Source organism: Stegostoma tigrinum, chromosome 38, assembly GCF_030684315.1.
Source record: "Stegostoma tigrinum isolate sSteTig4 chromosome 38, sSteTig4.hap1, whole genome shotgun sequence".
Classification (NCBI taxonomy): Eukaryota; Metazoa; Chordata; class Chondrichthyes; order Orectolobiformes; family Stegostomatidae; genus Stegostoma; species Stegostoma tigrinum.
Window position 1 is genome coordinate 23,258,183 of NC_081391.1, and position 72,089 is coordinate 23,330,271.

Consider the following 72,089-nt stretch of genomic DNA (forward strand, 5'->3'; position numbering starts at 1 on the left):
ATCTAGAAGGACAAGGACAGCAGATACATGGGAACAACACCCCCTCCAAGTTCCGGATCAAGTCATTCACCATCCTACCATTGCAATATATTGCTATTCCTTCACTGTCGCTGGGTCAAAATCCTGGAATTCCCTCCCTAATATCATTATGGGTTAGCCCATAGCAGGAAGACTAGAACGGTTCAAGTAGGCAGCTCACCACCACCTTCTCAAAGGGCAACTAGGGATGGGAAAGAAATGCTGACCAGCCAGCAGCGGCCACATCCCACAAATGATTAAAAAAAAATTAAGTGCATTAATGCACTCATTAATGAGCACACTGGTTAATAGACACACTGGTCAACAAGCACACTAGTTACTAGGCACACTTGTTAATAAGCTCACTGCTTTATAAGAACACTGAGAGTCATGGAGTCACAGATGTATGCAACACTTTGGCCCAACTCATCTGTGCTGACCGGGTTTCCTACGCTGGTCACGCTGTTTAATAAGCACAATTTTTAATAAGCACACTGGTTAGTGTGCACACTGGTTAGTGTGCACACTGGTTAATGGGCACAATTGCTAATGGACACATTGGTTAATAAGTGCACTTGATAGTAATTTCATAGCAGAGGACGTGGCTCTGATTTTAAGGGTCCCATCACCAGCATCCACGGCTCCCTTTGCTAAGGCCCCAGTCTCTGGAATCTCCTTTCTGAAGCTCCCTGGCCTCGCCCAGAGAGAGACCGAGAGCTGACCTCACGCCTTAATGCTGAGGGGTGGTAAACATTGTTTGATAATCATTGCTACAAAGCATCTTGTACAGTTTTACAGTGTTGGAGGTGCTACATAAATGCAGCTGCAGATGTGAAGAAGAACCTGAATTTCCATAGCACAATCCTGGAACATTCCAGAGGGACTTACAGCTGACAAAGTGAGTGGAGGAAACATAGCGTCTGATTTCTGTGCAGCAAGATCCCACAAATGGTAATATGCGCAGATCATCTGGGGAGTGTTTTTAAGAAATTGTGAGGGTTAAGTATTGGCTCTAAAATACCAGGGGGTTCTTCCCTGCTTTTCTCTTGATGAAGCAACCAGGGATATTTTAGGCAAACCACCTCAGAGGGAAGATGGAGCCTCGTTATCCATGTCTCAGTCGAGAAGCTGTGCTGTATGTCCCCTGTCCAGGTTCTGGTTTCACAGAGTCAGAGTCCTACAACACAGAAACAGACCCTTCGGCCCAACCAGTCCATGCCAGCCATAATCCCCAACTAAACTAGTCCCACCTGCCTGCTCCTGGCCCATATCCCTCCAAACCTTTCCCTATTCATGTACCTATCCAAATGTCTTTTAAACATTGTAGCTGTTCACATCCACAGCTGCATTTATATGACACCTTCAACATTGTAAAACTGTACAAGATGCTTTATCCCACACATGAACTACTCCCTGGGTAAAAAAATTTGCTCCTCATGTCTTTTCTAAATATCTCCCTCCCCTTAAAAATATGCCCCCTTGTCTTGAATTCTCTGTGCTTTGGAAAAGGCAACTACCTTTACCCCTATCTATACCTCTCATTATTTTATAAACCTCTAAAGGTCGCCTTTCAGCCTCCTATGCTCCATGAGAAAAGTCCCAGCTATCCAGACTTTCTTTATATCTCAAACCTTCCCTATCCGGCAACACCCTGGTAAATCTCCTCTGAAACTTCTTTAGCTTAATAATATCCTTCCGATAACAGGGAAACCAGAACTACACACTGTTTTCCAGAAGAAGCCTCACCAATGTCTTGTACAACCTCAACATTATGTCCCAACTCCTATAATCAGGGGTCTTGGGGTCTCTGAGTGGGCCTGAAATCTGTGCTCCTCAAACTCTGAACCATGTTACCTACAGAGCCACAGGTATTCTTATAGGGAACGGGGTCAAATTAATTCCAATTTTATTTCAACGCATTCACAGAATACGGGCATTGCTAGCTGAAAACAACATTTATTGGCCATCCCTAGTTGCCCCTTGAGAGGGTTGTGGTGAGCTGCCTCCTTGAACTGCTGTAGTCCAATGCCTTGAGGCAGTAAGCAGTCCATCTGGTTCCATTTTGTCATTTTAGTCTTTGTGGAAGTTTTGATAAAACTTGAGTGGCATGCTGAGGGAGGGGGAGATCCCAGACGATAACAAAGTGTCAACCACATTTCCTTAGGTCTGGAGTCACATATAGGCCCAAATTATGTAAGGATGGCAAATTCCTGATGTGAGTGCCTTGTGTTATGAAGAGACATTGAGTAGTTTAAGCTATACTCTCTGGAGTTTAGAAGAATGAGAGGCGATCTAATTGAGGTGTATAGGATGCGAAAGGGAATTGACACAGTAGACATGGAGAGGATGTTTCCTCGTGGGGTAATCTAGAAAGACAGGTCACAGCTTTAGGATAAGGGGCAGTAGCTTTAGAGATGGGGAGAAATGACTGCGCTCCTGAATCTGTGGACTTCACTTCCTCAGAGCGTGGTGGGTACTGTGACATTGAATAAATTTAAGGAGGAGAGAGACATTTTTTAAAAATTAGCAACAGGTTGAAGGGTCGTTGACAGTGGGCAGGAAAGTGGAGTTGAGGCCGAGATGAGATTAAATGGTGGAGCAGGCTCGAAGGGCTGAATGGCCTACTGCTGCTCCTCGTTCTGATGTTCTTGCCCTGAGACATGAGTCAACCCAGGTGGGTTTTTATGGCCATTGACTTCAAAATAGCTTTCAAATCCACATTTATCATTTTAAGTTTAAATTCACATCTTTTGAGTCATTAACATGGTCTAGATCACTAGCCCATTACCCTACCCCGCTCCATCCTCCTGTACGTATACATATAAAGAGCTCTGTGTTTTTGGATTATCAGTGAGAGACTAGGGTGAAAGTGGCCTTTGACATTTTACCGTTTGTTCCAAAGATTCAGCTCTTTATGAAGTCCTAACCCCAGTAATTACTGTCTGATGTTTTATTAACACTGAAAGTGGGATGTTGTTTACTGAAGTGAAGTGACTTGTGTGGCAGTGGTGCTACACCTTACAAAGCAAAAGGGAATTTTGCTTCTATGAAAAAGCAAGCTTCATTTCAGGAACAACACTTCTCAGAGTTGAAAGCTATGTGGCAATTGAGTTGAGTTCTGTCCTGTCAGGACCTCAATCATGTCGCCTCATTGTTTTTTAATAAATCCAGTTTATTAAAGCAGAAAGGAGCCAGTTCTGGGCCTGCTCCTTCAGAAAAACAGTAACTGAAGGTCAGCACCAACATCTTAAAAGCACTGAAGTCCATAATTGGTGATTGAAATCGTGACTTTTTTTTTGCCATTTAAAACCATCCAGAAACTGTGCCTGGCTTTGCTGTTCTAACTCAGCACAGTCCACACAGAGAAAGTCCAGCTGGCTGCACAGTAACCAGAAGCTCGGCTGAAGAGGTAGAATTGAAGTCAATTCAGCAACAACATGTCTCTGTCATTTTGTAGCCTCTTTGTGTCCTCTTCATGGCCAACCATCCCACCCAGCTTTGTAGCATGGAGCATGTTTGAATATCTCACACTGGCCCCTCTCATTTATGGCACTAAGCTAAATTGTAAATAGTTGAGGGTCACGCATTGGTCTTTGCATCATACCATTGTTGCTGCGTGCTACCTCAAAAATGGTCTCTTCATTCCATTAATCAATCCTCGCCTCCAGAACCTCAATCATGTGTAACAACTTCCTGTGTTCTTTTTATTCATTCACATAAAGTGGACATCGCGGGCTGAGCCGGCATTTATAGCCCGTCCCCAAGCTTACCCTTGAGAAGGAGGGGGTGAGCTGCCTTCTTGCAGTCCGTGCCCTGTTGGAAGACGCACAATGCCCTTTTGACCCAGCCACTGTGAAAGAACGGCCATAAATTTCCAAGTCAGGATTGTGGGCGATGCAGAGGGCAGGTTGCTGGGGCTAGTGTTCTCATCTATTTACTGCTCTTGGCTTCTGGGTCCATGCAGCGGGTTTGGATAGTGCAGTTGAAGACCGGGGTAATTGATTGTATTCCAGAGATTAGGGCCAGGGAAGCTGATGGCAGGGCAAATTAACACCGGGAGCAGCATGAAAAAAGGGGATGGGTAAATGCTGGACTCAGAACAACACAAAATTCTTAGATGTTTGCACAACAAGCGAAAAGATTCTGATCACATACAACTTTAGAAGGTAAGAACCTGCTCCTCAATTCAATAAGATCAAGAATGGCCTGTTTGTGTTCAGAATCCCATATTCCCAACCGTCCCTGATAACCTTTTATCCTGCCTAACAAGAGAGTAACTATCTTCTCCTTAAAAAATATTCAATGAACACCCCCCTCCCCCAACCTCCATTGCTTTCTAAGGCAAAGTCATACAACTCTCTGAGAGAAAACAATCCTCTCATCCCAATCCTGAAAGGGCACTCCCTTATTTTGTTAACATTTCTGTGGCTCTGTAATTCAAGAAAACCAGTTAAAAGTGTCCCCAGGACTGGACTCACTCACAAGAGGACATACTAACAATCTTGCATTAACACTCCAGGGGTTCCATGCTCCCTGACACCTATTGGACTAAGCCATTGCTCCAGAAGGACTGACTGACATAATTTTTTTGATCTCTTCACAAAAGTAGCCATTGCCCACATGCCACTAGTTTAAAATCAAACTCTTGAAAATAATACTAACACATACATATGTCACATCTCTCACCAGACTAGCGAACCCGTGCTATCTGCCTTTCTATTTCTAGCTAGATTCTTCTTATGATCTAATTTATTTGATTTAATTAACTATTTAGTCAATCTCTGACATTTTTTGTATTCTAACCAGTCATCTGATATGTCATTCCTCTTTGAGTAATTGTATGCCTTTTCTTTAAGATCCTTCAGTTCTCTCTATAATCATGGTTAGTGTGTCCTGATAGGAAGAATGTAGTAATTTTAAGAATTCTGAAATCTTGGGGAGACAGTGGCTTGGTGGCAATGTCACTGAACCTGTAAGCCTGAAGCCCAGGCCAGTGTTCTTGGGACACAAACAAAGATTGCTGAAAAGTCTTAGCAAGCCTAGCAACACCTGTGCAGAGAAATCAGAGTTAACATTTCAGTTCGAGTGACCCTTCCTCAGAACTGACAGTAAGTAGGAAAATGTCAGTTTTTTAATACAGAAAATAGGGTGGGGAGAGGGGATGAGGAATAAACGATAGGCGGGAATAGAGCCCAAAGATAAAGGTGAACAGTTGGATAGGCAAAGGAGTGGGTAGTGCTCTGCCCAGGAGGGTGAGTAACTATGAATGGGGACTATTAGTGGCAAACGATGGGTTGTGTGTTAACAGACTGTGTTCTTAGGACATGGCTTTAGATCCCACCATGGCAGATATTTGAGTTTAATAAACAGCTAGAATAGAAAACTAGTCTAATGGTGATCTCACCATTACTGACAATTGTGGTAAATACTGCCTGGTTGGCTAATGTCCTTCAGGGAAGGAAATCTGCCATCCTTATCTGGTCTGGCCTGCACATGACTCCAGACCCACAGCAATGTGGCTGTCTCAGTTGGTCTCCAGGCCATATACTCTGGCCTAGCCAGTAACCCCCTTATCCTATGAATGAACTTTGAAAGAAATACCCCTTTAAATGTCTGTCATAGGTTCTTTACTGCTCTATCCCTTACCTTAATACCTCATACTGCTCCATCACCAAGGCAGTTTACCTGCTTCTCTAAAACCCCATTATCCATTGTCCCTGCCTCAGCCCATCTGCTTTTGAAACCCTCATTCACCCTGTGCTGTCTGTAGTATTAACTATTTGTATCGTTTCATGGCCAACCTCTCAATTTCCACCTTGCAAAAATGTCAGTCCATCCAAAATTCATCTGTTCACATCCTAATTCGCACCAAATCCTGCTTCCCACCCTTCCAGTGATGGTGGCTAACCATCATTGACCTCTTTTTCATGCCCCTCCATAACTGCACCCAGTCTTAATCCCATAACCCGTCCAGCTGACCCCTCTGTAGTCCCTTTGCTCCTCCAATTCTGGCTTCTTGCATACTCCAGATTTTAAGTCATTTCACAATTTGCAGGCAAGCCTTCCATTGTCTCAGAGCTTAGCTATATAATTTCCCTCCTAAACCAGGCCTTGCAGAATTTAAACCTTGCTCCTGAGGTTTCCCAGAAACAGACCAGAGTGTTTCACTGAAACAGAATAATTTTGGATTTTAAGTGCTGCTCTAGTAACACCTTTCTCTGCACAGTAAGATCCTTTCGACAGCAATATGATGAATGGGCAGCAAATTGACTTGTAGTGCCATAGCTTAAAGGACTCTGCGTTGGATATGTCCCTGGGATAAATTCCTGTGTCCCTCACTTAAAGCTACGAATGCCATGTGTGCACTCTAACAGGTAACTAGGACCTTTACCCAATGTCCCATGTTAAAAACAGGGCAGCACTTCCTCAGTGTGGCACCAGGGAGTCCCGAAGCATCTGATGATTGACTAAAACTCCCAACCTTGGGTGCAAACGTGCTGCCAGTTAAAACCAGCTGAATTTAGTGGAAGTGAATAAATGAGAACCAATTACCAGGATTGCTGAGTGTCGATTCTACTGAGGGAGCTGGACTATAATTCATAACTGTTTTGATTCTGTTAATTGGATGCAATGATCTGCAGAATGAGTTGTTTAAAAACATTGTGATTTGTAGACTTTTACTAGACATTGGCACTTTGTTACAGAGCAAGGTGAGCAGATAGGTATTAGATACAGATTTATCAGCCCTCCCTGGTTAACAAAATACTCTGGAGGGGCTGAAAGGCCTCCTATAGTTCTGTCAATCAGTCAGCAACACATCTCTACTATTCATGATGAAAAAGAGCACATTTTAAAGTCCTGTTGTCCCAGGTAGACAAGGGTCAGTTGCGCTGTGCCATGACCACATTTGGTCAGGGATATCATAAAATTATAGAATCCCTACAGTTAGGAAAGAGGCCATTTGGCTCATCAAATCCACACTGACCCTTCAAAGAGTGTCTTACCCAGACCAAGTCACCCACCCTAACACCATCACCCTCACACTTCCCATGGCTAACCCACCCAGCCTGCACATCCCTGGACACTATGGGCAATCTCCCATGGCTAATCCTGCAAAATTTTGGACTGTGGGAGGAAACCAGAGCACGCAGAGGAAACCCACACAGACACAGGGAGAACATGCAGACACACACAAAGAGATGCCCAAGGGTGGAATTGAACCTGGGCTCTTGGTGCCATAAGGCAGCGGGATTAGCCACTGAGACATCATGCTACCCAATCTTGACTCCCAAACTTGACTCCAACCCCCAGACACAATCCCTGGCCACCACTCCCCAGTACCACTCCTTGACCCTCTCCCCAGTCTCTCTTCCCAGTTCTACTCCCCAGTCCCTCTCCCCAGTCCCACTCCCCAGTCCCTCTCCCCGACCCACTCCCTGATCCTCTCCCCAGCCCCACTTCCCAGTCCCTCTCCCCGACCCACTCCCTGATCCTCTTCCCAGTCCCTCTCCCCGACCCACTCCCTGATCCTCTCCCCAGTCCCTCTCCCCGACTCACTCCCTGATCCTCTCCCCAGCCCCACTTCCCAGTCCCACTCCCCAGTCCTACTCCCTGACCGTCTCCCCAGTCCCACTCCGCAGTCCCACTCCCCAACCCTCTTGTAGTGAGTTTGCTGGGTCTCACAGTCACCTTCTCCTGATCTGGATGACTGCAAGGTCATGAATCATTGCAAGTCTCTCCATCTAGACCAATGACCTATGCTGGAGAGTGGACGGGCACCCGTAGAAATGAGGGTCGGCTTTGGCATTCTCCAGACCTTCCTCCGGTTCTTCAGTGAGCTTGCAAGGCACTGGCACAAACATCTCCTTTGGATCAGCCTCCTGAAGTCACAGAGACATCAACGAGTGAACAGTGGCAGAGGACCGAGATGGCTGGGGGGTGTGAGCCTGTGTGCCGTTTATATAGGGATCCCCTGAATGGCGCAGTGGGCACTGAGGAGTTCTAATAACTAATCTCATTCATACTTCTCATTCTTCAGCCCAGATTTTGATACCTAGCAATTTTCTCTGCGTGAAAACCATGGGGGACATGAAAAAACATATTTAAGTTTTCTCTTCTTGTCTGAGCTTTGGAAATTTTCCAATTGCTGGTGACACTGAGGGCATTTAAAGGGCAGGGATTTTTCCAAACATTTTTTGGTGGGGGAGACAATTTCTTGATTTTTTTTTGTTTGTTGTTTTATGCAATTACAGTGCTGTTGATGTCACTAGGGTCATCAGTCTCTGGGAGGGTGAGCAGATTACTCAATCTCTTGTCAGGAACTCAGTTACTTCCACTTGATTTCCACTGTCATTGAGACCAACACTGGGGGATCCAATGGCCTGGTGACATTGTAGCTGGACTGTTCATCCTGGAAACCAGGTAATGTCCTGGCAACCCAGGTTCAAAACCTGCCACAGCAGGTGATGGAGTTTGAATCCAATAACACTCTGGAATTAACATCCTAGTGGTGACCATTGTCGATTGTTCGGAAAAACCCATCTGCCTCACTAACATCCTCTAGGGAAGGAAACTGCCATCCTTACCTGTTCATCTACGTGTCACTCCAGACCCACAGCAATATGATTGACTCTTAACTGCCCTCTGGGCAATAAATGCTGGTCTAGGCAGAGACACGCACATCCGCAAATAAATAATTGAATAATGAGACGTCGTTATCTCCAGGTCAATGATAAAGTGGTGTATTCTTGGATCCTCCTCAACATGGTGGATTGTGGTTGGCAATCTGGGATCATCCCATCCATACCGAGCCCAGGAGTTGACGTAAGGAAAGTCAACAAGGCTTATCTTTGTTGTCCTTTGCAGTGTAGGTATGTGACCTGAGCGGCCGTGTTTCTGGGCAGCAATTTACATGTTGTTATCTGCTTCATGTAAGATCTATCTCAGGTTAACATAAGCAGCAACTTCCAGTGAAGTAAGAAGCTCAAAGAATACAGAAGCCAACAAACATTCTCCAGGGACAGCTTCAAGATGTCACTTCCAAAGACATTCCAATCCATCACTCGCAGATGGACACATGTGCCAGTTGTCAATTCCCTTGACTGATGCATTTCAGGCAGGAAAGGACAAAAAATATAACCTGCTTATTAATTTGTCATTTAGACAAACCCTGAGGGTCATTAATCAATCCTGACAAATGTCTCAATGAATAACTCCGGTCAGGAACGTCAAAGTTAATAGGACAGAGTGTGATATCCCACCTCACACGTCATTGGGCTGATAGTCATCGAGTTTCTGCTGTCAGCTATCTACAAACACACAACGAGTGGGCCACTCAGCCCTTCCGGCTGCCCTGACATTCAATATTCCTGTGGCTGATCTGATTCTACCCTCAGGTCTACACTCCTGCGTATCACTTGACAATTCTATCCCCTTGGTCATCAAGAAACTATCTCCCTCTGCTTTCGAAATAGTTAAAGACCCTGCATCCACTGCCTTTTGAGGAAGGGAATCCCAAAGGCTCATAGCCCTTTGAGAAAAAAATCTGATTTGTTACTACTCCTTGCCAAGCACGTGATATTTTTAATTGGGTATATCTAGCAGGAGAATAGGTAGTGAGTTAAGGAAAGAGATGTAATCGGATGTACTTGGTGGTGTTTCTGTATATATTCCACTATTGCAATTATTGCTGGCCTGGACAGATCTATCCTGAAGGATGGTCTGTCACTGTCAAGACTTGTCAGTGATGATCAGTGGATAATTAGGTTAGTTATACAATAGAAAGTGAGAATTGGATGGAGAATTGGTTGACAGACAGGAAACAGAAGGTGAAAATAAATGCATCTGCAAGATGCAGGCAGTAACTAGCAGTGTACCACAAGGACCAGTGCTTGGGTTGCAGCTATTCCCGGTATATATAAATGACCCGATGAGGACACCATATGGGACATTTCCAAATTTGCTGACAGCACAAGACTGGGAAGGGATTGTGAGTAATGAGAAGGATGTAAGGAGGCTTCAACATGATTTAGACAAGCTGAGCAAGTGGACAAACACATGGCCAATGCAATTAAATATGACGTTATGCATTGTGTTGAACAAAACAGAGAGGAAGAGTATTATTGAAATGGGATACATTGCGAAATGTGGCCTTGTAGAGTGATCTGGGTGTCAAAGTAAACAGGCAATTACCAATTGGGAAAGCAAATGGAGTATCGATCCTCGTTGTAGAGGATTTGTGTTTAGAAGTAGGGATGACTTACTGCAGTTGTGTGGGGTCTTGGTGAGACCACACCCAGAGCATTGTGTGCTGTTTTGGCCTCCCTATCTATGAGGGATACAGTTAACCATTGAGGGAATGCAGCAGAGGTTCATAGGCTGATACGGGGGGGGGCAGGACTGCCATATGAGGAGAGAATGATCCGACTGGTGCTGTATTCACTCGAGTTCAGAAGAGTGAGAAGGGATCTGATTGAAATATACAAAATTCTAACAGGACTGGACAGACTGGACACTGGGAGGATGTTTCCCCCTGGGTAGGGGGCCTGGAACCAGGGTATACCATCTCAGGGTACAGGGTAGACCATATCGGACTGAGGTTGGGAAAATGTTTTCATTCCGAGGGGAGTGAACCTGTGGAATTGTCTATCATAGAAGGCATTGAAAGCCGGGCCACTCAATATATTCAAGAGTTAGATTGAGACATTTATAGATTCTAAAGGCACCAAGGGTTGTGGAGAGAAAGCAGAAATATGACACTGAGATAGAATGGCGATGCAGGCTTGAAGGGCTGAATGATCTTCTCCCATTCCTGGTAGTTATGTTTCTATGTGTAAGCACTGGGAAAAACACTTTGTGAGTCTGGCAGTCTCTTTGAAGAGAGAAATAGAGTTGATGCTTTGAGAGTGATATGACTGTAGAGGCTGGCAAGAACTGCAGATGTTGGAGTCAGTGATAACACAGTGCGGAGCTGGAGAAACACTGCAGACCAGGCAGCATCAGAGGAGAAGGAACCCAAACCCGAAACATCAGCTTTCCTGCTCCTCTGATGCTGCCTGGCCTGCTGTGTTCCCCCAGCTCCACACTGTGTTATCACTGAGTCAGGAGGTAGTTTGTTCATTATTGAAAAGCTGTAAACACAACTTGAGTGCAGCAGCAACTGACCCAGAACATGGAGGTGGTGGTGTGCACCAAGGAGCAGGAATCTTCCTGAGGGGCTAAACAGGGCCTTGCCAGACTCTGGGCAGAGGATACATCAGGGACGAATAACCAGGGCCGGAGGCTGTAAGGTGTCCTCTATATTCGGGTCCACGGTGGGGGTATGGGGTGGGGAGGTGGTGGGGGCTGGGGGTGGGGGGGGGTGGATGTTGTTCTGGTGGTGGTTCTGCTATGCTCAGCTCAAAGGTTGGAGGCAAGGCCAGACCTTGGACCAGGATCAACATCAGAGCCCTGGATTTCTACATCTGCCCCTAAGCCTCAGGTGGAGGCTTCACAACCGCCTCGAGGCAGGAGGGAGGAGGTAAAAAGGGCAAGCTTCCCTGTCTTGTGTGATGCCATGGGAAGGTACAGGGGAAAGAGGACAAGCTGTTGGGGATTATTGAGGAGTCAGGCCGGCGTGTCCCAGAGGGAATGATCTTTGACGTGGGAGGAAAGGAGAAGATGTGATTTTTGGCGGTATCCTACAGGAAGTGGCAGACGATGATGCTTTGAACACCAGGGTTGGTAGGCTGGGAAATGAGGACAATGGGGGTCATGTCATTGTTCTGAGACAGAGGGGAAGGGGTGAGGGAAATGTGTTGCATATGGCCGTGGAACCTGCCCATGACAGTGGGGAGTAAATTTTAATTGGGGCAAAAGGACATCTCAGTAGCAAACGAAATACTTCCAGCACTTTCTATCCCTGTGACATCATTGGACAGTCAGAAAACAAGAGGAGGTTCGAGTGAAGTATCTAGTATCTAGGTGAACACAATAAACAAGGATTAGATTGTTACGCTCTGTAAACTAGGGACATGCAATAAACGTTGGCCTCACCAGTAACGGTCCACACCCCATGAATGAATAAGAGAAAGTACCTGGATGTTACCTGACCACACACTGTCAGTTACATAGAGACAAAAACAGAAGTTGCTGGAAAAACTTAGCAGGTCTCACAGCATCTGTGAAGAGAAATCAGAGTTAACGTCTTCGGTCGAGTACCCTACCTCAGAATCAATGGCAGTGAGGAAAATGTAGGGGAGACCGCATTGTGAGCAGCGAATTCAGTAGGTAAAATGTGGGAAGTGCAGGTGGCCCTGTGTCCACTCTTCTTCCACTCCCAACATCCCCCCACAGCCGCATGGCACCTTCCCCCGCAACCACCGAAGGTGTAACACCTGCCCATTTACCTCTTATTCCCTCAGAATCCAAGGGCTGAAATAGACCTTCCAGGTGAAGCTGCCCTTCACCTGCACTTCCCACAATTTACCTGCTGCATTCACTGCTCACAATGTGGCCTCCTCTACACTGGAGAAACTATGTGCAGTCTGGGCGAGTGCTTTGCAGAACGCTTGAGTTGTTTTTGCAAAAAAAGACCCTGAGCTTCCAGTTGCCTGCCACTTTAACAAATCACCCTGTTCCCCGGCCAACATCCCTGTCTCCAGATTGCTGCAGTTCTCCAGTGAAGCTCAGTGCAAGTTCGAAGGACAGCACCTCATTTTCTGCATGGGGACCCTGCAGCCCTCTGTAGTCAATATTAAGTTCAATAATTTTAGGGCTTGAGCTCTCCCATGTCCTTACCACAACCCCTATAACCAGGTCTGTTATTACACACCACCCATTTTTAGTCACGAGCAACCCCATTAATAGTTATTCAAGCCAGATCATTATCCACTCCTTTGCCTGTCTATCTGCTCTTGTCTCTTTGGTTCCATCCTCAGCTACTGATTACTCCTTACCCCTTCTTCCACTCTATCTTCTGCATATAGACTAACACATTCCTAGCTACTATCAGTTCTAAGGAAGGGTCACTTGACCTGAAACATTAACTCCAATTTCTCTCCACTGATGCTACCAGAACTGCTGAGCTTTTCTAGCAATTTCTCTTTTTGTTTCTGGTTTACAGCATCCGCAGTTCTTTCAGTTTTTGTCAGCTTTGTAGTACTTGAGGCAGGGGCTGTGTCCACTGTGTTCTGAAAATAAACCTACCAGGGATCTTCAATTAAACGGAATCCACATACTCCCATTTATAACACCGTGTGGAGCTGGAGGAGCACAGCGGGCCAGGCAGCATCAGAGGAGTAGGAAAGCTGACGTTTTGTGTCGAGACCCTGCCTGAAATGTCAACTTTCCAGCTCCTCTGATGCTGCCCGGCCTGCTGTGTTCCTCCAGCTCCACACAGTGTTACGTCTGATTCCAGCATCAGCAGTTCTGACTATCTCTGAGTGACTTATTCTCCCATCTGTGTTGCGTTTAGAACATTGTTGTGGTGATATTTCCCAAGCTGTGGTCTTCAGTAGGTGTTTGGAAGGTGTTGTCAAAGGAATGCAGCATTCTATAGAGCAACTCCCCACCATGTTTATGCAGGGAATGGAGGCTGAGCAATGGGTACTGCCCCCTGGGCTGTAATCAGCGTCCAATTTCAGACAATGAATAAGTATCGCTGAGTTCTACTGAGCAGGACAATTCATACGTAATAAACCTGGATCAAATTATCTTCTTTGTTGGTTTGCAGTAGCAAATGAAATGATTCTGTCCAGGTTTTTCAAGGGAAAATGCAGGTAAATGTCATGGAAGTGGGACCTGCTAAGCTGAGCTTGCAGAGGATCAGCACCGATACGATGAGCTGAATGGCTGTAAATACTGTAATGTACCTCTCAGGAATGCAATTTCCCCATTTCACTTGCAGTTTGACTGAAATGTAAATTCGTGCCTGAAATGGCTGTGGTGAAGTAGTTAGGCGTTTATTGGTGTTGAAGGACCAATTACCAAAATGCACAGCTCTACTGGGAAAACTAAACAAAAATTAAAACTGAAACATTTAGTATGAATTTAGGAGGCCCGATTTATACAAGGAGCAATGGGAATGCAAATGTCTAACCATGAGTTGGTGACCACCATGAAATGAGAGGTAGATATGATTTCATGCTCATCACTCCTGTGCATTTTCTGAATCTCTGCTGCCTGTATCCTGCCTCGTACTAACCTTGAATTACTCACCAGCCCTGTGAAAGCTGACCCAACTGGCTATTAGTGCAGTAGTCCTTTCATTTTGAAATCTTCATCCCTGATTTCAAATCCCTCCATGTCTTTTGGCTCCCTTCCCCACCTCAGGAACCATCTCCAGCTGCCCCATCCCTCTCAGATTTTGGCACAATCCCATTCTAGCTTCCTGCGCAACTTTAGTTCCTGTTAATTCTCTATTGATGGCTGTATCTTCATTTGCCTGAGCACAAAGTTCTGGGATTATCTAACCCTCCCTATCCCCCTCTTCTCCTTTTAAAGGTGCTCCTTAAAACCCATCTCTTTGACGCAGCTTTTTAAATCACCTGTCATAATATCGCCGAAAGTGATTTGTTGTCAAAATTCTGTTTCATAACCTACAACGATAAATACAGACATATAGATTAGGATCAGGTGGACCATTCAACCTTGAACCTGCTCCATCATCCTAGAAGATCACTCTCCATTCTCGCCTGCCACCAATAGCCTTCCACCCCTTGCCGAGTGAGGTTGTATTATTGAATTAAGAGTTATTAATTAATTAATATAATCTAATTTAATTAATTAATAATTAATAACTAATAAATAATCAATATCTGTGTCAATGTTGCCCCTACACCACAATATTTTATTTCACACAATAACCTTTAGTGGGACACTTTAACCAATGCCTTCTGAAATCCAACATCACTTCTGTGGAACTGCTTCAGATGCTTTATGATGTGAAAAACAATTTATAAATGCAAGTTCTTGTCTGTTGTAATAGTTTCAGTGTTATAGTATGCTTGACCTCACCCCACTAAACCATCACCCTTACCCATGGGTGAGGTGAGAACAGTGTAGTGCTTAGTTGTTGATGTGACGAGATGTGCCTTTAAGAGGTATGAGCCTGTCAGTTTCTCTTGAAGGAGGCTGTTGTAAACCTGGTGCTGAGGTGTCTACTCCATGGTATGTAGAGATATAGCTTTGGGTTTCTTAAAACAATTAGACAAAAGCTGTATGCGTGAGTGGAGTCAGGCTTACGCAGAGCCAGGATTTTAGTTTTTCTTTCAGTTGTTGACGCTGGGGTTTTGGACTTGAAGCTGCTAGATATAGCTCTCTCTCTTTGCTGCTGTGAAAGCTTGAGCTCTGTTTCTCTCTGCTGCTAGATTGATTCTGTCGGTATTTCCTTTCTCCTGGACTGGAGGAGATCACAAGTAAGGCAAATCTGTTTTGCTGAATTTGCCTTTGCCAAGGGTGTGTCTGTGGGATGCTGCTACATTGGAACAGTTGATGAGTACTAGTTGGAAAAACATGTTATTTTGCTAAGTACGTCAATTTTTCTTTTTAGTGTAAGAATAAAGTGTGTTTTACGTAAAGCCTAGTAGTTTGACCAATTGGGTCACATCTGGAATGCAGCGCCTAACACTTGCCTTCAAATAAGATGAACGTTACAGTCTAGACTAGCTCCGTGGTATGTTTTGAGGGGGTTCGGTCTGGTCCATAACAATGAATTTTCTGGAAAATACTCAAAACCAAAAATATTGCACCAGATATTTTCACAACCTGCTGTTAATAAGTCTAGCAGTGTGGTGGAGGAGTGAATCTGATTTCTGTGCTTGAGTTGTCATCTTATTCGTGAAATTGATTCAATGTTCTGCTTTATGGATAAAGAGGCAGTGAATGAATAGCAAAAACGAGTGACTTTGCAGGTAATAGACCAGGAACCGAACAGCTGCTATATTTTGGAATGGTTTCTGAGGAGCTGGAGACAGAGTGAAGAGTAACATGTGATATTTCTGCTCCTTCCTGCCCACACGTGTCTCCTCTCATCTCGTCCCAACATGTGTGACTCAGACAGAGGATTGTCCTCTGATCTCCTGAAATGTTGCTGGAGGGAGAGAAACCATCACCACACTGTTAAATATGAAAAGAAACATTATGCGCTGTAATCCTTTTTAAATATCTGTTCTGCTCCTTGCGGCTATAAGCAGTTGATTTTTGGAAAGGTTGTTGGACAATCAGAAATCCTCCAGTTGGCAATGTGAAAACAGAGCTTCAGGAAAATGGGAATACATTTTTATTGTACACTCTTTTCCTAGGACGAGGGCATCAGTGGCCAGGCAGCATTTATTGCCCATCCCTAATTGCCCAGGGGACAGTTCAGAGTCAACCACATTGCTGCAGGTCTGGAGTCACATGTAGGCCAGACCAGGTAAGGATGGCAGTTTCGTTTCCTGAAGGACATTAGTGAACCAGATGGGTTTTTCCCAACAATCGACAATGGGTTCATGGTCATCATTAGATACTTAATTCCAGATATTTATTGAATTCAAATTCCACCATCGGCCATAGTGGGATTTGAACCTGGGTCCTCAGCATGTTAGCTGGGGCTCTGGATTAACAGCCCAGTTAATAATACTAGGCCATTGTGACATATGGGGTCTTTGTGGCTGCATGATGAGCTGTTCAGCTCTTATAACCAACAACTTTAAAATTGAGATTGTGCAGGTTAGGTGGGTCAGCCATGGGAAATGCAGGGCTACAGGGATGCAGTGAGGCAGTGCGTTTGGGTGGGACACTGTTCAGAGGGTAGGTGTGGACTTGGTGGGCTGAATGGCCTGCTCCCACACTGTAGGCATTCAATGAGCCAGCTACTGACAGCTGGATTGGAAATGCTCCTTGATGTCACAAGACAGTTTCGAGCTCCCCCTAACCTGGGGTAAGGTGAGTTTGGGTGATTCCATTGACTTAGAGGTGACACAGTAACGTGTGGGTGATTCTAAGAAATATTCCAGTTGTGTATTTAAAAAACTTCAGCGTATCTGACACCTTTAAAAACAATCAGAGGGTAGTTTGAGAGGAACTGTGGGTGGGAATATCAGGCATTATTGTCAGATTGCCGTGGGGCTGTTCAGGACTGATGTTTGGCAGTTAGACTCCATACAGAGTGGTAGAAAAAAAACAGGGGAGGCTGGAGACTCAATGAAGTTGGATTCTTGCTGGGTAAAGGGACTGATGGAGACAGAGTATTGATGGGGAAAGGAGGTTTTTGGTCCAGGTTATCTGAGATCCAATTGTATCCTGCATTTCCCACAGCTAACCCACCTTTCTCTGGACAATTTAGCAGAGCCAACACACCTAACCTGCACATCTTTGGACTGTGGGAGGAGAACAGAGCACCCACACAGATATGGGGAGAACATGTAAACCCCACACTGACAGTTACCCAAGGCTAGAGTTGAATGCAGGACCCTGGCACTGTGGGGCAGCAGTGCTAACCACTGAGCTACCATGCTCTCTCTTAGCAGCAGCTGAAGTTGCCCCTTGCAATTAAAGGACATGTCGTTAGCTAGAGCCAAGTCTCTCCCTATCACTAACCGATTTCATTGATACAACTCTGGGAGATCTGTACTTTTCAATCTGACCTTCAGAGCAAACTTCATTTCTATCAGTCCACCATTGAATGAATGAAAAATGTTATTGTCACATTGTCACAAAATACAGTGAAAAGTGTTTTGTTGCCTCAATCCAGCTCCTCTTTGAGCTACAAATAAATAAAAAGCAATTAGTTGCATAAGAGTGATAATGGGAACTGCAGATGCTGAAGAATCCAAGATAATAAAATGTGAGACTGATGAAGGGTCTAGGCCCGAAACGTCAGCTTTTGTGCTCCTGAGATGCTGCTGGGCCTGCTGTGTTCATCCAGCCTCACATTTTATTATCTTAGTTGCATAAGAGTTCATCTTCAGTTCAAATTGTGTCTCAAGCACAGCTCCTTCTGCAAGGTCTCTTCAAGGTGTTCTGGTCACCCGGGCTCCAATTTCTGAAGAAGGGTCCAGACCTGAAACATCAGCTTTCCTCTGATGCTGCCTGGCCCTGCTGTCTTCATCCAGTTTCACACTGTTTTACCTCATCCTCTCTCTCCTCCTTTTAAGATGCTCCCTCTATGACCTATATCTTTGACCCTCAACCTTTGGCCCTCAGGTCTGAAATCTCAAATAAAAGCAAAATACAGCAGATGTTAGAAATCTGAAACAAGAACAGGAAGTACTGGAAGAAACTCAGCAGATCTGGCAGCACTTGTGGAGAGGGAAACAGACTTAGTGTTTTGGGCCTGGAATGACTCTTCTTCAGACCGAGTTTGATCACAGTGTAAGGATGTGGGAAGGTTAATTACGACTGAGATGTGGAGAAATCTCTTCACCCAGAGAATGGGGAGCCTGTGGAATTCTCTGCTACAGAAAACACTTGAGGCCAAAACATTGAATGTTTTCAAGAAGGAGCTAGATATAGTTGTTAGGCGTAAAGGGTATGCAGAGAAAGCAGAAACAAGTTAGTGAGTTGGATAATCATATTGATTGATGGAGCAGGTTGAAAGGGGCTGAATAGCCTACTCCTGTTTCAAGTGTGCCACTTTTTAGATATTTTTGAATTGACCTGCTATTACACAGCTCTGGAACAGGTGGGACTTGAACCCAGGCCTCAGAGGGAGGGGCACTACCACCGCCCATTCTGTCAAATTTTATTCGATGGTCCCACCTGTGAAGGACTTAGTCATGTTTAGCCATGTTGAAGTTGCCAAATAAGTGCACATTATTGCTGTTGATGAGCCAAAATGACTTGGTTACATTTCTGTGTGGTGCTGGGATATTTGAAGCTTTGAGGGTGGAGGTTAAACTGGGCAAAGTGAACACATAGAGAGAGGGACTAATGAGATCATTGCCCCCCCTCCCCCATCCCCAATTTTTAATGCAGAAGAGCATTGCCGGACTACTCTCCTCCTTTTGGAACCACACAACCATGTACTGGTGAGGTTAAGTGAGTGGGCAAGGGTCTGACACTTGGAGTACAATGTTGGTAAATGCAAGGTCACCCATTTTGGTAGAAATAACAGCAAAATGGACTGTTATTCAAATGTGAAAATTTGTAGCCTGTCACTGTGCAGAGGGACCTGGGTGTCCTTGTGCATGAATCACAAAATGTTGGTTTATAGGAGCAGCAGATAATTAAGAAAGCAAATGGAGTATTGTCCTTCATTGTGAGAGGGATGGAGTTTAAAATCAGGGGGGTTCTGTTGCAGCCATATAAGGTGCTGGTGAGGTTATACCTGGAGTACTGTGTGCAGTCGTGGTCTCCTTACTTGAGAAAGGGTGTACTGACACTGGAGGGATGCAGAAGAGGTTCGACAGGTTGATTCCAGAGTTGAGAGGGTTCCCTTATGAGGAGAGATCGAGTAGACATGGAATTTGGAAGAATGAGGGGGTTCTTATAGAGACATATAAAATTATGAAGGGAATAGATAAGAGAGAAGCAGGAGGATGTTTCCACGGGCAGGTGAAGCCAGAACTAGGGGGCACAGCCTCAAAATAAGGGGGAAGCAGCTTTAGGCCTGAGCTGAGGAGGGACTTCTTCACCCAAAGGATTGTGAATCTGTGGAATTCCCTGCCCAGTAAAGCAGTTGAGACTTCCTCATTGTATGTTTCTCAGACTAAAAGATAGATCGATTTTTGAACAGTAATGGGTTTAAGGGTCATGGTGAGTGGACGGGTGAGTGGAGCTGAGTCCACGACAAAGATCAGCCATGATCTTACTGAATGGTGGAGCAGGCCTGAGGGGGACCAGGCGGCCTACTCCTGTTCTTATTCCTGTTCTTATTCCTGTTCTCATCTTAATGAATGAGTAACTCAGGAAGGTCAGTGTTGCCGAGAGTTGATACCACTGTGCTGCATGAAGAGATGCGGAGATCTCCCAGTTTGGAGCTAAACCATCTCCAACACTAACATTTCAGGGCAGCTTAACAGGAGCAGGATATGGAGCTTGAATGCTGAGCTAGCACTAAGGCAATGGACCAAACAGCAGCATTGAAATCTCAGCAATTCACTGGGTGGTTGATTGCTGATTTATTCCCTCATTGATTTCACTGTTTTGATGAGATTAGACATTAAAAGCATCTCTTTTTTTTTGCAAGAATATTGCCTCGCAAGAGTGGTAGCACTGCGCTTATTTTTTTTATTGACCTGTGGGAATTTGTAGAAAAGAGGCTACAAATAGTCAGAAGGGATCACTATAACATGTGGGAGAGGATAGCCCAAAGTGGAGTTAAAAGTAATGGAAAAAAAAATCAGGAAATAATTCATCTTAAAATGCACAATCAATTCTGATGACAGCAAATATAATATTCATTAGTGTTGTGATAACTCAATTCCAGGTCTGATCCTAACTATGATTTAATTCCATATAATCGAGGTTATCATTACCAAAGTGTCTTCCGACCTCAGAAAAGAATTATTTTCCTCTGTTGGGGGAGAGGAAAATAAATTCCTTCTCTCCAGGGAGATTATCTCAAACTGCAGAGGCGGAATCTCATCTGTCTGTGTGTGTTTTTTCTTGTTTGCTATTGACCGACATTGAGTCAAATTGGGTTTGTCATTCAGTTTAGGCTGTGACGTTTTAAGCTCGCGTGTGTTTTCGGGGGGGGGGGGGCGGTGTGGTGAGCGTGGGGGAGACTTTCAGCGTTTCTATGCAAAACTGAACCTGACATTCATGAATGTTCAGCATGGGGTATTATCCAGCTGCCCTGACACTGGAAGCATAGAATCTGCTATCACACATGACAACAACAATGTGCATTTATAACCTGCCTTCAACGTAGTAAAATGCAGCAAGGCGCTATCCTAATGGGTGCCACGTGAAGTGGTGATGGAACAGATAATGAAAACCTAAGGACCTAAGAGCGGGAATAGGCCATTCAGCCCCTCAAACTACTGGCGGGTGAAACTAGAACTAGGGGGCACAGCCTCAAAATAAGGGGGCAGCAGATTTAGGACTGAGTTGAGGAGGAGCTTTTTCACCTGAAGGGTTGTGAATCTGTGAGACCTGGTGAATCTGTGTCGCTCTCCCTTCAAGGCTGATGTCTCCCCTCTGTGAAGTATAGCCCAGTGCGAGCAGACTGACGCAGATGTGGCCTGTATCCAGGACTTTGTACAGCTTTAGCAAAACGCTTTCCAATTTATATGCTAAACGCTCTGTTCAGGAATCTTAATGTCTCTTGAGCCTTTTTGATTAGCTTTTGAACCTGATCTTGCACAATCCCAGAGGGTTGGTAAGATAATTGAGACCCGAATCCATACATGGTCCAGTTCCTGATATTGCATGTGAGATACAGGCACTAGAAAAATGGAAGACAGGACCTTCCCCATGGGGGTCTCAAGAGACAGTGACGAAGGGTCACTGGATTCGAAACGTTAACTGTTTCTCTCTCCACAGATTTTACCAGACCTGCTGAATTTCTCCAGCAATTTGTTTCAAACTTACAACATTTTTTGTTTGATCTCTAGGATGTCTGGTCTACATGTGGCTCCAGCAATATGTTTGACTCTAGGCTTCATGATAGGCAATAAATGCTGACCTAGCCAGTGAGATCCGCATCCCATAAATCAAATAAAAAGAAAGAAAGCAATGTGGTTGACTCTCAGTTGCCCCTGAAGTTGCTGAGCAAGCCAGTCTATTCAAGGACAATCGGGTGGGGGGGGGGGGCACAAATGCCAGCCTCTCCAGCGATGCCCATCAATTGGGTAAGGAAGGCCAGCTCAACCTCTTCACTCCTGCAATTGGAGCTGAGGATTTGATTGGCACCTTCATGTTCCACATCATTGGCAGCATTCTTCACTACATTTCCATCACCAGCCATGTTGGAGGAGTGGAAGAGGTGTTGCGGAGATTGGCACAGGCTCCTTGGGTTGGCACCGTCCTACAGCTGAAGATGAATTTCTTTATGGCATGATGCCAATCCTGCAATCCTCCATTTGGGGGGTTGTTGAAGCCAGGACTAAATTTAATTGGAACCAAACCGTCTCCATGGCACCAGACTCTTCACTTCAGAGAATCCTGTATGATAATTGGGAGCTTTGTGTGATGTATTACAGGAACACCAGGCCAGACTGAACTCCACTGTACTTTCCTTAAATTTCTGGAACGGAAAAATACTCTTTATTCGTCTCCGCTATCAGATTCTGTGGCAGAATGTGCCAGACAGCAGCTTTCAACTTGTAACCAGGGGCTCTAGGGTAGGACCAGCAGGAAACTGTCCTTCAGTGCTCACTCAGACAGTCGCTAAAGGTCACGCCCTTGATGTTGCATTGGCACTGACTCATCGTTCACATCCAGAGTGGTCTGGCTAGGTTTTGGAAATGAAATTTTCACACTGCTGTCGTTGGGAGTTAAAATCGGTGCACAATATTGTGGCACCGGATAATGGTCTTTACTGTGTATCTAACCCCGTGCTGCCCTCATTCTGGGAGGGTTTGATGGGGATAGTGTAGAGGGAGCTTTACTCTGTATCTAACCCCATGCTGCCCCTGTCCTGGGAGTGTTTGATGGGGGATTCTGTAGAGAGAGCTTTCCTCTATATCTAACCCCATGCTCTCTCTGTCCTAGGAGGTTTTGGTAGGGACAATATAAAGGGAGCTTTACTCTGTATCTAAGCCTGTGCTATCACTGTCCTCGGAGTGTTTGATGGAGACAGTGTGTTACTCTGCATTTAGCCCCATGCTGTCTCCATCCTTGGGTGTTAGATGGGGGACAGTGTAGAACGAGCTTTACTTTGTGACTGTTTGAGCTGTTGATAAGGCTGTGCTCCCTCATGGCACTGTGTATCCTGGTATTATGATGCCAAGTGGGATCTATCACATTGCATTTACCTGAGACTGGCTGCCACTCGTTTTTCCTCAATTTCTACATGAAGAAAGAATGTGACGTTGATCTTTGACATCTCGGCTTTGAAAAAACATCCTTGAGTCATAATGTAGTGAGTTCAAACTCCCGTACCAGAGACCAGAGCTGAACATTTCAAGGTGGACATTCCCCAGTGCAGTAGTGAGGGAGTGCGACACTCTCAGAGGTGCAGTGTTACACAGAAAAATTGAACAGACAATGCTTCAAAGAAGAGATGGCGACTTCTCCCTATGTATGCTCTGTTATTTGTCACTTAAGTAACACAGTTAAGCAAATGAACTGATCATGATCGCATTGCTGCCTGTGGGGGTGCGTCGTAAGTGATTAGACTGCCTCATTTTCTGAATGATAGTGCTTTAGAAAGTGTTTCATTGGTGATAAAGTGCACTGAGATGTCACGGGGACATGAAAGGTGGTCCAGATTTTCTTCCTCCTTTTGCTAATTGCTGCCTTGAGCACTGAGGGATGTCTCCAGCCTATTTCCGGTTTGCGGATTATGCCAGTGTAGTTATGGTGTTAATGTGAGTTTGATCCCTGGAAATCATCAACTACTTCATCACCTCATTATCCCCAAAAATCCCAAAGCAATCAGGATCTTGTTGTTGAGTTTGAAGCTCAGGGCAAATTCTTTCTGACTGATTCAGCACACAAATCTAATTTAAACGGTGTCGTTCCTGTGGGTTTGAAAATACAAATGCTTTCTGTAGTAATATTTTGCAATGTCACAGAAGCGTATCTCCTGCACTTCATACATTCCATTTAAATGCACAGTATTTCCGTGTGGATGATGGTATAATGCAGACATGAGCCCCAATTTTTAACCCTTTTCAGCCAGGGAAATGGGTAAGGTGTGTGGGGGAGGGGGCTTGTCCCCCCATCCTCTGCACCACAATTTCAAACTTCCCCATCACAGAGCAACAGTTGAGGGGGAGGGGGTGTCAGATTCTTTATGAGACTGTTGAGCCACCGTTTATGGGCTAGAAGAGCCCTGGGTGGAAACATAGATTTGAGTTTTATTTTACAAGGGTCCCACGCAGGCTGGAGGGGTCAGAGAAGGCCCAGGCTGTGTGGTCTGTCAGAGCACTTCGCTCTTGAGGGGCATCGCCTGATGCCCAGGCCCTGCTCGCTCCTGATTGATCCTCAGGTTAAAATACCAGATGCACCTTGATGTTAAGACCTTAAGATGTAGCAGCAAAAGCAGGTCATTCAGCCCATCGTGTTTACTGTGCCATTCAGCGAGATTGTAGCCAATCTGATCATCCTCAACTCTATTTTCCTACCATAACCCTTGATTCCCTTCCTGATTAAAAATCTCTCTACCTCAGCCTTGAGTATACTTAATGACCCAGCATTGACAGCCACAAAACCGGAGTTGCTGGAACCCATCCTCAGACCTTTCTGAGGAAGGGTCACTGGTACCGAAATGTTAACTCTGTTTTTTCCTTCACAGATGCTTCCAGACCGGCTGAGCTTTTCCAGCAACTTCTGCTTTTGTTCTTGACTTAGAGCATCCGCAGTTCTTTCAGTTTTTGACAGCCCTCTGCAGTAAAGAATTCCATGGACTCATTCCCCTCGGAGAGAAGAAATTCCTCCTCATCTCTGTCTTAAATGGGTGAGCCCTGATTCTGAGATTATGTCCTCTGATCCTAGACTCTCCCACAAAAGGGGAAGCCCCAACGAGTCCTCTAAAAATCTTATGATTCAACAAGGTCACCTCTCAATCCTCTAAACCCCATTGATGACAAGTTCAACCGACTCAACCGCTCCTTGTAGGACAGTCCCTTCACACTCGGAATCAGTCCAGTGAACCTTCTCTGGATCAGCTCCAGTGTCAGCCCTCTCCTTCTCTGAAGAGGGATCACTGTACTTGAAATGTTAACTCTTTTTATTCATTCTCCGGCATGATGTGGCATCACTGGGTGACCAGTATTTATTGCCCATCCCTGATTGCCACTTGAGAAGGGACGGCTGAGCTACCTTGGTGAGTAATAGAATACTCCCCACTTGCCTGGATGGGTGCAGCCCCAATAATACTGAAGAAGCTTGGCACCAATCAGGACAAAGCAGACCCAGCTTGATTGGCACCACATCCACAAATATTCACTCTCTTTCCCACCAATTCTCAGTAGCAGCAGTGTGTACCATCTACAAAATGCTCTGCAGAAATTCACCAAAAACTTCAGACAGTACCTTCCAAACTCACGACCGCTTCCATCTGGGAGGACAAGGGAAGCAGATACATGGGAACACCACCCCCTGCAAGTTCCCCTCCGAGCCAGTCACCATCCTGACTTGGAAATATATCACCATTCCTTCACTGTCACTGGGTCAGATCCTGGAATTCCCTCCCTAAAGGCATTGAGATGTACCTATAGTACATGGACTGCAGCAGTTCAAGAAGGCAGCTCACCCCCAAGAGGCAGCTAGAGATTTGAAATAAACGCAGGCCCAGCCAGTGACACCCACATCCCACAAATGAATAAATATGGTGGCTAATTGGTTCACAGTTCTGCCTCACACTCCCAGGGACCTGGGTTCTATTCCAGCCTCGGGCAACTGTGTGGAATTTGCACATTCTTCCTATATCTGCAACTAGGAGATCTGGTTTCCTCCCACATCCCAAAGATGTACAGGTTAGGGTGGATTGGCCGTGATAAATTGCCCATAGTGTCCAAGGACGTGCAGGCTGGATGGGTTTACCGAGGGAAATGCAGGGTTGCAGGGATAGGTTGGGCGTCTGGGTCTGGGCAAGGTGTTCTTTGGAGGGTCAGTGTGGGCTTGATGAGCTGAATGGCCTGTTTCCACAGTGCAGGGATTCTATGAAACTGCATTATAAGAAGATATACAGCAGGAAATCTGATTTACAACCAATACCAGTAAATAGGACAAAGTTAAGGTGCCATTGTCTTAACAGATGATAGGGCTACTGTCTCATTAGGCAGCAATGACTGGCGGGGGTTTAACCTGGAGATCACTGCACCTGTACTTAAGTGTGGGACAGGTCCCAAGGATAATGCAGAGGGAAATCATGGCTTTGGTCAACTTTGGCCATTTGCCTGAAGGAGATTTAATTACCACTGAGTGAGCCTGAAGCTCAGAATAAAGAAGGAGCATCGTCTGGTATTGATTTTTACATAAACATGTAGAAATCCCTTTCTTCCTTTAGTTTAATTGACACTGCTTGCCTCGACAAAATGTGAGGTCTCAGATCCATTGACTCCTGGGAAGGCGTCCCTCGTGAGGCGTGACTAAAATGTAACAAGTTGAACTCTTGTGCTATCAATTAAACATCTTGCCTGCGGCTATGAGACAGTTTATGTAGCAATGTGCTCGGCATTTAGTTCTGCCATCTTGCTGCCTGTTTTGGGACTCCTGCAGCACCATGGTGATGTTCTCTCAATATTCACTCCCCACCCCACCCCCAGCCACTCCCCTACCATGATGGGGGCAATTGTGAGCTGATACATTGACCTGATGAGTTTAAACCCCTAATGGACTTCACATACTTTTTCGGCACGTCTGCAAGCAATTGTAGCTGCTTCCCAATGAAAAGAAGGTCAATTAGTCAGTAATTTACTTGTAAAGTTCAGGCTTCGAGTCACAAACTGGTTTTCTGTGAGCCACATGACACAGCAAGAGGAGGCATTCAGCCCCTTTGTTCCCGTGCTAGCTCTTTTTAAATAAGTATCTGATGAGTTCCACTCCCCTCCCTGCTCTTTCCCCAGGGGGTGGGGCATGGATTTAAGGTAAGGGGCAGGAGGTTTAGAAAGGGGGTGAGAAAAATGTTACCACCCAGAAGGTGGTGAGGATCTGGAACTCACTTCTTGTGAGGGTGGTGAGGCAGAAACCCTTGTAGAATTTAGGAAATATTTAGATGTGCCCTTGTGATGCCAAGGCATACAAGGCTATAGGCCAAATGGTGGAAAATGGCTTTAGAACAGTTATTTGCTTATTTTTGATCAGGGCAGATATGATGGACAGAATGGCATGTTTCTTTGGTGTCGATCTCTATGACTCTACAATACAAAATTACTTGTTCGAGTATTTATCACTGCTTAGTCACATTGAACTGAACTATGCTCTGCCCATTAGAACGGCTCTCAACAAAACCAGAAATTACTGGCAAATCGCAGCAGGTCTGGCAGCATCAGTGGATGTTAACATCTGAAGAAGGGTCACTGGGTTTGAAACATTAACTCTGTTTCTCTCTCCATGGATGTTGTCAGACCTACTGAGGTTCTCCACCAATCTCTGTCTTTGTTTCAGATTTCCTGTATCCACAGTTCTCTGTTTATTTTAGTACTGAACTTCCCTGGAAAACGTCACAAATGTTAACAGCTACAGTGGCTTATCTTGACGTCTTTTCATTCCGTTCGGTTCCAACAAGCCCTTCTCTTCTACTGCCTCTCCAGTACGAGAGCCTGTCCTACAACAAGACCGTTGTCCAACTTTGTCCTTCTATACAAACCCCAATGTAGCTGCCATGTCATCCCAAACGTAAAAAGGCACATGTTCCTACTTCATACAGTTAGACAAATATTATAGGTCTCCCAGTGCTGCACTGAGGGTTTGATGCGCTGTCCGTGCTGCCAATATTTGGGTGTGGTGTCAAACCGAGGCCCCTCCTGCTGTCCCAGGTGGACAGAACACACCTCTGTCAATACTTTGGCCTCCAAGGGAGTTCTCTCGGGCCAAACTGCACAAGCAGAACACCTGCTCTTTGTTATAACTGGGAGCTTTCTTACATTTGTAAAATTACTTCATTGGCTTTATAGCCACTTTGGAATATCCTCAGGTGCTATATCAATGCAAATCCATATCTTTCTTACCTCATTAGTTATTGCTGCTCACCAGAATACACTGATTGTCCCAACAAGTTAACTCAGTTTTCTGCAGTGTGAATGTCACGGGGGTTTTGAAATCAGAGGCCTAGCATTACACTTAGTCTGGTCACAGCTCCAAATCCCATTGCAGTGTCAGAATTTCAATTCTATCGATAAAAATATGGAATTACAAGATAGTCTTAGGAACGTAGACCATGAGACTACCATGTTTGTCATAAAAACCCATCTGGTTCAGTAGTATTCTCCAGGAAAGGAAGGCAATCTGCCGTCCTTACCCAGTTTGGCCTGCATGTGACTCCAGACCCCCAGCCATGTGGTTGACTCTTAACTACTCTTTAAAATGGCCAAGCAAGCTTCACAGTTTAGGGGCAATTAGGAATGAGCAACAAATACTGGTCTAGCCATTGATGCCCACATCCCATGAAAGAATTAAAGAAAACCCTTTCAGTTCACCTGTGAAGTGAATAGAAAGGAGGCAGTTATCCCTCCCTACACTGAATTTCTCTATCCCTGTCACCGACCATCATTACCTGCCCTGAAAGGAAATAGTCAACTGACTCAGAGCAACACTATCTGCCTCTAGTCATCATTTTAGAAAATGAATCTCGAGTCACATGGTTTGGGAAAGATAAGAATGTGGGGGAAGGTAGAGATGAATGAGTTGAGGTGCATGCCAGGTGAGGGAACCTGTGAAAGGGGAGAAGGGTAGGTTGAGGGAGTTGGGAGGAGAAGGAAGGGGTTGGGTAGGGGTAGGGGAACTGTGCCTGGTTTGAGCAAGATGGATAGGATGAGGGATATGGGGAATTGGAAGGTCTGATGTTTCCGAGGATAGGGGAAGGAAAGTGGGTACATTGAGGGAGTGGATATGGTAGGGGAAGGGGCAGTTGAGAGTTGGATAAGGCTAGCAGAGATGGGTGAGTTAAAGAAGTTGAATGGGTTGAGGGTAGTTGGCAATTAAAGGAAGTGAGTTCTGTGGAGAGGGTTGGTTGAGGGTATTGAGTGAATTGAGAGTGTTAGAGGGATTGGTTGAGGGTATTGTGGATTGGAGGGCATTGGTAATTGAGGGAGGTGGGTGAGTTGATGAAACTGGTTCATTTTGAGGGTTGAGGGTGTTGGGAGGTTGAGGAAGTTGGTCATTGAGGGAGTGAGTTGAGTGGGTTTGGGAGGCTTGAGGGAAGTTAGGGCTGTTGAAGGAGTTTTGACGGAGTTGGGAGGTGATGGACAGGTAGATGGGTTGAGGGAAGGTGCTGGGGGACACAGCAAGGCAGGAATCCCAGTCAAATCCTGACCTACTGGTGATAGATTACATTGTGCCAGTCTTTCAGTCAGTCTGGATTGAGGACAGAACATTCCATTGTACTCGCTGTCCTGCACAAATGTATCATACCCAGGCTCTCAGTGAGCTTTCTGTTGTGCCCACTGAGCTGTTTAATTCATTAGAAGCAGATGTAGCGGCACATCACACAGAGGCCTAATTACCATTTTGTGAGGAATGTAACACACAAAAGGAATTCATTATCATAAACAGGCAAAATAAAAATATTATTGCCTTGGTTAGTGCAAACAATGGCACAAATAAAGAAACTTTCAGCGTAATTTCAGACAAGATTTAATCTCCTTTCCTGATATTCAGTGAGGCAGGGGGATAATTGGATGAGAAATTTGTTTTGATGTTGTTCCATTTATTGGCTCCCCTGAGAAAGAGAATGCTATACATTTCTACAGCACCTTGTACCGCATGATATAACACCCCCCCCACCCCAAAAAACAGGCTTTTGAGCCAATGGCATGCTTTTGAAGCAAAGCCAATGTTGCGGTGTCAGAAATGTAGCAGCCGATTTGTAGACAGTGGGATCCAGGATAATTACTGATCACCAGGAACAGGATAAGGATCAGATAATCTGTTTTTGTGGTATTGATGGTGGGGAGGATAGCTTTGTGTGGTCACTATGTTCCTGAGATTCACCAATCATAGGAACATAGAATATAGGAGCAGGAGCAGGCCATTCGGCCCCTCAAACATGCTCCATTGCTCAAAATGATCCTGGCTGATCATCCAACTAAGTCTCCTTTCCTTGCTTTCTCCCCAGACCCTAAGAACTATATCTAACTCCTTGAAAACATTCAACATCTTGGCCTCAGCCACCTTCTGTGGAAGAGAATTCCACAGACTGCTTGCTCTCTGGATGAAGACATTTCTCTTCATCTCAGTGCTAAGTGGCCTACCCTGCATCCTTAGAGTGTGACCCTTAGTTCTGGACTCCCTAGTCATCAGGAACATCCTTCCTGTGCTTTCCCTGTCTGGTCCTGCTAGAATTTTATTGGTTTCTATAAGATCCCTCCCCGCCACTCCGATCCCTCACTCTTCTAAACTCCAGTGAATATAGTCTTAACTGATTTGAATCGAGGGCAGCGCTCGTCTCTACATTGAGTTCAGTTGACCTCGGTCAAAGCTGAGGTTCCCATGTTGTATGCAGCCTCTATGGCTGGGAGTTGCGAAAGGGACAGGTTGGCAATGCCAGGGAGAAAGCTGAAGACCAACAACGCGGTTGTGATCTCAATGAATAGTCGAGCAGCCTCAATGGGCTGAATGGCCCTCTTTAATACCAGTGTTTTATGGTCTTATGACTTACTATAATTCAAAGCAGTTATAAGCAATCATCCAAAAAAACTATGAAATAATCAAAGAATTGCTCAGTTGTGAACATTTCAGCACCCAAATAATTACGAAATATTGCATACGTGCAAGTCATCTTAATGTTCAGTATAAAAACGAGAGGTTTTATTGGAATGGTGCTGCTCTCATAATGCACAAAATATAGCAGCCAATTTGCAAACAGCAAGATCCCAGAAACAGCAGTCATTGACCAGATGGCTGCTCCTCGCTCAGAATCTCTGAGAGGGATGGTATTTTTGTAAGAATCAAGTGAGCATGTGATACTATTTATCCCTTACAGCTACACTGAATTAGATCATGGCTGACCTTGTATTGAGCTGCACTCCCCTCACTATTCCTGAAAAAGAGACAAGCATTTCATCATTGTGAGAGAATTGATGATTCCTGGGTGGATCATACAAGATGGGCTACCAGTAAACATGGTCTTTAAAGATAATGGGAACTGCAGATGCTGGAGAATCCGAGATAACAAAGTGTGGAGCTGGATGAGCACAGCAGGCCAAGCAGCATCTGAGGAGCACAAAAGCTGACGTTTCGTGCCTAAACCCTTCATCATTTAGCCTGAAACGTCAGCTTTTGTGCTCCTCAGATGCTGCTTGGCCTGCTGAGCTCATCAGAAAATTTTTCTGATGAAGGGTCTAGGCCCAAAACGTCAGCTTTTGTGCTTCTAAGATGCTGCTTGGCCTGCTGTGTTCATCCAGCGCCACACTTTGTTATCTTGGATTGTAGCATGACCTGCGAGGTGTGCCATCATCTCTGCATGAGAGGTGTCGAACGCAGCAGTGTCTGGGATCTCACTGTATAAATGGCTGTGATGTTTAAATGTGCGCAGTGACTGTGAAGCAGGAATCAGCAAGGGAACTCGAAAGCTGAATGAAATGTAGGCAAACCAGAAGAGAACAAGTTGATTAAAATCATAATGAATCTGTGCTCTAAACTGACCACACCTGACAGTCATGGGGCCAGGTTATCTACAGCAGCAGAATCACATAAATTAAGTGCAGGGCCAGGATAAACTCAAACCTGACAAAAAGAGACAACCTTAAAGCATTCTCAGGCGAACAGGTAGGATGAGGAATCCCTGAAGCATGCCACTTGTTATAGAGAGTCCTTCAAACAGGCAAATTTGATGTCAAGTTTGTCAGCCCTCTCAGGAGTGGAGGAGGGTGGAAGCCAATCTTAGCAACTTGGTCTGTGCCTTAATTATTATAGCACAAAGTTTGCGTGGAGCTCAAGTCCCTGAAATTCAGCCACAACCTGAACATGTCTAATCCGTCTCCGCAGAAAGCACCCTGGCCTGATCTAACTAAATTATAAAGGATTGTTTCATTTGATGTCATTGCGTCGTTCTTTAAGCTGTGCTGCGGAAAGTGGATTGACTCTTAATTAAACTGGGGTTAAGTCTTACTGCATTGACGAAAAAAAAATGGTAGATTGTGGTTTCAGGTCCTGGCTACAGAAAGCAGGGTTTGGAGCCTCCTCCAGCACTGAGCTCTGTTAGCAGCAGCTGTGTTTGTGTTTTGTGGAGGAGACTGTGGCAGAGGGTCGGCTGGTGATTGTCACTTTTCTGACTAAATTGAGAGTTCGTGCCCTTGTGAGTTGCTGGTTGGCTTGTTTGCAATGCCCCTCACCCCCCAGCAGCTTTGGAAACTTCCATATCTTGTCCCATTCCTATAGAAACATTGAAAGATTACAAGATTGAAGGAGACCATTTGGTCTGTCACATTTATGTGAGGGCAAGCTTCTTGACAGGCTTTATTCCAGTTCTCAGTCAGCACAAGTGCATATCCAAGTAATTTTTCAACGTAATGAGGGTTTCTGTTATCTCTATCATTTTATTCGGAGGGTCACTGGCCAAACCAAAGATTTCCCATCAGATCCCCCCACCTCAAACTCTAAATCTGTGTCCCCTGCCATTATCTCTGCTGACCACCTCGTTCTGCCTGAAGTGGATGCTTTTTCTGAGGCTTCCCAGCAGCATAGAACCCCTGCAGTGTGGAAGCAGACCATTCCGTTTATTGAGTCGACACCAATCCTCTGAAGGGTATCCCTCCCTGGCCAACCCTACCGCTTGACACTACAGACAATTGTAGCATGGCCAGTCCATCTAACCTGTACATCTTTGGACCGTGGGAGGAAACCAGAGCAAACTCACACAGACACAGGGAGAACATGTAAACTCCACACAGACAGTCACCCGAGCCTGGGATCAAACCCAGGTCCCTGGCGCTGAGGCGGCAGTGCTAACCACTGAGCCACCACGATACCCATGGTGCAGGCTGGAGGGAAATCTGGTCACCTGTTACAGACCAACCAAGGGAAAGGGAACCTTCCTATCCACTTCAAATGGACTCCACAAAATTAAACCTCGCTTCAGCTGCATCAATTCCAAATAAAACAGCCCCAACTAATCCAATCTTTCCGCATAGCTAAAATTCTCCAGTTCCAGCATAAATATATCCTTGAATGTGACCATACCATCAATGACCACATCTGTACACAACTCATGCCCAACTGTTGCTTGAAAGAATTTTAATCTAATCTCTCTTAGGCCCCAGTCATCAAAAGAGCATATCCCTTCTTCAAAACTTATTGTATATTCTGTTGCCTCTTTGAGCTCCCTGAACCCGTCAGCTCACACTTCTCTGGACTGAATTCCATTTGTCACTATTCTGCCCTTGTGACCAATCCACTGATCTATTCCTAAAAGTCATCAGCATTTTTCCTCTTTATCAATTTTTTTCACCACTTTTTTGTATCACCAGCCAAATTCTTCACAATGCCCCTTATATTTCAACTGAAATCATTGACATATACCATTAAAAAAAAAGGGTCCTAGACTGGGTTATTTTAGTTATTCAGAAGATGTGGGCGTCACTGCCTAGGCTATCCCCAGGTGTTCTTCCAGAAGGTGGAGGTGAGCTGCCTTCTTGAGCCGCTGCAGTCCATGTGTTATAGGTTAACCCACAATGCCTTTAGGGAGGGAATTTCAGGATTTTGACCTGATGAAAGTAAAGGAACAGCGAGATATTTTCAAGGCAGGACAGTGAGTGGCTTGGAGGACAACTTACAGGGTATGGTGTTCCCACACATCTGCTGCCCTTTTCCTTCTATATGGAAGTGGTTGTGAATTTGGAAGGTGCTGCCTCAGGAGCCTTAGTAAATTTCTGCAGTGCCTGTTGGAGATAGTAGCAGCAGTGCGTACTGAGAGTCGGCGGTGGTGTTGCTTGTGGACGTGGTGCCAAATAAACAGGCTATGTTGTCCAAAATGGCATCAAGCTTCTTGAGTGTTGTTGGGGCTGCATCCATCCAGGCAAGTGGGGAGTATTCCATCACACTCCTGAGTAGTGCCTTGTAGATAGTGAACAGGCTTTGGGGAAGTCAGGAGGTGAGCTACTCACTGTAGGATACCTACCCCCTGATTTACTCTTGTTGTCATAGTATTTATATGGCAGATCCAATTTAGTTTATGCTCAATGGTAACCCCAGAAATTCAATGATGGTAATGCCTGTAAACATAAAGGGAAGGTGGTTGCATTCTTGCTTGTTGGGGATGGTCATTGCCTAGCATTTGTGTGGTGTGATTGTCACTTGTTGTAACAATCTTCTTAGCCCAAACTTAGATATTGTCCAGGGTTTGTTGCATTGGAACATGGACTGATTCAGTATCTGAGGAGTGCTGCATGATGCTGAGCATTGTGCAAACATCAGTGCACATCCTTGCTTCTGACCACATGGTGGGAGGGAATCTCATTGAGGCAGGAGGTGAGTTACTCACTGCAATATTCCTAGCTTCTGGCCTGTTCTTGCAGACACTCTGTTAATGTGAGTCCAGCTGAGCTTCTGGTCAATAGTAACACCCAGGATGTTGATAGTGGGGGATTCAGTGATGGTAACACCATTGAATGTCAAGAGGTGGTGGTTAGATTGTCTCTTATTGGTGATGAGCATAGCCTGGCATGTGTGTGACGCAAATGTCACTTCCCACTTGTCAGCCCAAGCCTGGGTATTGTCCAGATCTTGTTGCATATGAACATGGACTGTTTCAGTATCTGAGGAGTCACGAATGCTGCTGAACATTGTATAGTCATGTGCAAACATCCCCATTTCTGATGTCCTGATGGAAGGAAGGTCATGAAGCAGTTGAAGATGGTTGAGCATAGGACATTACCCTGAGGAACTCCTGCAGAGATGTCCTGGAGCTGAGATGACTGATCTCCAACACAATCATCTCCTTTGTACTCTGATCAGCGAGGAGTTTGCCCCCAGTACCCATTCTCTCCAGTTTTGCTAAGGCTCCTTGATGCCATATTCGGTCAAATGCAGCCTTGATGTCAAGGGCTGTCACTCTCACCTCACCTCTGGAATTCAGTTCTTTTGTCCATGTTTGAATCAAGGCTGTAATGGTGTAAGGAGCTGGGTGGCCCTGACAGAACCCAAACTGGGCATCACTGAGCAGGTTATTGCTGAGCAGGTGCTGCTGGATAGCACTGTTACTGACACCTTCCATCATTTTACTGATGATCGAAAGGAGGCTGACGGGATGGTAACTGGCCGGGTCGGATTTGTCCTGCTTTTTGCGTACAGTATGTACCTGGTCAATTTTCCACATTGTTGGGTTGGTGCCAGTGTTGTAACTGTGCTGTAACTGCTTGGCTGGGGAGAGGCAAGTTCTGAAAACATAGAGTGTAGGAGCAAGTCGGCCATTTGGTCCTTCATGCCTGATCTGTAACTTAATATGATAATGGTGGATTGTCCAACTTAATATCTGTTACCATTTTATCCCCAACCGTTTGATTCCTTTAGCCCTAAGAACTATATCTGAATCTTACTTAAACTTTTCCAACATTTTGGCCTCAACTGTTTCCCATGGGCTGAGAATTCCACAGGCTCCCCACTCTCTGGGTAAAGACATTTCTCTGCATCTCAGTCCTAAATGGCCAATTCCATGACCTTAGACTGTGACCCCTGGTTCTGGATTCTCCGGTCACCAGGAATGTCCTTCCTGCACCTAATCTGTCTTATCCAGCTCGAATTGTATCGGCTCCTATGAGATTCCCCTTCCTTCTTCTAAACTCGAGGCCAAGTTGATCCAGTCTTGTCTGCTGTTATGTTAGCCCGACTGTCCCAGGAATAAGTCAGAAATCACATGACACCAAGTTGTACTCCAACAGCTTTATTTGAAATCACAAGATTTTGGAGGACTCCAAGGTCAGCACATCTTTCCTCAGAGACAGGGCCCAAAACTGCTCACAATATTCCAAATGCAGTCTGACCAGACTCTCAGCAGTGTATCCCTGGTCTTGCTTGCAGTCCGTTGAAATGAATACTAACATTGCATTTGCCTTCCTAACTGCCAAGTGAACCTACATGCTAACCTTCAGAGAATCCTGAACCAGAATTTCTAAGTCCCAAACTTCGAACTTTCCCCATAACCTTTCACATTGTTTATAATTAAAAATATCATCTCATGCCATCATCGATGCCTCAATTGCACCAAATTTCCAAACAATGCATTCCAAACCCAGTCCACTTATTGTGTGAAAATGTTTTATTCCTCACCTTGCATTTGCTTCACTTGCAAAACACTTTTAAGTTTCTGCCCTCTGTCTCACAATCCTTTTATGAATGAGAACAGTTTCTCTCCATCCCCCTCATCATTTTGAAAACTTCCTTCAAATCTTCTCTTAGATTTTCCCTGACCAAGGAGAGAAGTCCCAACCTCTTCATCCTATCCTCATAACTGAAGTGTCCTATCCCCAGAAATCATTCTTGTTAATCTCTTTGCTTCAAAATATTCATGTCAGTCCTATGGTGTGGGGGAGTTAGAGGACTCACTCTGATTCTCTGAAAGGCCGTTGATGACCATGGAGCTCCTGACTTGATCTGTGGCTATGTGTGGTAAGATAAGGTGCTGCTTCCTGTACGTGACCAACCAAGAGCCCTTCCTGTCCTTGCTGCCCACTTTTGGAATCTATCAGTGAGCAACGGACCCAAACATAAGAAAATAGGCAAAAGAAATTGACAAGCGTGTCTCTTTTACAGAAGCAATGTTTGGTGATCTGGAACACACTGTCTGAAAGTGCAATGGACATTCAATAAGAACTTCCAAAAGGGAATTGGATAAGGACTGAAAAGAAAATAAAAATGCAGAATAAAGAGCGGTGGAGGAGCTGAGTTTCCTGAATAGCTCTTTCAAAGAAAGAGTCTGCTCAGGCATATTGGGCTGAATGGCCTCTTGCTGCACCAGATGATTTGATAATTATCTGTGATAAGTGCGCTGGTGTAAATATGGAAATATCAAAGCTGTCAGTGCCCTTGATTTTTTTTTAAAAGCTCCATACATTTGAAATGTGCAAAAGGGAATTTAAAGCTTTCTGAAACCAAATCCTGTTATGTGGAGTGACAGAGCACGATCTGTGTTAAGCATCTGTTACATAAAACCTGCCAACATAATGCATCATTGGGGGCAGGAGGAGGAGTAAACAAGAGAATTTCAATAAGAATTCCTTTTGCTGATGGTATAATTTCAACTCAGAAGAGAAGTAAAGATACTCTGTACACACACACACACACACACACACACACACACACACACACACACACAATAAAACACAAACATACACACACATGCACGCACACATGTGCTCACACACAGACACACACCAAATTACAAACATACACACACACACACACACACACACGCGCGCGCGCGCGCGCGTGCACGTGCAGACACACATACACCACACACACACCACACATACCAAAATGCAAACATACACACACATGCATGCACACACACAGACACACACTCACAAAGTTATGCAAATACTTGCTTTGCTAAAGTAGGCCCTTGTTTCAGGAACTAATCTGCCTGCTTCAAGATTTTTTTTTGCTCCTGGAGATTTTGTTCAGCTGTTGTGAAGCATTGTGTGTGTCATTCAGTAAAGTGCTCGATTTTTCATGAATTTGCACTTGCTCAACTCTGCCAACTGCTTGCTTTCTGTTAAAGGAACGCTGTAAGGTAGGCTATATGGAGCGATTGGCACCTTCCTTTCATTCTGATAGCAGCACAAACAAGCAACATGATTTGTGTGTTTTTTTAATGCGGAGATGGTTTTTTTTGGTGCTCGTCAAAATGAAGGTTCTTTATGATGTGAGACAGAATGCATTCTACCTCGAGTCTTCAGTACTGACAATGTAGACAGCCTAAGTTACAGAGTAAAGAGTGAACCCACAGAGGCTAGTCATGGCTCACATCAACTCCAACCTACAAAATTGCCTTCATCCTTTGCAATTCACCTACCGGCACAACAGGTCCACAGCAGAAGCCATCCCCCGGCACTACTCTCATTCCTGGACTATCTGGATCACAAGAACACCTACATCAGGCCCCTTCTTATTGACTACAGCTCCACCTTCAACCCAGTCATTTCAAACAAACACATCTTTCAACTCCGAGACCTAGGTCCCAGATTCCCCACGTTCCCCACCATGCCCCGCTTCCCCCCTCCCCCACCCCACCCCTGTAACTGGATCCTTGACTTCCTGACCCAAAGACAACAATCAGTAAGAATCGGTGACAACACCTCCTCCACCATAATCCTCAACACCCCTGCCCCGCTAGGCTGTGTCCTCAGCCCCCTGCTGTACTCTGTGTGGGCTCGCGGCTGTATCACATTCCGGCCCAATTCCATTTATAAGTTTGCTGATGACACCACTGCAGTGGGTCGGATCTCAAACAGGAAAGAGACTGAGAGCTTAGCAGCGTGCTGTAAGCACAACAGTCTCTCCATCAGTGTCAGCAAAACAAAGAAGCAGGTCATTGACTTCAGGAAGCAGAGTGGGGGAACACACCCCTGTCTGTATCAATGGGGCTGGCGTGGAGATGGTCGAGAGCATAATGTTCCTGGGCATGACGCTCACCAACAATCTGTCCTGGTCCACCCAGCTCGAAGCAATTCTCAAGGAAGTACAACAACGCCTCTACTTCCTCAGGGGGCTAAGGAAATTCGGCACAGCCACTATGTTTCTCACCAATTTTTATGGATGCACCATATAACGGACCCTATCTGGATGCACCACGGCTTCGCAAAGCAACCGCTCTTCCCAATGTGGCAAGAAACTACAGAGAGTCATGAATACAGCCCAGTCCAAACCATCCTTCCATCCAGTGATTCCATCGATACTTCCTGCTGCCTCAGGAAAGCAACCAACATTATCAAAGACCCCTCCCAACCTGGTTATACGCTCTTCCACCCTCTTCCATCAGGCAGAAGATACAAAAATTTGAATACACATGCCAACAGATTCAAGAATAGCTTCTTCCTGCTGTTATCAGACTTTTGAACAACCTCTCAAATGTTAATTCTGATCTCTCTATCTCTGTACCCTCTCTGTGGCTGTAACACTGCATTCTGCACTCCGTTCTGCTACCCTGGCAGTACAATCTGCCTGTATGGCACATAAAACAACACTTTTCTCTATATCACAGTACATCTGACAACAATCAATCAATAAAGCTCCTTCTAAACTGTCCCCCAAACAAACACCCACAGGACAGGGACAGCACAGGGTTAGATACAGAGTAAAGCTCCCTCTGCACTGTCCCCCATTGAACACTCCCAGGACAGGGACAACATGGGATTAGATACTTTTTTCAGGATACTGTCAGCAGAACATATGGCAATAAGAACATAAGGCATAGGGGCAGAAGTGGGTCATTTAATCCATCAAATTCACTCCACCGTCTTCAGCTCCACTTTCCTGCCTTTTGCCCATACCCCATGATTCCCTTATTGATTAAACACCTATCAGCCTTGAAATATACTCAATGACCCAACCTCCACAGCCCTCTGTGGGAAAGAATTTACAGATTCACTACCTTCTGAGAGAATAAATTTATCTACCTCAGCCTTGAGTAGACTGAATGACCCAGCCTCTGCAATACAGAATTCCACAGATTTGCTACCCTCGGAGAGAGCAAATTCCTCCTCATCTCTGTGTTTAATGGGTTGATGCCCTCTCATTCTAGACTTTTCCACAGTGTCCTTTGTCCATCTACCCTGAAGATTCCCTGAGAATTTAGTATGTTTCAATAAAACTGCCTCTCATACTTCTAAACTCCAATGAATACAGGCCCAATCTACTCAACCTCTCTTCACTAGAGAGTCCCTTGATACTTGGTATCAACAGAGTAAACCATCTCTGGACTGCCTCAAACACCAATATATCTTTCCTTAGATAAAGGGACCAAAACTGTTCACAGTTTTCCAGCTGAGGCCTGACCAGTGAATTGTACAGTTTTAGCAAAAACCCTTACTTTTATACTCTGTTCCCTTTGAAATAAAAGCCAACAGTCCACTTACCTACTCTATTTAACTTGTTTGGTACGGTTTTCTCATTAATGGACACAGATTCCTAAATCCCTCTGTCCTGTAGCTTTCTGAAGTCTTTCTCCATTTACATAAAACTCAGCTCCCCTATATCTCCTGGCAAAGTGCATTAGGTCACATTTTCCCACATTATATTTCATCTGCCAAATTTGTGGCCACTCACTTAACCCATCCATATCCCTCTGCAGACTTTTTCTATGATCTTGTCCACTTGCCTTCCCGTCCATTTGCACATCATCTGCAAACATAGCCACTGTGCATTCCTTTTTCTCATCCAAATTACTCATATCTATCGTAAATCATTATGACACTGGCACCGATCCCTGTGGTATTCCTCTAGTTACAGGTTACCATCCTGAAGATACCCCTTAAACAAACTGTCTTCTATTGGCTGGCCAGTCCTCTAGCCATTCTAATATATTGCCTCAAACTTCATGATTAATGATGGTGTGAAGATGGTCTCAGTGCAAGATGATGGATGGATGGAATGAGAATTTCTATAAGTGTCCCAAGAAAATGGAAAATACATAGAAAAAAATACAGAAAAGCATCCACTTTGCTGTAGATAAAGACTTCTTACTGAAATTACCTTAGACTTAAGTTAGGAATCTAATTAGAGTCCCCCACACACAAAACATCTGCAGATGAAAGCACCCATTGTTCTCTTGTAATAGCATGTCTCTGCTGTAATGTCAGAAGAGCACCCACTGCTACATGTGACAGCTGCATCCTATTTTCCCGGAGTGATGTGCTTAATGCAGCCCTTCAGTGGGGATTGGTCTACAATGGACCAATTCATGTTTCAAATGTGCCCTTCCAAACTGCAGAGAAAGGAGACTTTAGCATTTGAGGTTGGATCTAAGGTGTTAAGAGTCCAATGAACAATTCACTTCTTCCATGATGCAACTCTCACGTTTGGTGGAAAATGAGTACAATTCTGAAAAAATTTTCCCTTTAAGCTGCTGACCTTTATTTCCTATTTAATGCACTTGTGTACACATTTCGTTTGGAGTAATGTTGCCTTGCAGGATATATTAGTATATCCATTGGATAAAATGTCAGGCAGACCATTAAATGTAATTAAAAGATTCAAATCAAACTCTAGAGTTTGGAGCATCAAATTCTGGCTAATGCTTTAATGCTGTACTGTGGTTGTGCTGCGCTGTCCATGGTTCTGATTTTCACATGAAGCATGCAAGGTCAGCTCAGTGGCTCGGTGTTAGCATTGCTGCCTCACAGTGTCAGGGACCTGCGTTCGATTCTACCCTTAAGTGACTGCGCGGAATTTGCACATTGTCCCCAAGTCTGTGCGGATTTCCTCTCACAGTGCATACCTGAGCAGGTTAGGTGGATTGGCCATGCTAAATTGCCCGTAATGTCCAGGGATGTCCAGGCTAGGTGGGTTAGCCAGGAGAAATATAGAGTAAGAGAGTGGAATGCTCTTCAGATGGTTGGGCTCTATAGGCTGAATGGCCTGCTTCCACACTGTAGGGATCCCATGATCTTCCATGGCAAGGACCTTTCAACGGGCAGTAAAAAATCCCTTCACCACTGTGGTACCTGTCCCTGGTATCCAGGCTCATATTCCACACACAATCTTTTTGGGGAAATAATATAGTTTATCTGGCCAGTCTGGGATCTTGCCCGTCCCTAGTTGCCCCTTGAGAAGGTGGTTGTGAGCTGCCTTCTTGAACTGCTGTTGTCCTTCTGCTGTGGGTTAACCCAAAATGATATTAGGGAGGCAATTCCAGGATCTTGACCCAGTAAGAATAGCAATGTATTTCCCAGTTAGGGTGATGAGTGGCTTGAAGGGGAACTTGCAGGGGGTGGTGTTCCCATGTATCTGCTGCCTTTTCTCCTTCTGGGTGGAAGTGGTCATGGGTTTTGGAAGGTGCTTATTTAAAGCCTTCCTTGGCTAAATCTTGTATTGAATGTATTGCTAACAGTCAATCCAGACTGAAGTGTCTCACTTGCATTGCGCTGGGATTGTGCCTCCAATTATGCTCAAGGATTTTGCTAGGGAGCTGAATACTTCCAGGGGCAAAGAGTTGAGGGTGTCTTTGGACTTTAGCACATGCCTTTACAACAGCTTGCCAACTGGTAGGGTTGACAGTCACTGAAACTGAGCAACAGCATCAGTGATACCACCTGGGATGCTTCAACTCCTGAATGTTGCCAGCATATTGTTCGTCAATTGTCATTTCTGCTAATTCCTTTCCCAATTTACCCCAGCCAGCTCTTCCCTCATTCCTTTATAATTATCCTAATTTAAGTTTAGCACAATTGTTTTTGTCTCAAGTTACTCACTCTCAAACTGAATGCTAAATTCCATTATGTTATGATTACTGCTTCCTACAGTTTATTTTGTTCACAGATGATTTATTAAACCTGCATTTTTACACATTATCAGATTTAAAACAGCCTTATCTGTAGTTGGATCCAAAACATATTAATCTCAGTTCTGAGGAAGAGTCTCTGGACCCAAAACATTAATTCTGATTTTTCTTCACAGATGCTGCCAGAACTGCTAAGCTTTTCCAGACACTTCTGTTTTTGTTCCTGATATTAATCTCGGAAACTGTCCCATATACACTCTGTAAATTCTTTCTTGTGGCTACCTCTCTCAATTCGATTTTCCCAATTTGCAAGATTAAAGTCACACATGATTAATGTTCTGCCATTTTCACATGCCACTGATCCTTTTTTTATTTGGTACTCAAGAAAAAAAATTGAGTTTAAGCTTTGCATCTTCTCAAGGGCTTTGCTAATCTTTCGATATACATGGGGCCCAATTCATCCAGAGTGCGGCTAATCCTCAGAATTAGATATGAAGTCATGTGACCATTTATTTGAGTTTCTTGATTGTTCCTCCGTGCTTGAGTTTTAAATAGCTGCACAGCCACTCAAGTGAAGAGGTTACAAACAATTTTCTGTCATTTCTTCGAGACAGTCAACACAAGGAAGGAGCATTTGTTTATTAATGAAAGGGCAGAAAGAGACTTGTGAACTATTGCACCAGACTCTTGACTTCATAGAATTCCTACAGCGTGGAAGCAAGCCATTTGGTCCGTACTGACCATCTGATAATCACCCCTCCCCCCACCGATCCCTGTAACCCCCTATCTCTTGCGGCCAATCTTCCTAACCTGCACATCTTTGGACGGTGGGAGGAAACCGGAACACCTGGAAGAAGCCCACGCAGACACGGGGAGAATTTGCAAACTCCACACAGTCAGTCACCAAAGGCAGGAACTGAGCCCAAGTTCCTGGCGCTCTCAGGCAGCAGTGCTAACCACCGAGCCGCCGTGCCGCCCCAAGGGCTTGTGTTTCCTTGTGTTTCAAAGGTTGAATGGTAATCTGATTGAGGTGTTAAGAGATCTTGAAAAGGATTTAATACAGTAGATACTGAACGAAATAATTTTTGCTGATGCAGATTGGGAATTCAGAAACTTGACGTACAGTAAAATCATCAGGAAGGAAATCAAGAAGCAATTTTTTGCTCAAAGTGTTATGGAAATCTGAAACTGTCTCCCTAAAAGACTGTGATCAGATGAAACGGACTCTGGCTACAGTGTGGGCTAAGATGCCTTGGCACTGGGAGTAGTGCATAATGGGTTTAATCCATACTGTCCGGTGAGAACAATTGTTCATGTCTTTATCCTTAGATAAACATTTAAAGGATGCAAAATTCCCTCAGTATTGTCTGCCATGTAATCTTATTTAGTCTTCCTCATTTCTCCAGAAAGAATGATTGGAATTAAACATTCATAATCTCTGGTTGGAGGGCAACTAGGCTGAGGTTTGGGAGTAGGCCAAGTGCAGGCTACATGGGGACAGAAAACAATTTTTAAAAATCAGTAAAACATGGAAATCGTTATGTGGACTGAACTGAAGTTCATTTCCAAGTAAATGAGCTTGAACCAGTTCCATTGCTCCCAAGTTTTCCATTTTTTTCTTTATTTGGTGCTAGGTCACACTTGACCAGGAAGAGAGTGAGTAGACCACCCATGGTTAGAATATCCAGTGAGGTGGGGACTGTGATATCCGGTTTCCAACACCCAGTGTGAACTTGGAGGCAATAGTGTTGAAGGAGTCACGGCACTGAACATAGGATGCTGGTGGCATACAAATGCAGCAGGTCATAGAACATAGAACAGTACAGCACAGTACAGGCCCTTCAGCCCATGATGTTGTGCCGACCTATTATCCTACTAAGATCAATCTACTCTGCATACCCTACATTTTACTGTCCTCCATGTGCCTATCCAAGAGTCGCTTAAAACTCTCTAAAGTATCTGACTCCACCATACACTGCCAGCTGCGCATTCCACATGCCCGCCACTCTCTGTGTAAAGAACCTACCTCTGACATCTCCCCCGTACCTTCCTCCAATCACCTTAAAATTATGCCACGTAATAGTCATTTCTGCCCTGGGAAAATGCCTCTAACTATGCACTCTATCTATGCCTCTCATCATCTTGTAAATCAGTAACTGGGAGGTTGTGATGAAGAGGATGAAAGGGGGATAAAGGAGATTTAAGTGTATGAATAGATAAAGAGCTGGGAGAAAGTCTAACAACACTGAAGAAGCTAATCACTATCTAGGACAAAGCAGCCACCATGTTATTCTACTCAGAATTGTTGAGAATTTGATTTTGTTTTCTTTAGAAAAGAAAGGAAAGGGTAAGGGTGATTTGTTAGAAGCGGGGGAAAGCATATTGAGTTGGAGGATTGTAATGAAAAGCTCAGCAGGCTTGATGGCCGACTCCTATTTTCCCTATTTCTCTGCTTGTTTGGCACCATATCTACTCCCTCTCCCACCGACACTCAGTCACAGCAGTGTGCACCATCTGCATTATCATAGAGGCTCATAGAATCTCTACGGTGTGGAAACAGGCCCTTCAGCCCAACAAATCCACACTGACTCTCAGAGTATCCCACTCAGACCCACCCCTCTATAAAACACCTAATCTACACATCCCTGAACACTACAGGTTATTTAGCACGGCCAATCTACTCCAACCTGCACATCTTTGGACTGTGGGAGGAAACCGGAGCTCCAGGAGAACGTGCAAACTCCACACAGACAGTTGCCTGAGGGTGGAATCGAACCCATTCCTGGAGCTGTGAGGGAGCAGTGCTAACCACTGAGCCGGCCTTGATGATGCACTGCAGAAGCTCAAAATTGTGCCCATCAGAATGCTAGAGTGCCATGACTTCTACGTTTGCCTTCAAACTGCTCAACATCCCAATTCAGAAATATATCACCGCCATGCCTCCAGTGTCAAAGGTTTGCAATTCCCTCTCAAGTGGCACTGTGCGTGTCCCTACTCCACATGGGCTGCAGTAGTTCGAGAAGGCAGATTACCACCTCTTCCTCAAGAGAGATGAGCAAAAAATGACAGCTTTGTCAGCAATGCCCACATCATACAAACGGAGAAGAAAAATACATGGTTAATCTAATTCTGACAAGTTCTAAGTGGAGACATTCATTGTCATTCACTCTTTCAAGCACTCCCTCTGTATTTTAAAGCCCACAATCTATTTAGCAGCTCTTCTAAATACTTTTTCATAACCTGGATTATATTGTGAAGAGAGCTAGATATTACTCAGCCCTGGAGATTGTCAGCTATTATGCAGGCAGCAAGTGCTAGTGGCTAAAAGATAATGCGCATGAGAGGATTCTCTTGTTGCTGTACCTTTTGGACTTGGAGAGGAGTGAGTCATTCTCAGCGAATGCATGCACAAATTGGTTTTCTATCACTGCGGACACCGTGGGCTCTACATTATTCTACTCAGAATTATTGAGAATTTGATTTTGTTTTTTTGAGAAGAAAGGAAAGGGTAAGGGTCTTTTGTTAGAAGCGGGAGAATAGGCTATTTAATTGGATGATCAACCACGAACAAAACAAATATCAAACTCAGAAATCACATGGCACGAGTTTATCGTCCAACAGGTTTATTTGAAATGATAAGCTTTTGGAGCGCTGCTCCTTCATCAGCTAACGGAGTAATGCTCCAAAAGTTTGTGATTTCAAATAAACCTGTTGGTCTACAATGTGGTGCTGTGCGACCTCTGACTTTGTCCACTCCGGTACAACATCGGCATCGCCAATGAATAGCAGAGCAGCCTCGATGGGTTGAATGGCCTACTCCTGTTTTCCAAATGTTTTAGCCTCTACTAACGAGAAGGCAGAACAAAAATAATCAAAGCCGGGAGTAGCCACTTGACCCTTCTCCCCTTCAATATAATTGTGTTTCACCCACCTGAACTCAACTTTCCCACCTTAGCCCCTGTCATCCTCTACTGAGAATTTACTCATCTAAATTTGAATCACTATGCTGGAAATGTAAATTGCTGTTGGAGTAGTGCTTGATAATTGAATGAGATTTGAGAGGAGCCGTTACTTGGGAATCTAATCCTCTGTTTCCTCATGGGCTCCTCTTATTGTTCTGAATATTCCTGAGATTAGTCAAATTCAATTTAGTCATTAAAAGGCCATCCATTCAATAGAAAATAACTTAAGACTTCCAACTCTTAATCACTACTCCCTAAACACCATTACATGAAAGCAGCTAATGTCTCACACGACTCAAATAATGTGAAAACCCTGTTATGGTCTCAGCTGATGTTACTTCTGGACAAGTCAGATCCCCGAACAAGACTTGCCTTGATAGATCATTTTTTTTTGTTTTAACAAGGATCTTTCACAGAAATACAAACACACAATATTACAGATTCGGTGTTAACAATAAGACAGAATATTATTGCGCAAAGGAATTAAGTTAAACCATAAGTTCTATAACAAACCAAACTGTTTACACAAAATATACATTTAAAGATTTTAAAATAAACAGCAAAAGTACATTCCCATACGTCCCAACAGCGTTATGGGACTCAATCACCAGAGAGTTTGACTATCTCACATAGGGTTTAACTCAGCTTTGGCTTCAATTCCTGTGAAAATCTGGTAGCCTCATCTTTGATTCATCATATAACTGAGCTTAGACTTTCTCAGCTTCACATAACCCCTTCAGAGTTTTAACCAAAGTCTTTGGCCTGGAACTTTTAAACTGAACTTTTTACACTGAGGTAACCTCTTCCACAATAATCCTAAACCCCGCACCCTCTTTTTCTCAGGAGTAACTGTCTCGCTCATCCACCTTTAGCCAAGATATCTGCAGAACTTTAAATTGAAAACCAAAAATTTTTTCTTCGACTATGGGTCTTTCCCTATGCCCCAGAAAGTTACAGAAACTTCTAGCTGAAAGTGTAATACATTACATTGTTTACTTTGTTCAATCTTAAACTCTACAAATGTAAAGAAACCCCATTATTCTGCAGTGGGTCTCTCCCTAATACTGCTTAGAAGAAATCACCATGGCTACAGAAATATTTGCAATTTAATTGCTAAACACCTCCAGATTCACGGAAACTTGTATGGCACTTGTTAAAAATTCAAAAATCAGAAGTGAATTATATTAAAATATATAAAAATCACTTGTCTTATATCACAATCTGAAGATCTTTCTCAAATAAAATTCCTTTCTGTGTTCCTACATCTCAAAGGCACTTTTAAAAGAACAGAAAAAGCAAAGTCGATATGTTTGGTCATGATCACATTGCTGCCTCACTTTGACCTGGCCAACATCCATCACCTGGCTCTATTGCACTGAAATGATGTGGTGATGAGCTGCCTTTTTAGACAGCTGGATTTCTTTGGAGCAGGGACACCCACAATGCCATTAGGGAAGGAATTCCGGGATTCTGACCCAGCAGCACTGAAGGAACGATGATGTATTTCTCAGTCAGGATGGCGAAGGGCTTGGAGGGGCACTTTCAGGGGGCAGTGCTGCCCCTTTTCCTTGATGGCAGAGGTTGTGGTTTATGAGGGTGGCATCATAGGAACCTTGGTGAGTCACTGCAGTACACATTGCCATGATGACTACACTTCACAAATTACTTGGTTGTGAAGCACCTTTGAACCCCTGATTTTAAGTGGGATGCTATATAAATGCATGTTGTGTCTTTCCTTAAAATAAGCACAGAAGGAGGCCATTCAACCCATCAAGTCAGTGCTGAGTCTCTGGAAGGGCTGCTTAGCTGGTCCCAGTCTCCTCCACCCATTTCCCTACTCCTTATATGCTTCATAAGTTCACTTCCTTTACTCCCCTCACTACGAATGTATATATAAACGTGCCAGTTGGGGCCAGAACAGGGTTCTGTGATTGTACTTCCTGCTGTAGTTGAATAGCACACTCAGAATACAGTCTTTCAAAGAAAGGAAGCAATAGTGTTGGGTTAGGTGGGCTGCAGCTCTCGCCTACACTACGTGACGCCAGCAGCACATGGAAAAGATTCATGTTCCTTACAACTGTCTGATTGCATTCCTTCAATTAATTCTGCCAGGAAGATATTCATCTCAATTAGGCAGGATCAGAGCCTGCCGGTCTCCCTATTGGAAGGGCAGATGTAAGGGATATAATTGGGGCTGCATTCCCATTGGCAATAAGCAATTGACAGCTCCTTCCGAAGTGTGAAGGATTCAGGAGGTGCAATGATTTGAATTAGCGATGGTGCTGGCTGGACCAGCGTGCAGGAGAGCACGGGTAGAGGGGTGGTGGAGAGGCGGAGGCCACATTACAAGCTACATCACACTAGACAGTCTCCAATTCACACTTGCATTCCTCTCTCAGTTGCGTTTACTGATGCATCGAACCCATGGATAACAGTCTTTAGAGAAGAGTGATTCAGACCATCGCATCATGTGCTGTAGATACTCAGGGCTTCACAATGAGGATTAGCAATATGGCCCATTTCAGGGTTCAATAGAGGGACATATTGCTAAAACTTTTCCTTTCACTTATCAGGACCCACGCAAGAATGCCAAATTTCAACTGCGTATCACAGTCTACACTGTGCAGAAAAAAGGATTCCTTGGCAACTCAACTTCAATGAGCTGAGGTGTTGCCGTGAAAATGCAACAGAAACTCTTTTCTTCTCAAAATTTGGTGTTCTTGCATTTGTCCTGATGATCGGCGACATTCATCTCTTGCCAGCCCATTCTAGAAATGGGTTCCAGAACTTGCTGTTCCACTACAATTACAACACTGGCATCACCCCGACAATGTGGAAAATTGCCCAGTATGCCCCGTACACAGAAAGCAGGGCCAATCCTTTGCTGATGATTGCACAGTGTTCAACACCGTTCACAACTCCTCAGATACTGAAGCAGTCCGTGTTCAAATTCAACAAGACCTGGGCAATAGCCAGGCTTGGGCTGATGATTGGCATGTAACATTTGTGCCACACAAATGCCAGGCAACGGCCATCTCCAACAAGAGAGAACCTGATCATCTCCACTTTGTCTTCAAAACCATCACCATCATTCAAAGCCCTCTCTCAACATCCTGGGGATTACCATTGACCAGAAACTAAGTTGGACTAGCCATATAAATATTGTGATTAAAAAGACAGGTCAGAGAATAGGAATCCTGCAGCCAGTCACTTATCCACTGACACACTGAAACTTATCGCCCATTGACATTGCACAGTCAGGGGTATGATGGAATATTCCCCATTTGCCTGGATGGGTGTCGCTTCAGTAACGCTCAAGAAGCTCAACACCATCCAGGACAAAGCAGCCCACTTGACTGGCACCATATCCACAAACATTCACTCTGTCTCCCACCAATTCTCAGCAGCAGCAGCGTGTACCAACTGCAAGATGCTCTGCAGAAATTCACCAAAGATCCCTAGACAGCACCTCCCAAACCCACTTCCATCTAGAAGGACAAGGGCAGCAGATACATGAGAACACCACCCCCAGCAAGTTCGCCTCCAAGCCACTCCCCATCCTGACTTGGAAATATATCACCATTCCTTCACTGTCACTGGGTCAAAATCCTGGAATTCCCTCCCTAATGGCATGGTGGGTCAACCCACAGCACATGGACTGCAGCAGTTCAAGAAGGCAGCTCACCCCCACCTTCTCAAGGGGCAACTAGGGATGGGCATTAAATGCTGGGCCCAGCCAGAGACACACACCTCGCATGAGAGAAGAAGAAAAAGTTACATTTTGTTCTGCTGGGTTTGTTTTCAGCTTTGATTATTCAGTCAGTAACTTTCAGACTCCAGGTCAGTGAATGTCTGTACTGAATTGAGGAAGACCATTTGACATACACATGCCAGCTCTTTGAGAAAGCTATCCAAAAATCAGTGCCACCCTGCACCATTCTGTCCCCATAGCCCTGCAATCTTCCCCTTTACAAATGACCAATTTCCTCTTCAAATGCCGTGACTGAACCCCCTTCAAATCTTCTTTCATTCCTGAAACTAACAATCTGCCTCATAGAAGCAAAAAAAAAGCTCCTGAACTTTTCTTTTGTTCTTTGATGGATGAGTTAAATCTGTTTCTGATAAAATGTGTGGAGAGCCGCGAGTTGTACAACTGTCAACTGTCTGATGTAGGGCATGCAATCATATCAAGGCTGGGTCATCCTGAGTGCCAACTTGATCCCAGTTTTAAATTGTTATTCTCTTTGCTCTGCCATCCTATCTGTGCTGTCAATGTGGGAAAGCAACTTTTTAGATGTACCTCTGAACAAATAATGGCAGGGTTTCTTTGATGCCCCTATCGGTCTCTATGAACTGACAAGGCTGCCTGCACAGAGAATTTTAATAGCTTGACCCCACTCTCATCATAAGGAAACATAAGATGGCAACAGCCCTTTTTTTAAACCAAATATTTCCTAAGGCTAAACACTGTTCAGTCTAATTGCATTTGAAACTCCAAATAGCCTTTTTTCTGTTGATGTTTAATCTCCACCAACAGCAGTAGGAAAGTGCCTGACAAATTTTCAGATGATTTGTACAAACAGCAAGTGCAGTTTCATCAATGCTACAACAATCTCTTGCCCATCAGGGAGGAGCCAATGGCCAGTGGTTTGCCTTAAGGCTGTGGGTGGATTTCATTGAATCGTTTTGTCAAAGGGGTACAGGGAGGCAACTGTGACTGAGCACTGGTTAATCGGTGCCAATGCTCTCCAGGATTAAAAAAAAGAACCTCTGATATTGCCCAGAGCTACTCTCCTTCCATAACATGCAAAACTGAGAGAGGAATGAAAGCAACAGTGTCATGTCCACTGTCCCTGGGCTCCAATACAGCTGCAGATGCAGTTAGCTTAACAGCTCCCTTCTGTTCAATATCATCCGTGTGAAGATAAACCCTCGGCTGGTAATTGCACTAATACACTCCTGATTCTTAACAGTGACTACACATCTCAAGTATTAAATGTGCTTTAGAAAGATGGGAGATTGTAAAAGGCCCTATATAAATGCAAACTGCTTCTCCCTTTCCTCAGATACTGGATGGTCATTGAGTATCTGAATTAAGGAGCTGGTGAGCCCAGCATCACTGTTTATTCCTACTTCCCGGTCTGGCATCTCAGGGACAGGAGGCAAGTTAAATACCAGAGGTTAGGAAGTCAGATAGGGCTTGGGCATGGGATTTGGACATTGCTGGCTAGGCCAGAGCTTATTGCTGATCCCTAGCTGCCCAGAAGAAAAAATTAACCACATTGCTTGTGGGTCTGGAGTCACATGTAGGCCAAACCCTGGTAAGTATGGCAGTTTCCTTCCCTAAAGGACATTAATAAACCAGGTGGGATTTTACGAGAATTTACAATGGTTACAGGGCCCCCTTTAGATCAACTTTTAAGTCCAGAACTTCATTAAATTCAAATTCATCAAGGTGCCATGTTGGGATTTGATCCTGCACCCCCAGAACTTTAGCCTAGGGCTCGGGATTACTAAGCCAATGACCTTACCACCACCTTCCTCCAACTCGCACATCACCAGCCTGCAACCTACTGATTAAAATCATTTCTAATCAACCTATACAGGGATGTTATTACAAACCCGGGACCAAGTGGGATTTGAAGCCAGGCGTCCATGCTCAAAGGTAGGAACGCTACCACTGCACCACAAGAATTCCCCTCATGTACATATATCCAAAGTGTCACGTGCTCCTCTTTGATTAATGCGTAACCATTCCCTGCTCCCTCGATAACAGAGTATGGAGCTGGATGAACACAGCAGGCCAAGCAGCATCTTAGGAGCATAAAAGCTGACATTTCTGATGAAGGGTCTCGGCCCAAAACGTCAGCTTTTGTGCTCCTGAGATGCTGCTTGGTCTGCTGTGTTCATCCAGCTTCACACTTGATTATCTTGGATTCTCCAGCATCTGCAGTTCCCATTATCCCTGCTCCCTGGTGTCATTTTAATGTCAGCATCCCACTCAGACCCTGCTCACGGATAGCAGTGGGGTGGTTGATCCCAGGTCTGAGCAGTGTTGGCAGTCCCTGTTTGGCATCAATTTGCAGCTTGTATGTTGTTTCAATCCATACAAACGTCTGAGATGGGAAAACAAAACATAGCTCTTGTAATCTTTACTCACTGGGGCATAGGAGGTCGAGGGGTGATCTTTTCGAGGTTTATAGTATCATAAAGGATACAGGGAAGAAGAATGGGAAGAGTCTTTTCCCTAGGGTGGGGGAACTTCAAGACTAGGGGGCACATTTTTAAGGTCAGAGGAGAAAGATTTAAAAAAAGACATGAGGGGCAGCTTATCTGCACAGAGAGTGGTTTGTGTGTGGAATGAGGAAGTGGTGGATGCCGGTACAGTTACATTTTAAAGATATTTAGATAAGTACATGAATAAGAAATATTTGGAGGGACATGGGCCAAGGTCGGTGGGACTAGTGTAATTTGAGATAATGTTAAGCATAGACTGGCTGGGCTGAAGGGTCTGTGTCTGTGCTGCATGATTCTATGACTCTGTAACTTAAGAGATCTGGCTTGGCTTTGGTCTTTGAACTGCTTTTTCTCCGCTCTGAAAAGGGAGTTTTAATCTGTTTTGAGTGGAACGCTCTGACCTGGTGTGCAATGCCTGAGCTGAGCACAATAATTGAGCCAAAAGGGAAAACAGAAAGCTCATTGTTGAGGAAGATGCTTCCTGAAAGACATTTTAACCATAACCTGTCAACTGCTGAGGTAGCCATCAGGACTAAACCAGCTCTTTGGCCGCTGGAGACTCCTGGCTGAAGTTTTCTTGACATTACCTGCTGTCTAACAGACTGAGGGAGTGGGTAAAAACAGAGAGGAGCCTTTCTCATCCAGCAATAGACATCTGAAGCCAAACAGGATGTTGCATAAAGGCTATTGATTTGAAAGGCATTTCAGTTCTTCCTGTCCATCAAAAGAAATACTACATTGTCAGATAATTACTTAAGTAGAATGGGCAGCCTGATACAATTCTGTCAAAGATATCATGCACATAATTGATGGGCTGCCTGTCAAATTTTTAAATTGTTTGATTTACATAAAGATAGGTGTGCACCCAGGGTCTTGTTCACAGTAATGCACTGTGTAGAATAAGGACGATGAATGAACCCTAATGTTGGTTGATGCTGAACAGTGCATAGCGAGAGAGGATGGGGTATGAATCTCAATTTTGCCTATTTGTGTGTGATTTTTAAAATTCATTTGCCACTCTTTCCCGATGAAATTATGCGCTGGCAAGAGCCAATAAGAGACGCATTCTGCCAAGATTGGCACAAAGGCATGTCAATGCAAATCAGTCTCAGGGTCTTGGTATGAGTCAGTGCCAGTAGAAGCCAATGAGACAATGTCAGTACGTGGAAATGCCAGTGAGAGGCAGTGACAACGGGAGAAAATGTTATGACAAGCTAACCCCCAACTTAAGCCGATCCCAAGAAGAGTTGCACTCAACTAGGAGTCACAGTCTTGAGAGTGTAGGGGGAGCGTTGAGATACAGAGACGCTAGAGATTCAGTCTATGCATTTTGGCAGGGAGAATAGAGGAGCAATAAATGGAGAAAGATTGCAGGAAACTACAGCACACAGGGATTTGGAAGTCCTTGTGAATAAATCGCAAAAAGTTAATACGCAAGCTCCCTGGTAATGGATGCAGAAGACGCATGACACCAGGCTGTAGTCCAACAGGTTCATTTGAAATCACAAGTGCTGCTCTGAAAGCTTGTGATTTAAAATAAACCTGGTGTCCTGTGACTTCACAGTTTGCCCATCCAGCCCAACACCAGCACCTCCATGTCATCACTGGGTAATAGGAGAGGCAAATGAACTGTTGACTTTTAATACAAAGCAAATGGAATATAAAAGTAGGGATATTTTTGCTAAAATTATACAAGGCCACAGCTGGAATACTGTGAACATTTATGGCTTCTTATCTAAGGAATGATATACTGGAGTTGGAAGCAGTTCTGACAAGGGTCACTAGGTTAATCCTAAACATGGAATGACTGTCATATGAAGAGTCAGAGTCATACAGCATGGGAACTGACCCTTCGGTCCAACTAATTCATGCTGACAATAGTTCCAAACTAAATCTGTCCCACCTACCTGCATTTGGTCCATATCCCTCCAAACCTTTCCTATTCATGAACTTATCCAAATGTCTTTTAAAAGTTGTAACTGCACCTGCATCCACCATTTCCTCTCAAAGTTCATTTCACAGATGAACCACTCTGTGTAAAAAAGTTACCCCTCATGTCTTTTTAAATCTTCTTTCACCTTAAAAACATGCTCCCTAGTTTTGAACCCCACGCCTTAGGAGAAGGCCTTTATTTCTGACCTTATCTTTAACCCCCATGATTTTATTTATCTCTATAAGGACACCCCTCAACCTCCTACACTCTAGTGAAAACAGTCCCAGCCTATCATAGCTCAAACCCTCCGTTCCCAGCCACATCCTGGTAAATCTTTTCTGAACCCTCTCCAGCTGAATGATATCCTCTCAATAACAGGGCACACAGAACTGTGCACAGTACTGCAGAAGTGGCCTCACTAATGTCCTCAACATAATTTCCCAACTCTAATACTCAAAGGTCTGAGCAATGAAGACAAGCGTGCTGAACACCTTCTTAACCACCCTGTGATGCAAATTTCAAAGAATTACGTACCTAAACCCCGAGGTCTCTCTGTTCTACAACAGTATCCAGGGCCCTATCATTAACTGTCTCATCCCTGCCCTTGTTTGTTGTACCAAAATGCAACATATCGCATTTATCAGAATTAAACTCCACCTGTCACTCCTCAGCCCATTGAGTTGATTGCATTTTTACACCTCAGAGTTTAGAGGAATTGAGCTAATTTACTGAAACCAACAAGATTCTTAGGGGGCTTCCCATCTAACTACTATCAGTATTACTAGAAATACCTTTCAACTCCAGGTCTAGCTAAGCCTAAATTCTGCCAGCTACCATTTTGTGATTTGAACACATGCTGTAGAAGATTTTGCTGGTTTGCCAGTTACTACTCCTCTACCCACACCCCTTTCCAATAATGTTACTGAACCTAGTCCTCAAGCCTGCCTTTCAGGCAGCATGCTCCAGATCAGGTTACATTGGATTTTGTCCCAACTTCGATATTCTGCTTGTTCTATTAAAAGAACTTTATGACAAGAAAATTAACTCTCAAGGATTTCCTGAGGAACTTTGTGACTTATTTTTCCAGCTGTTATGATTTCTAGTGGTGCTGTTGCACTGCCTGAAATGAATGATGGGATAGCTGGTTGGGGCTGACTAAATGGTGATCCCCACACTGGAGCTGACAAAATAATGGCCCCAGTGATAGAACTGGTAAATTGGTGGTCCGGATGGTGGAGCTGACTAAATGGTGGTCCCCACACTGGAGCTAACAAAATGGCTGTCCTGATAGTGGAGCTGACAAAATGACCTAATTGATAAACAAACTCGGCTAATTTTAAACCAAATTAGCTTCACTAAGTGATGTTTGGAGGCACAGCTTTTGTCTGAATGGCATCAAATGAAATGAGGCTTTGGAAGTTTTAATTTTAGTTTCTGATGGGTTATATTTTTATGCTGCCTTCATCGATATATAAATGCAATGATGTCATTGTGACATGCAGTGACTGGGTTGGTACTCAAACGCTCTGAGATGCCAGAAACACTTTACTATTCCAATTGTAACAAGGTGACAATCCCGTTTTAATAAATCAAGAGTGAAATTTCATAAAACTGATCCAATCCTCCCCCACACCAGTTTGTTCATGTATTCTATTTTCGATTGCAGTCTCTGCGGGTGTCCTGGTGCAGTAACCTTTAGCAAGTTTGGTTAAATTGTGGCTTTATTCACAGACTATGCACAGTTTTCTCTTCACATTCTGTCCCTCTGTTGTCTAACTAACCCCCATCCTCCTCACTCCCATCATCGCCTCTTCCATTTGTACCTTGATCTATTATGTTGCCTAGCACATATTGTTAATGTCTAACAGCACAGCCAGAATTCCAAACAACAAAATTGAACTATCGGGTATCAGATTTACAGCAGGTAAAAGCTGGCACAGAGTACGCAGGCCATTCATTTGTTTAGTGTGTGCTAGCTGTTCATTGCTTCAATTGTATAGTGACTGGCACAGCTGGCCTTTACCTCAGTCAGAACATTCACAGTTGGGAGCCCTCCGAGCCTCAATCCTCCAACCCTCCGAGCCTCAATCCTCCAATTTCAAATCTTCTAAGCTCCAATGCTCCAACCCCTATCCCTCTAACACTACAAACTCTAACTCTCCATTCCTTCAACATCCAATAGTCCAACACTCCAAACACCAACCCTCCAACCTCCACCTCCAATGCTCCAAACTCCAACCCTCAACCTCAAACCCTTCAAACCCTCCAGAATTTTGTCTATCTTCACTGTAATCTTTCTGGTCTTTGGCCATTTACTTTTGAAGAACATTTACCCCCAGAGTTGGGTGACACCAGAAAGATGGTCTAATGATATTATTAAGACTTGTTAATTTCCTGGGAACCTACAGCAAATGGTGGAATTTGAATTCTATAAATCTGGAAGTAAGAGTCTAATGATGGCTTTGAATCCATTGTTGTAAAAACCCATCAGGCTCACTAATATAAGGTACAGAAACAGCTGTCCTTATCTGGTCTGGTCCATAGCAATGCAGTTGACAGCCCTCTGGGCAATTACGGATGGCCACACATGCTGGCCGAGGCAACGATACCCTCATCCTGTGAGCAAATAAAAGAATGAAGCCAACAGTGTGGGTTCAAGTCCTGTACCGACTGAAATCACTGTGAAGACTTTGCCCCTTGTTTAAGGTCCCCTCTGGTTTAGACAACTGGCAGTGAGTTTATCTGTAGTGAGAGGGTAGTCAGTAGTCCTCTGGGACTGTAGCTACTTTACTAGAAGGAACCTACTCAAGAATACTGAAGGTGTTTGGCCTTAAGTTAGTGGAGGTGCAACTCATCATGCATCAGTGCAGTACTGAAGGGCCGAAGGGCCTGTTCCTGTGCTGTCCTGTTCTTTGTACATTTGTGATGTCCAGTCACTGTTACTGATTGATCAGAAACTTGTCCTGTTCTCTTACCCTTCCTGAGATGTGGGAGGTCAGTTAAGTTGCTGAATACAAACTTGTGGATGAGTCTTATAGCCACAGTGGTATCTTTAAATTACAACCATCAAATCCATTTAATTTTCCCTCCATTTAATTGAGTGAGAATGTAAGGTCTGACGGATTCTGAAAGGAATGTGTGGACCTTACCATTTGGGTTTCCCTCAATCTGTTCTGATCTTACGGTACTCAACTCCCAGGGCATAAAGGTGAAAATTTCTCCGTGGAAAATTCATTTAATAATGGACCACAGGTTCAAGTGGAGGGTTTTTGTCCTTTCAAATCAACTCCAGCATTTAAGTCAATCATGGCTTGTTCGTATCTCAGTTCCATTCAGCCTACTTTGTTATATTCCTCTGGATATTCTAAACCCAACACGCCATAAAACCGAAAGAACTGCTGATGCTGCAAATCAGAAACAAAAACAGAAATTGCTGGAAAAGCTCAATTGCTTTGGCGGTATCTGTGGAGAGAAGTCAGAGTTAACATTCTGGGTCCAGAGACCCTTTCTCAGAACTGATAATCTGAGTTGTTCTGATTTTCATCAGTTCTGAGAACGTGTTACTAGACCAGAAATGTCAACTTCTCTCCACTGATGCTGCCTGTCCTGCTGAGCTTTTCCAGTCATTTCTGTTTTCTTTTCAGAAATCACCCCCCCTCTCAGGGCTGAATTATCTCCCACAACCTTGAGAGGGATAGAAATGTTTCAGTCCCCCTGGTTGAGGACGTATCTCTGATGTGGCACGGCTTCAAGCCTCTGACTATGTCCCATTGTTCGAGGATTCCAGAAGGAGTGTTTTCTCCATCACAACTTCGAGTCCCTCGGACCATTTTAATCACTTTAATTAGATCTCCCATCACTGTTCTGTGCCAATGTTTATGCAGCTTTCATTCCTGGAGTCATTTTGAGCTTCACCTTTCCAAGGCCAGTCTTTCAATCCTGAAGTGCCGTGCTCAGAAATGGATCCTCTTACTCCAGATGGAGGCTCTTTTCACATTCACTGATGGGTTGTTAGGGTCACTGCAAAGTTAGCCTCACATGCATTTATTGCCTTGGGGAGGTACCTTCATAAACCACAGCGCTCTAACTGCAGTGTAGGGTGCAGCCCCAGAGCTGTTAGGGACAGAGTTTCTCAATAAGTCTCTGTTCTACAGGAGCCGCCGCTCTTCTCGTACTCAGCTGCTCCTCCCTTGAGAGAAAAGCCAGCACTCCATTAGCTGCTGAGATTGCTTTTTGTACCCGAGCACTCGTTTACCTGAATCTGTTATTTGCCTGAGAGCAGTCACAGACTGGAAGAACTAAAATTTTACCTGATGTGATCTCCACACTCCGCCAGTGCCTGCATCTGCCCTGGGCACTGGACTGAACTGTTGCTTCCACTGAGAAGTTTGAGTGTTCTTTATTACTTTGTTGGTGCTGATCATCATGCATTGCCATGAGCAGACATTGTTTGTCATTACGCCATAAAACCATAAGAAATAGGAGCAGGAGTAGGCCATTTGGCCCATCAAGCCTGCACTGCTATTCAATATGATCATGGCTCATCCGACATTCCTCACATCCACTTTCCTGTCTTTTTCCCCCTCACCCTTGATTCCCTAACTGATCAAAAATCTATCTTTGTCTTAAATTTACGTGAGGACTCTGCCTCCCACAGCTCTCTGGGGCAAAAGTTCCAATTACACACGACTCAAAAATAAAGAAATTCCTTCTCATTTCATTTTTAAATTGGCACCCCTTTGCTTTTTTGTATTCATTCTTGGGATGTAGGTGTTGTTAGCTGGGCCAGCATTTATTGCCTGTCCCTGATTGGTAAAAGTCAACCACATTGCTGTGGGCCTGGAGTCACACACCTAGGCCAGGCCAGGTAAGGATGGCAGCTTCCTTCCCTAAAGGGACATTAGTGAACAAGATGGGTTTTTACAACAATTGATGACAGTCTTAAGGCCCACCAAGCTGGTTTTTATTCCAATTCAATGACTGATTGAAGATCCCTGAGCCTTAGTTTCCTTTGAAAGTAAAGTGATCACTGGTTGAAGAGCAGAGGGGGAAAAAGTTTCACTCCACCATTGCTAACATTGTTTGCTTTAATGACCATCTTGTAATGCACAAAGTAGTCACCTCCTGGGCCTCATTCACCTAACAAAGCTGCCACACTGCACCAGAAGATTTCATTGTGCTGGTGAAACCAGCAACATGTCAGAACTGGACAGTGCTTCCTTCCACAGCCTGTGGCAACACAAAAGTGGCACTTCAGTCCTACTGAGAATGGAGATAAGGAAATGCATTTGCATCCCGGTTCCACAATTTAATTTACAAAGGGGGGAAACACTCAGGCTCAGTGTCACTGGATGCTTAGTTCTGATTTAGTGCTGTCCTTCATAGTTCAGTCTCTCTAATTACCTGCAGTGTCACACATCGCATCCCTTGATTTTATCTGACATTAGCCTTAGATCTGAACTGGCTAACGTTGAGATTTTACCCACCCTCTTATATCGGAATGACAGCTGAAAAATCTTATATGACAGAGTGATGCTTAACTTCTGCTCATGCTCCGATTAAGATGTTTTATTTTGAGCTGAAATTAAGTCCTTTGTCTTTTTCTTCATAGACCAACATCTCCCGCTTCTCTCCAGGCTAAAGATCAGATATATCGGAGTTGTTTTGCCTTTAAGATTCACTTCGATGCTCACTCTTCTATTCAGTTTAAACTCTTGTCCTCTCCATATGTGCAAATATCTCAAGTTGTTGATGCTAAAATCTCCTGTTGTCTTAAAGCTTTAACCTTCAAGTGAGACATTAATAACAGCCTTTTCCCGATCACCAGGCCCATGGGAGTGAAGCTGGGACAGTCAGCGAATATCAAATGTAAGGCCAAAAAGGAAGAACTTGCATTTCTGCAGCATCCTTTGTGAATGCAGGAATGGCCAAAGCATTTTACAGTCAATTAATTAGCATTGCAATACGGCTACTGCAGAAGTGCATAGCCAACTCCCACAATATGATAATACACTGAGAAATCTGATATTGATTTTGGGATAAACATTGGCCGGTACACTGGGAAATAACCATTGAATCTTCAAGAAAGGCTAAACAGGTTAGATCTTTATTCATTAGAGTTTAGTAGAATGAGGGGTGATCTTATTGAAACCAAGATTCTGAGGGGCAAAAACTAAGTTGTTGGAAAAGCTCAGCAGGTCTGGCAGCATCTGTGAAGGAAAAAACAGAGTTAATGTCTCGGGTCCAGTGACCCTTCCTCAGAACTTATGCTGCCAAACATGCTGAGCTTTTCCAGCAACTTTATTTTGGTTCCTGATTTACAGCATCCACAATTCTTTCCGTTTTTATTTAAGGTTCCGAGAGGGCTTGACAGTGTTGATGCTGAGAAAATGTTTCCACTAATCTCAAACCAAGGGACGTAGTTACAGAATAAAGGGACATTCACTTAAACAGAGATATAAAAAAAATTTCTCTTCCTAGAGACTCATGAACGTCGAGAATTCTCTGACAAAAATAGAAATGGCTGGAAAAGTTCAGCAGGTCTGGCAGCATCTGTGGAGAGAAATTCTGAGGAATGGTCACCAGACCCAAAACGTTAACTCTGATTTCTCTCCATTGATGCTGCTAGACCTGCTGAGATTTTCCAGCCATTTCTATTTTTATCTCTGATTTACATCATCGGCAGTTCTTTCGGTTTTCATCTAGAATCCTCTATTCCACAGACATGTGGAAGCTAGGTCACTGAAGGTTTTTCAAAATGAAGTAGGTAGATATTTTGAAATATTGGGGGTTGAGGAGCTGGCATGAAAGAGGGGCTGAGGCTTTTGGGCAGATCAGTTGTGATCTTGTAGAATGGTAGGGCAGGCTTAAGGGGCTGAATGACCTATCCCTGCTATTTATTATGTTCTTATATTCTGCTTCAAAATAGTGGCTGCGGGATATGAGAGGGCAGATGGCATCAGCCCTGTTTAACCCTCCATCCGGTCACCAATTTCTTTTTCTGATCTATATGTGCATATGTGTAGGGGGAGTTTGGTGCGTTGTGTGTGTATTTATAGGGGGAGTTTAATAAGGAGTTAAAGTTTTAATTGGTAGAGTTATATGTTGACAGTAAGTCATTGTAAACAGAATCTATTTATGTGTGATAGACAGTAACTCTGGTTATCTGGCCTGTGATATCTGTTAACTTGATTCCCAAAATAGGAGGATAATTGAACTTTGTATACTTTGATAACTTTTGTGATGACACAGAATCATGGGGCTTGCTTTCCAGTGTGCTACTCCAGTGAGCCATGACAGCTGCCAGGAGACCATTCTGGCCCTGAATTCCCTAAAACGTCCCCCTTTCATAAGGGGTGATCAAAAAGTTCTGCTGAACATGGGTCCTTTATTGCCTTTCCAGACTCCCTCTGCTGGTATATGTTTGTACACTCACCTCAAGTCAATAAAATGCACAATGCAACTTGCAGTAGACGACAGGGATTTCTCGCCGTCATCCCCATGTCCAGAGCAACTTCATCTCTCACCTGGAACAGTTTGGCGAGTCAACATCTACCACATGAAGCATCAACCTGGATTCCCAAGAAAGATAAACCTCATGTCTCAGAGATAGTAGGAACTGCTGATGCTGGAGAATCTGAGATAACAAGGTGTAGAGCTGGATGAACACAGCAGGCCAAGCAGCATCAGAGGAGCAGGAATGCTGACGCTTTGAGACTGGATCCTTCTTCAGAAAAGTGAGGTTTTTCATTTTTCTGAAGAAGGTTCCAGACCCAAAACATCAGCTTTTCAGCTCCTCTGATGCTGCTTGGCCTGCTGTGTTCATCCAGCTCTACACCTTGTTATCCCAAAACCTAAAGTCTAATGGCTAAACTGTGGCTGGCCTTACATAACTTCACATCACGACCTTAATCTGTTGTTTCACTGAGAAAAGACACATTTCATTAAAACTTTTCATCAGGGCAATGAGCGAGAAATGTTGCTTCCTTTCACATTATCACTCTAGCAAAATTGTCCTTATTGAAGAAAATGTTGACAAAGTATATCTTTTCTCAGCAATATTTAAGTTCTGACCTCCAGATGAGCGATAATCCATTCCCTTTCCTATTTGCTTAGCTTGCCTTAAGATGCAGAGTGAGGCCAACAGCATGTATTCAATTTCTGCACCAGCTGAGGTTACCGTAAAAGACTCTCTTTCTCAACCTCTGCCCTCACCTGAGAGATGGCGACCCTCACATTAAAGCACCACAAATCACCTCTCTCCAATGAGAGAGCAGCCACTCCCTGCTCTATTTCATTGAAACAAGCTAGCAACCAACCTCTGCCTATGTTCAACAGCCAGAAGTCACGCAACATCAGGTTATAGTCCAACAGGTTTATTTGAAATCACAAGCTTTCAGAGCACTGCTCCCTCGTCGGGTGAGCAAGGAGCCTGATGAAGGAGCAGCGCTTCGAAAGCTTGTGATTTCGAATAAACCTGTTGGACTATAACCCGGGGATAATGGAAACTGCAGATGCTGGAGAATCCAAGATAATAAAATGTGAGGCTGGATGAACACAGCAGGCCCAGCAGCATCTCAGGAGCACAAAAGCTGACGTTTCGGACCTAGAGCCTTCATCAGAAAAAGCAAAAAAGGTTTTTTCTGATGAAGGGTCTAGGCCTGAAACGTCAGCTCTTGTGCTCCTGAGATGCTGCTTGGACTGCTGAGTTCATCCAGCCCCACACTTTGTTATTTGGACCAAAACCCAGGGTCATGTGACTTCTGACTTTGTCCGCCCCAGTCCGATACCGGCACCTCCGCAACATCCACAACAACGAGTTGTTGAATGTAGTTCTTTCAAAAGAAAGTGCATTCAGACACAGGGCAGGTCAGTGAATTTATTTAGCTCTGCTGCACAGATTCATCTTCCAGAAACACTGAACGGAATGCTTACCTTGCAAGGAAAGGTTGGATGCAGTCAACGATGAGATGGATCAGGTCATGAATCGGGTGCCGGATCTCATGATGTAGGGACAGATAAATCAATTTGTGGCCATAAACCATTCATCATTGTCGACTTAACAGGATTTCTTATTCACCTTCATTAATAGTCATTACATTTATGGAAAGAGGAGAGCCTTGGTCTTGAAATCTGGGCAGTTAAATGACAGGCAATTAACTCCATTGAACAGTTACAATGGAGATGATGTAGGAATTAGGATAATCAGCAGATATGGTGTATGGAAGATGTTTTCATTTAGACAGAGCATAACATGGGATGCTGCAGAGTCACACCCTCAGTCCAGCTGGTAGGCTGAACACCCCCATCAGAACAGCTCATTGTGCAGTCCTCACTGTACCATATATACACATGGGATGGAATTCGCCCCTCTATGGGGTTGAGACAGATGGTGGGAAGGGGAAAAAAAAATTGTGCTAGTTGGCCCTGACGCGATCCTCTCTGCTTTCTCTCTAATTAGGTGCCGGGTGAGAAGGTCCATGGGCAACCTCCTCAACCCACTGTCCTAAAATGATCAACTGATATCCACTGCGAGGTCCTCGACCCTCCAGCTCCCCAGTGAGCGCAAAAGGTGGCTAGTTCTCCCTCTTGGGAAACTGGGGCAATCTGTCTCGTGGATCACGGAGGGAGACAGGGTGGTGGAAGGTTTTGGGCCTGTATTTGCTCCAAACTGGGGGCAAGAATAGCTCCTGCAGGTCATTCCGCTTTGACACCAATGACCACTTCCACTTTATGACCCTGAGCCCTCCTCCATAAAGTTTAAAAAAAACCACTCAACTTCTCAAAACTGGATCTCCTGAAGAGTAGGCCTCAGCCTGTGGCCTTTAGAACTCAGACACCACGGTAGCATCTGATTGACTGTTAGCTTCTTGGTGATGTGTGATGCCAGTATCAAGGACTGTGATTCGCCAGAAGCTTGCTCAAATTTGCATGAGAGCCCTAAATGAGCCAATAGGTGGAAGATTGGGATGAAGTAGAATTATTTCCAATGAAAGATCTGAAGGGTGAGGGATTGGGGTAAGTTACCTCGACATTGAGTGGGGGAGGGGGGTGATGAGGGATGTACCAATTACCCTTAACATGTGTTAAAAGGCAAAGATTCAAGTGCCCACATGAACAGCCAAAACTATGAAACTTCAGAAGACTCAGTTGCAATTCTGATGGTAAACTGGTGAAGTCTCTGTAGAATTTTCAGGACCAAATGGTGTCATTTTGCATTGTGCAAGAAATATCTGGCTCTTTGGTGATCTCTTGTATGGTTATGATAACCAGACTAAGGAGCCTGCCCTTGACCAAGTGTTCTTAGGAGCATCCCTGTAACATCTAATACTCTCCATGCTCTGCTACAGAGTCAGACATGTATATGGCTGAACACACGTGTGAAAAACATTAAGAAGCTTGCTGCTCATATATTTGTGAATCTCTGAGTAGGTTGATTGGAAAATATCGACACAGTGTACCGATTGTCCTACCTATGACCTAGGTCTGTGGGCCTACACTAGGCCACCCGAGTTGCCTGTTGAAAAATATAGGACTTCAGAATTAAATCCAGTTTGTGAGTGTGCAGAGTATTGATAAAAACAGAAGTCGCTGCAAAAGCTCAGCAGGCCTGGCAGCATCTGTGAAGAAGATATCAGAGTTAACGTTTCGGGTGCGGTGACCCTTCCTGAGAACAGTGTATTGATGTCTGCCTAGCAGCAATCAGAATTAGGAACATTTCCCAGTACCACCATCCCCCCACCAATCCTTCACTGAATCAGGGACATAAAGCAATCACTTAATTCAAAGTCATTCCTGTGAGAGGGAGCATTCACCACAGATGTATTATAGACGTCATTGGTCAGCTGTGATTGGCTCCAAGACCCAAACAGAGCTCGAACAGTTCATCCACTTCACCAACACCTTCCACCCCAACCTCAAGTTCACCTGGGCCATCTCCAACACATCCCTCGCCTTCCTGGACCTCTCAGTCTCCATCTCAGGTAACCAGCTAGAAACTGATGTCCATTTCAAGCCAACCGACTCCCACAGCTACCTAGAATACACCTCCTCCCACCCACCCTCCTGCAAAAATTCCATCCCCTATTCCCAATTCCTCCACCTCCGCCGCATCTGCTCCCAGGATGAGGCATTCCACTCCCGCACATCCCAGATGTCCACATTCTTCCAGGACCGCAACTTTCCCCTCGCAGTGGTCGAGAATGCCATTGACCGCGTCTCCCGCATTTCCCGCAACACATCCCTCACATCCCGCCCCCGCCACAACCACCCAAAGAGGATCCCCCTCATTCTCACACACCACCCCACCAACCTCCGGATACAACTCATCATCGTCCGACACTTCCGCCATCTACAATCCGACCCCATCACCCAAGACATTTTTCCATCCCCACCCTTGTCTGCCTTCTGGAGAGAGCACTCTCTCCATGACTCCCTTGTTCGCTCCACACTGCCCTCCAACCCCACCACACCCGGCACCTTCCCCTGCAACCGCAGGAAGTGCTACACTTGCCCCCACACCTCCTCCCTCACCCCCATCCCAGGCCCCAAGATGACTTTCCACATTAAGCAGAGGTTCACCTGCACATCTGCCAATGTGGTATACTGCATCCATTGTACCCGGTGTGGCTTCCTCTACATTGGGGAAACCAAGCGGAGGCTTGGGGACTGCTTTGCAGAACACCTCCGCTCGGTTCGCAATAAACAACTGCACCTCCCAGTCGTGAACCATTTCCACTCCCCCTCCCATTCCTCAGACGACATGTCCATCATGGGCCTCCCGCAGTGCCACAATGATGCCACCCGAAGGTTGCAGGAACAGCAACTCATATTCCACTTGGGAACCCTGCAGCCCAATGGTATCAATGTTGACTTCACCAGCTTCAAAATCTCCCCTTCCCCTACTGCATCCCTAAACCAGCCGAGTTCGTCCCCTCCCCCCACTGCACCACACAACCAGCCCAGCTCTTCCCCCCCACCCACTGCATCCCAAAACCAGCCCAACCTGTCTCTGCCTCCCTAACCTGTTCTTCCTCTCACCCATCCCTTCCTCCCACCCCAAGCCGCACCTCCATTTCCCACCTACTAACCTCATCCCACCTCCTTGACCTGTCCGTCTTCCCTGGACTGACCTATCCCCTCCCTACCTCCCCACCTATACTCTGCTCTTCACCTATCTTCTTTTCTCTCCATCTTTGGTCCGCCTCCCCCTCTCTCCCTATTTATTCCAGAACCCTCACCCCATCGCCCTCTCTGATGAAGGGTCTAGGCCCGAAACGTCAGCTTTTGTGCTCCTTAGATGCTGCTTGGCCTGCTGTGTTCATCCAGCCTCACACTTTATTATCTTATATTACAATTTGTAGTTCCACATACCCTCCCCTCAGTATCCTGGCTGAGTGACATCCCTGAGAATTTGAGGCAATGCTTCGCTTTTTAATTGTCGGAGAGGTGCCTATTGTTTCTGGTACACATTATACTTAAGAGTAATTTTAATGTTCAACAGCAAACAAGTCAGCTGAGTATAAAGCTGCCGAACCTGACAATGCATCAGAGCTAACTCTCAGTTGTCACGGCTGCCTTTGGGCTAAGCAAGGGTCAAGTGCTAATCACCATATCCCACCCCCTCCCCCCCAACCTCCATTTCCTTAAAAATACCTGCCACTTCCTGAGTGCTGGTACATTCAATGTGTTTGATCTCGGCAGAAAGGTGGACTGCTCTCGATGTCTTGGGAACCATTGTTTGAGAAGCTTATTAATTAAAATTTCTAAACCAATAACTGTTTACATTTGTATAGCGCCTCTAGAATAGCGAAGCATCCTGAGGTGCATCACTGGAGTGTTATTGAGCAATATTTGACATATTGGTAGATGATATGGCAGGTTGCCAATGTGTCAGTTCAAGGGGAAGGTTTTACGCAGCATCTTAAGGAGGGGAGAAAGATGGGTAGCGCATTCTGGGGTAGGAGCTCCACACGTTTAAGATTCCAAGAAGCATAACATCACTGTGTCGCAACAATTCAGGGAGCAAGGGTTCGAGTCTCCCCACAGCAGTTGTGACCCAGTGCTGTCAAATTGCTATAAGCCAGCGTTTAGGCACAGCTAGCTGCTGGGGATGTTACAAGGTGTTTATGGACAGAAAGTTGGATTCCAAGAGTAAGGCAGCTTCGATCTAATTGAGTCGAACTTTGATGAGACTCGCCTTGGGATAGTGTGCATTCTTTTGGCCTCCAAATTTCAGGAAGGATCACTTTGCTATGAGCAGGTGAGGAAGGAATGAATGGATTCCCCTCTACATAACCCACTCCCCCAACTCACGTCATTGTTACGAAGGTATGTATAACTTTTGGGATCCAGCTATGTCACGCTTCAACTAAAATATAGCACTGGTCACATTTACGAAGTCAATTGCAAGGCTGTCCTCGCTAAAAGGGAGAGGAACAGAAAGACAAAAAATACATAATTTAGAGGGTTTCTACAGATGCTGAGCTATTACAGCTCAGCTCGAGACCAGAGCTGATGTCTTATATCCTTAGAAATAGCACAGTTTATAAGATTCCTTACGAATGGACATTTCTATTTTTTTTATCATTGGTGTTGGTTTTTGAGATTTTTTTACTCATTCGCTGCCCATCTCAAATTGCCCAGAGGACAGTTAAGAGTCAACCACATAGCTGTGGGTCTGGAGTCACGTGTAGGCCAGACCAGGTGAAGGTAGAAGATTTTCTGCCCTAACTGATATTAGCGAACAAATGGGGTTTTGTTTTCATTTTTAATCCATTGGATTTTGGCATCGCTGACTGGGCCAGCATTTCTTGCCCATCCGAAGCTGCTCAGAGGGCACTTAAGAGTCCACCATTGCTGTGGGTCTGGACCAGGTAAGGAGGGCAGTTTCCTTCCATAAAGGGCATTAGTGAGCCAGATGGGTTTTTCAGACAATTGACTCATGATCATCATTAGACCCTTAAATCCAGATTTTGTATTCTTTTAGTGAATTCAAACTCTATCATCTGCTGTGGCGGGATTCGAACCTGGGTCACCAGAACATTCCTGGGTTTCTGGATTACTGATCCAGCAATAATGCCACTAGGCCATTGCCTTCGCATAGAGATATGAGGAAGGAAACAGGAAGAGAGAGACTATCCTTGTTTTTGCCATTGCATTGTCTTTTACGCTGCCTGCAATCCTGCCAATCAACTACTGTAATGTGGTTCATTTGTGTATTCCTGAGTTAGGCTAAATTGTCTTTCCAAGCCAAGTAGCTGTAGGTAATCTTTTCATGTCTAATGCTTCAGAAAAGTGTAAATTAAAGCAGGAGAGTTTTGTCACACCTGATTCGGTTGACTGGTTGTAATGTCTCTGGGTAAAGTGGCAATCTCTGTTTAGATGATAATATTGAAACATCATTGGTTTCCTAAACTTACCTCAGTTTGTAATCAGAAGATCACTGCACTGTTTTAGGTCTACATTTCGTCCATTTGAAATTCATTTTAGTTCATGAAGATATTAAAATCAGATTATCTGTGTTTAAAGTTGATGGTCTATATTTTGCCACCATCATGGCAACCTATCTTGAAGACAAAGGTTGTGTGGGAACTTCCTGGGATGAGACACTGTGTAAATTGGGCCTACACTGTTTGGAGTTTAGAACAATGAGAGATAATCTTATTGAAATGTAGGATTTGGAAGAGATTCGACAGAATGGACCCTGAGAGATTTTTCCCCCTTGGTGGGAGATGCGAAAACACACACATACACACAGACACACACACACACACACACACACACACACACACACACACACACGCGTACACACACGCACACCCACATGTGCGTTCACAAACACACACAGACACAGACACACACTAATGCACACAGACAGACATACACACTCACACACACAAATGCATACACATACTCATATACTGATGCTTTCACATACACATGCACACATGCACATATGTACACACACACACACACATGCACATACACTCACACATGCACAGACACACGCTCACTCACACAATCATTTGCTCACACACACTCACACACACACACTCATGCGCACGTGCACACACACACACACACACACACACACACACACACACACACACACTCACTCACACACACATGCAGACATACACTCACACATGCACAGCCACGCACTCACTCATTCACACAATCATTCACTCACACACACACACTCGTGCACACACACACACTCACACATGCAGACATACACTCACACACACACTCGTGCACACACACACACTCACACATGCAGACATTCACTCACACACACACACTCGTGCACACACACACACTCACACATGCAGACATACACTCACACACACACACTCATGCACACACACACACTCACACATGCAGACATACACTCACACACACACACTCGTGCACACACACACACTCACACATGCAGACATACACTCACACACACACACTCGTGCACACACACACACTCACACATGCAGACATACACTCACACACACACACTCGTGCACACACACACACTCACACATGCAGACATACACTCACACACACACACTCGTGCACACACACACACTCACACATGCAGACATACACTCACACACACACACTCGTGCACACACACACACTCACACATGCAGACATACACTCACACACACACTCGTGCACACACACACACTCACACATGCAGACATACACTCACACACACACTCGTGCACACACACACACTCACACATGCAGACATACACTCACACACACACACTCATGCACACACACACACTCACACATGCAGACATACACTCACACACACACACTCGTGCACACACACACACTCACACATGCAGACATACACTCACACATGCACTGCCACGCACTCACTCATTCACACAATCATTCACTCACACACACACACTCGTGCACACACACACACTCACACATGCAGACATACACTCACACACACACTCGTGCACACACACACACTCACACATGCAGACATACACTCACACACACACTCGTGCACACACACACACACTGACACATGCAGACATACACTCACACACACACACTTGTGCACACACACACACTCACACATGCAGACATTCACTCACACACACACACTCGTGCACACACACTCACTCACACATGCAGACATACACTCACACACACACTCGTGCACACACACACACTCACACATGCAGACATACACTCACACACACACACTCGTGCACACACACACACTCACACATGCAGACATACACTCACACACACACACTCATGCACACACACACACTCACACATGCAGACATACACTCACACACACACACTCACACATGCAGACATACACTCACACACACACACTCGTGCACACACACACACTCACACATGCAGACATTCACTCACACACACACACTCGTGCACACACACACACTCACACATGCAGACATACACTCACACACACACACTCGTGCACACACACACACTCACACATGCAGACATACACTCACACACACACACTCGTGCACACACACACACTCACACATGCAGACATAGACACACACACACACTCGTGCACACACACACACACTCACACATGCAGACATACACTCACACACACACACTCGTGCACACACACACACTCACACATGCAGACATACACTCACACACACACACTCGTGCACACACACACACTCACACATGCAGACATACACTCACACACACACTCATGCACACACACTCACTCACACATGCAGACATACACTCACACACACACACTCACACATGCAGACATACACTCACACACACACACTCGTGCACACACACACACTCACACATGCAGACATACACTCACACACACACACTCGTGCACACACACACACTCACACATGCAGACACACACTCACACACACACACTCACACATGCAGACATACACTCACACACACACACTCGTGCACACACACACACTCACACATGCAGACACACACTCACACACACACACTCACACATGCAGACACACACTCACACACACACACTCGTGCACACACACACACTCACACATGCAGACATACACTCACACACACACACTCGTGCACACACACACACTCACACATGCAGACATACACTCACACACACACACTCACACATGCAGACATACACTCACACACACACACTCGTGCACACACACACACTCACACATGCAGACATACACTCACACACACACACTCACACATGCAGACATACACTCACACACACACACTCGTGCACACTCACTCACACACACATGCAGACACACACTCACACACACACTCGTGCACACTCACACACTCACACATGCAGACACACACTCACACACACACTCGTGCACACTCACTCACACACACATGCAGACACACACTCACACACACACTCGTGCACACTCACACACTCACACATGCAGACATACACTCACACACACACACTTGTGCACACACACACACACTCACACACACACACTCAGGATGGGTGAGTAGCCTCAGGATTACAGGGTTGATGATTATGGCTCAGATTTGATACAAGGGGAATTCTCCAAAGGGTCATGGATCCTTGGAATTGTCTACTGCGGGGGTTTGGGAATACTGCATCATTGAGAGCATTGGGTGATTATTTGGATAAAAATCATGTGCAAAGGTATAATGGAAAGAAGGATAGACACCAGCACTGGATAATAATTCTCCACTTAAAGCTAGTGCAGGCATGATGGGTTTAATGGCCACTGTCTGTGATTCTGAATAC